Genomic DNA, 63790 nt, shown 5'->3' on the forward strand with positions numbered 1-63790 from the left:
TGGGGCTGCAGTGGTGCAAAAATGTGGTTACAAAACATGGATCCACATGGATCCTCAGGATCTTTGCATTGGGTCACCCCAAATTCACCATCAGATCACATAGCATGTCCATGGCTACAGCCTGCCCCCCCAAAATCACACACCCACTGTTGCCTGGGGCTGCAATGGTGCAAAAACGTGGTTACAAAACATGGATCCACAGGGATTCTCAGGATTTTTGCATTGGGTCACCCCAAATTCACCATAAGATCACATGTCTGTGGCCACAGCATGAAGCACAAAAATGATACATCATTAATATTCACTGCCCACGGCGGCAGCCAATCGGCTGCCGCAAAGGGCGGGCCCTCACAGGTTCACTGAATAAAGTATTTTATAATTTTTCATATTTCTGTTTACTTACTATTTCATAATAAAGTAATTATAAAATACTTTATTTGTGTTTATTTGATTCCTATTAAAGAGAGTTACTTTATATATAGTCAATATAGGCACAGAGTTAATTTTTTAAACATTTTCTAATGGTGGTGTGCCTCGAGATTTTTTTCATGAAACAAGTGTGCCTTTGCCCAAAAAAGGTTGGGAAACACTGCTTTAGGCAGTGTAATATTATACAGCAGCACAGCAAGTGACCTGGAGTACCATAGACTTCCTTTTATCCAACCATTGAAAATACAGAACATGCATTGGGTGACTACAGAGCATGTTCCTATGCTGATCCTCCCAGTCTTCTCCTTCTTCCTCTGACCACTCCTTGTCATCCCACCACTAATCTCCTGGCTCTGAGCCTTCTTCCCTTGGGGTTCTCCAGCTGGTTCCTCCTGTGCTGGGCCTGGGGGAAAACCCCAAGCAACGCGGTTCAGGTCCGGTCCCGAATTCAAGGGTTCCACAAAGAGTCAGTCCAACAGAGTCAAGGCAGGAAACCAGGCTGGGTCAGGCACAGGATCACAGGCAGGTTCCAGCAAACAGCAACGTTGCTCCCGCAACCTGGGGCAGGGTCCGACAGCCTTTTATCTCTGTCGGGGTCATGGCCGGTCCTGATCCCCCAGTCACTCACCTCCCTGTCTCGCCCAAAGGTGAGCACACCTGCATTCAGGTCTCTCAGACCTAAGTCTCTGCAGCTTGGGAGATGTTGGTGTGTGACTAGACCCAGAGGCCACCTCAGCCTCTCCTGACCCAACTGGTAGTGGAGCAGCTGTAAGTGATTGCCCAGCTGAGGTCAAAGAGATAATCCCCTCATCTGGAGCCGGGGCAGGCTCATGCCCCTGACTCGGCCCAGCTGGTGCTTGTTGCAGGGGAACCTGTGCAGACTGGGGCTCTTCAGAATCAGGCCCCAGACTTGGTTTAGGTGCCGCCTGAGGCAGAAGATCCGGTGCAGACTGAGACTCCTCTGGTTCCAAGTCTGAGCCCTAATCCCAGGCCATCACACCTCCCACCATTCCTCCGTGTTCAACCAGTCCCCAACAGCGACCCCCAAAAGGGCACCTCCTGTTGTTGCCCTGGTACTGTGGAATGACTTTCCCTGTGTGAAGCAGCAACCACCAGCTCCTTCAAGGGTCCTGTGGAGGTTTATTGTTTTGCTCAGCTACTGCAGAAGAAGGAGAGAGGCTATTCCCCCCCACCCACCCACCCAAGGGCTGCCATTGCTTCTCAGTGCCACTTGCCAAAAGTGGGCAGGACCAGAGACAAAAGCAGATGGAACAACTTGCATGACCAGTGCTTTTTTTCCTGGGTGGACACAGGGGTACGCATACCCCTAAACATGTTGTGAATCTAACAGGAGAAGAAACTAAAAAAAAATTAGTTTCTTCTCTAGCACAGTGAATTGTCCGTTCCATTGCTACCCCTGATGGCGGCCTCATTTCCTGTCACATGTGTTTCCTAAGTCTCAGACAGAAGCGAGCGTTTAATGTGGGAAGTAGGAGTTGGAATCTAGCACAGTGATTGGTCAGTTTCATTGTTACCACCTCCGATGGCGGCTTCATGTCCTGTCCTGGTATTTCCGGGAAGAATAGGGAAGATGTTAATGCATGCAACCTCATGCCAATGTGGAAGTTACTGTGAGCTGTCAGCTTTGTAATGTGAGGTAATGCATGTTCTTTGTACTTTTGTCCATTTACTGTATTTCTTTTCCCCAGTTTGAACTATAAAATGGTGGTTTTCTTGAGTCACAATGAGAGTACAGTGGTACCTCAGGTTACAGACACTTCATGTTTCAGACTCCACCAACCCAGAAATAGTACCTCGGGTTAAGAACTTTGCTTCAGGATTAGAACAGAAATTGTGTGGTGGCGGTGCAGCAGCAGTGGGAGGCCCCATTAGCTAAAGTAGTACCTCAGGTTAAGAACAGTATCAGGTTAAGAACAGACCTCCAGAACGAATTAAGTTCTTAACCCGAGGTACCACTGTACCCCTAAACATTTTTTTTATAGAAAAACTGCACTGTGCATGAGTATCACCTTTGTACAGTTGGATAGTTTCCACAGCAACACCCCCCCTTTGACCCCCATCCAGACAAGAGGCATGATCAAGAGTCCAGAGAGGCAAAAAGACTTGCGATGCGAAGGGGTGTGGCCTGAGGAGAGTTCTGCACATGCCCATAATTGGCACCCAAGCCTGGGTTTCCCCACTTATCAACAGCGTTGAAGTAGGACTGAGTCCCCCGTAAGATTGGCTTTCGTACTTGGAACTCCAGTTCCAAGTATCGTCTTACTATCTTCTGTCTCAGGCGCCCAAGTCCCAAGCCTGAGAGGGCTGTAAACATAACACTTCAAATTGCATTCAGAAATACACTGGAAAGCCAGAGAAGTTCTTCAAAGTTCTGCTCATGAATGACCTCTGAGATACATGTATGTACGACAGCACGTTCATAATCCCTTGGCAGAAGCTGGAAATAGCCAGGGTGACGGAAACGCCGAAAAGCATGTTGCTTATTAAAAATGTTCCCTTTTCCCCCTTCAAGATGTGCCAATAGGTGTTCCCTTTTGTTCCTGGTATTTGAGGATTGCAACAGTCTTCTTACATGTACAGCCAAGTCGGGCCCAGATGTTGTGTTCATATTTATGGGGTTCCCCCCTTTGAATAAATATTCCCCTGACATACCTAAGGAATAAGCGCATCATGTCATCTTAAATTAAGTTCTGCTAAACGTTGTTATCTCTTCCCCACCCCTCGAAGTTATTTAAATTGCCAAGTTAGCTCACTCTGAACGTTAGCACACTGCCGGCATAGACTTTCTTGAGGAGAGAACTGTGAATTACTGAGGATGCCCACGGGACAGAAAGTTACCTTGTTATGACAAAGACCCCTTACCTCTTTGGGGATAGTGGTGGTTGCGGCCAAGTGCAGCTGGGGGGAGCCAGGGGGAGGGGTCTGTCACTCGCACAGCTGGTTGATGTCATTGTTGGCTTCAGCCAACCAAGGGGGCTTGTGGGATTTCCCACTAAAATTTTATTTGAACTAGCCAATCATGGTATTTGGAAGGTGGAGCTGAAGACAACGTAAATGCCAGCTGCTCCTGGAATGGCCAGCGCAGTTGGCAATCAAACAACCCACCTGCCCAGCCCATAGGTTTGGGCTGCCTGGAGATAAACAGGTAGCATGGTCTTGATGTGGAATTAATTGGTCATCATATTTGAGGCCAGGACGGAATTTGCCTGCAGACAAATCGGGTCTTTAGAGTGGTGGGGTTGCCTTCCTGATAGCAATTGTGACAACTTTGTTGGAAAAAAGGCATTGGGTTGGATCCATAGTCTAAGTCAGGCACCCCCCAAACTCCAGATGTTTTGGGACTACAATTCCCATCATCCCTGACCACTGGTCCTGTTAGCTAGGGATGATGGGAGTTGTAGTCCCAAAACATCTGGAGGACCGAGTTTGGGGATGCCTGGTTCCCCACCCCCTCACTAATTGGGATCGAAATTCAGGGGTCCAGAGTAAGGCTTCTGCCCAATGGTCCAGATGGACCCTAATGGCATCCTGGCAGGATCACCTCATTTGATCTACTTCATGGGGAGATCCCTGAACCCAGGATTAACCCTGAAGAAGTAATCAATCAGCCGATGGGCTGGTTGATAAGGATACATACCCTGTGCCTATGCCAAAGCCTACTCACATCTGTAATCAATAAAATTGTGGCCAATGCTAATCCTACACTACTGTCTTGTCACAATTTCTGCTATTACAAATCTCTCACTTGGGTCACCAGCTCACTGCACTTGTAGTCATAAAGCTCATGTGTGCCTCAACTTCCCAGTCCAATAGAAGTCCACACCTCCATCCTTTTACATCAAGAGTGGGCACCTTTTCTTCTTTTGAAGGTTGCATTCCTTTGTGGGTAAAGATGGAGAAATCTGTGAATTTTCAATTTCTCTCACTTTCTCATTCTTCCAGCTTTTAAGTTCAACTCACTCCACGCATCAATTTGCAGTTTTTAACTTCTTCTTTTAAAAAAAAAAACCCCACACAGAAATCTGTATGTTTCTGGTTTATTTAATGAAATATTCGCGGAGATGACCGGCAGAATCCGTGACCAAGAAAAAGAGATGGTGGAAGAAGATTGGAAGAAATTTAAAGTATATCTTAAAAATTGTTGTAAAATTGAAGAATGCTAAAATGTCAGGGGAAAGGAAAATATAGAATTACAGCTGTAACTTATTAAGTGTTAGAAGAAGTTTAAAAAGAAAATAAGTAATTAATTAATTGGTCTGAATAGTTGCTGAAAAAAATTTAAAACAAGGATGCAGAAAAGGGGAGGTAAGGGGAAGTCCGAGAAGTAAGGTTATGAAAAAAACGTTTTTGAAATTATACATGTTTATATGTTTTCGTTTGTTTATGTGAGTGTGTTGTTTTGTTTTTTATTTGTGTTGGAAAACCAATAAAAATTATTATAAAAAAAAATAATATTTAATGCAATATTTGATCCTGATCTTGAGGCAAAAGTACTGAATGTACAAACGAAATGTCTGAAGCCAGCACTTCCTTGGTATCAGTGTGCATGCCTGTGCGTCTTCTCAATTATTTACTTGAGGGTAATTGACTAGTTACAGGATTGCAGACTTTACGCTTTGTTATTAGTCTGTTCCCAGGGGTGACATTGTAGGTACACAGCTGCCTCGCACTCTTGGCACTCTGGGCAAAAATATAAATAGCAGACGTTGCTCTTTGTCCAAAGTATTCAGAGACCATTTCTCGAGAAAATGCATATGGCATGAGGCATAGGGTGATGACAGATTGAAGTGACCCACATTTCCAAACCTGGAAGTGTAGCGCCACGTTTGTTGAGCTACTTAAATCAAAGATGTCTCAATGAAATGGTTTTAAGGAACAACAGCCTATGCTTCATTCCCAGACCTTATTTAGGAATGAATCATACAGTTGCAATGCAGGAATCTCAACTTAAGCATCCACAACAAATGGCTCTGCTTAAAAACCTCCAATGAACGAGGAACCACCAGTTGAAGGAGTCTGTTCCACTGTCAAACAACTCCTAGCATCCTGATGTTTGGTTGGAATCTGCTTTCCTGTAACATAAATCCATTGGTTCGGAGCAGAAGAAAACCAGCTTGCCCCATCTCCCATGTGACAGCCATTCAGATATTTGTTTTTCACTGACATTGTGAACATACTAATGCCAAGATTCATTTTTTTAAAACTAACCTGTTTCAAATGTTAATACAGTGGTACCCAGGGTTAAGAACTTAATTCGTTCCGGAGGTCCGTTCTTAACCTGAAACTGTTCTTAACCTGAAGCACCACTTTAGATAATGGGGCCTCCTGCTGCCACTGCACAATTTCTATTCTCATCCTGAAGCAAAGTTCTTAACCCAAGGTAATATGTCTGGGTTAGCAGAGTCTGTGACCTGAAGTGTATGTAACCTGAAGTGTGTGTAACCCGAGGTACCACTGTATACGTTGTTGAAATCTGGTTGTGAGTTGAGGACCCGCCACCAGCGTAGGGAAAAATAAGACACAAGGACACATGTATGTTAGGTTAATGGCATGTGAGTGGTATTGGCTTGGGCACTGGATCAAACTATCTACGCATGACTCCACCCCGTTCACCGGGGAGTCATTTTAGGGTTAACAACCAGTGGGAGAAGCTTGTTGATGCAAATACAACTGGAAGCTTCCCCTAACGTCACCGGGGGTTGTGCCATGGCCCTAGCCACCAGCAGGGCCTTGGACAGGATCCATGACTGCCAGATCCCTTTAACAGAATACCCAAACAAGGGGAGGGGTAGGTGATGGCCACAACCTACCCTACAACACAGTACATATATTCCAATGCCTAACCAACAATACCAGAAAGTTGTGATGATTTGCTATGAGGTAGGTGGAAAACCAAGAGGCTGGTGCCAATTTGCCAATTGGATAAAAATTCCTACCAGGCCCCATGGCCAACCAAGGCAACTGACCAAAGTCCATAGCAAGGTCAAAAGCAAAGAAATGACCTAGAGGGGGGGAGGGAGGGTGATCCATCGAAACAGGAAAAGGAATGGAGCCCCAGTGTTGCCTCGGCTGCTTAAAGGTAAAGGGACCCCTGACCATTAGGTCCAGTCGTGGCTGACTCTGGGGTTGCAGCACTCATCTCACTTTATTGGCCGAGGGAACTGGCGTACAGCATGGCCAGCATGACTAAGCCGCTTCTGGCGAACCAGAGCAGCGCACGGAAACGCCGTTTACCTTCCCACCGGAGCGGTACCTATTTATCTACTTGCACTTTGACGTGCTTTTGAACTGCTAGGTTGGCAGGAGCAGGGACCGAGCAACGGGAACTCACTCCGTCACAGGGATTCGAACCGCCGACCTTCTGATCGGCAAGCCCTAGGCTCTGTGGTTTAACTACAGCGGCACCCGTGTCCCTGCCGCGGCCGCTTAAGTGCGGCTAAACCCCGCCCACACACCAGCCCTATTGGCTGGCAGGAGGGCTTGGCGCGGCAGCTGGGAAGAGCTGACGCAGGGGGCCGAATATGCCCCCTGCCGACACGGGAACCGGCTCCCACTCACAACCACTCCCCTCTGGAAGGAGGAGAGGTCCTATATGGGTTCATGGCATAGCATATATTTTAGCTTGGCCCAGGAAACTGGATTCTGTTATTCCTGAACCTCCCTGTGCGTGTTTTCATAATGCTACATTACATTACTGTTTGGTAGCTTTTATGTTTGCAGCTCAGATTTTATGATACTGTTTTACGGCTGCTTATGCAGTATTTTTGCATACTACTTAAGAGATCTTTAAATATTAAGCCGTTTAGTAATCAATGGAGTGCAAGTACAAAACAATATCAAGGACAATAAAAGCACTAAAAGCTTAGGTGTTCAAAAGAGAGAGAGGTGACAGACTACTGGGTGGTGGGAAGGAGGTTAACAGTGGTTCAGGAATTTTTGGGAAGCCCCTAAAAGCAACTGTCAAACAAAAACACGCAAGAGGGGTGTGGATCATGGCTGGTGAAGTTCCTGGCAATGGGAGAGGACTGAGGGGTGACCTATAGAAGAGCTGTGGCTTAGGGAGGCCCTCAAGGACCTGGCAGAGTGTCCTGGAGGGCCACATAGAGACCCTGAGCCAGAGGTTCCCTGTCACTGTCCTATGATATCAAACACCTTTTCATGGGATCTTCCCTCTCCCCTGCCATTCCATTGGAAGAGGTCAGGACTGCGCTCCAGGTGCCATGATAAATAGCCAAGTGCAAAAGAAAACAAATCTCTCGGATTCTAAAACGAAAAGAAAAGCACACCCCTTGGCTATTAGTTGATAGGACTTGGCTGAGCTATCACACCCATCATCATAAATCAGGAACTCTATACAAACTTGCAGAATATTTTGCCTGAACAATGTCTCCGTCATGGTTGTTGGTTGCACACATGACAGAGAACGAACTAGGCCCTGGGCTGTGCATCCTAGCACAGGGGTTTGTGAAGAGCACCACATGGAGCCATGTTTTCAGAATAAGCAAATGAGCACTGGCCTCTCCTCAGTCCAGAGTTGGGAGTTGACTTTGGTTGCTGAGCTGAAAGGCCTCTATCCCCTCCCTCCTTCTCCTGAGAGATGCTGCTATTTACTGGAGAGTTGACAAGGCATTATAAACATCATGGGACATCATTGTTCACATCCTGTTGAGAAGGTAAGAACAAATGAAGGTTCCTTCTTGTCCAGCATCCTGCCTAATCTCAGACATCACCTCCAGGAAGCCCTCAAGATGGACATGATCCCTTCTGCTTTCGATCCTCCAGGGATCCATATTAACTCAGCTGACTACTGCCTCTGAACATGGGGATTCCTTATACCGTAGTCATCATCACTCAGATAGGAGCCAAAATGGGCCACCAAGATGGTCTTAGGATGCTCAGGGAAACCCTTTTGCTGCCTGAGGCCAAGGACAAGAATGTGGTATCCGTGACTCTTAACAGTTGTCCCTGTCATTGAAGAGTCATAGCTCAGTGGTAAGGAATAAATAGCTGATCGCCAGACTTCACAAGAAGTTCACAGGATCTTCAGGATCTTCAGGTAGGATCTGGCACAGATTCCTCTTCGAAACCCTGGCAGCCTTGTGTAATGCTGAGCTAGGTGGAATCAACAGATGGACTGAGTCTAAAGCAGGGGTCAGCAAACACTTTCAGCAGGGGGCCAGTCCACTGTCCCTCAGACATTGTGGGGGGCAGGACTAGATTGGGTGGGGGATGAACAAATTCCTATGCTCCACAAATAACCCAGAGATGCATTTTAAATAGAAACACACATTCTACTCATGTAAAAACACCAGGCAGGCCCCACAAATAACCCAGAGATGCATTTTAAATAAAAGGGCACATTCTACTCATGTAAAAACACGCTGATTCCTGGACTGTCCGTGGGCCGGATTTAGAAGGCGATTGGGCTGGATCAGGCCCCCGGGCCTTAGTTTGCCTACCCATGGTCTAAAGCAAGTTTCCAACTGACAGGTTATGAAGTTTCTGCATGTGTCAATTATCTGAATCCCATGCGAGGCAGAAAATGTGCTTTTTAAAAATCTGCCCAAATTTCATCGAGGAAGATTTAATGCCAATAATGCATGGCCTCCTAGGATGTGGAAGAATGTGCATGTGTTTTCCTTCCCCCAAAATAACTTCCATCACAATGTGAAACAGAAACCGAGACTTTGTGGTCATTCATTAATTCTTTTGTTGGCCTTGATTCCCCCACCCTTTTATAAAAAAAGGATAGGGGTTTTTCTGTTAAGAAGAGAATATGTTGAATCACAGCACATAAATTTTAACTCTTGATAGATAGGATTGAAACTATTTTTGAGAGGACGGTGTGTTCAGTTCGCCTCCTGTTTCTGATTTTTAAAAATGCCTTTTCCGTAGAGAAAAGAGAAAACTCCCTACATTCCTTACTGAACTTGGTCTTTGATGTCAACTCCAAAGGAGAAGTACTAAGAAAGGTATCGCTTCTTAATGAATGCCTTTTATTCATAGCTATGCCAGCCCTTCATTCTCACAGGCTCCTTGCTTGCCTATAAAACTTGCTTTGCACCCTGTTCCAATGTCCTGGAAAGAATGACCACAACATCAATATTTTCGGGGAAGCACTGTTCTTCCAGGTGCTATGGTCAAATGGCTTTGCTGCATAGCCAAGGCAATTTCAAATTGGTGTTGTTGTTGTTTTTTTAAAATAGAGTATTATGGATTTCAACTAGGGAAGGGCGAGAAAGTTGATTTTCTTTCCATTTTGATGAGAAGCTACCTAAGGGAGCAGTCCCACGCTCAGGAAGCTGGCATAAAGCACGCTGAAGTAACTTAAGCTTGTGTAAAATTAACACCTGATCCAAAGCCCATTCTGCAGCAGGGCCTAAGCCTGGCAGATGGAAAACAAGCCTTTAAAATAGTGTTATGGGCCAATTTTCCAGGTGACGTGACCAAACTGGATGGGCTTAGTAAGTCCTCCCTCTCTGATCCTGTCCTACTCTTTGGAACAACCCTTTTGCGGACCAGTAAATCTAATAAATTGGCTGTTAGACTACGAATGGCTGCTCCTTGGGTTGTGTTGGGAGTATGGGTGCTTTGGTGGTCTCACACTTCAAATCTTACCTGCCTCCCCTCCATTCTTCTCCACCTGTGTCAAATTTTAGATTGCCAGCTCCTTCCAGCAGGGACCTGGCTTTTTCTACCCTAGAATGTCATGCACACCCAGGAAACTGTTGTAGCTGCAGGGCAGAAAACCATTGCTCGCACAACCAAGGTACAGTGGAAATAATCAACATTCGTCCAAGAGCTTGACATTCGTTGTGATTCTTGTAATTGCTTTTACTCATTAATCATTAGTTAGTCACAACAAAAAGTGACATTCTGTCACTGGCAAATGGGTCTAATTCAGGGGGCAATCTCCATCTTTCGCTATTTGTTGAGATGGATGTCAGCTTTCCTGGAACTGCCAGTGCCCAAAGGCCCATATAATGTTGCATGCACCGCAGTCTCCGAGCAGTAGAAGACTTCAGGGTTTCCAAGGTTGTTTCCTTGGCATGAAGGTCAGTGGAGACTGTGGTGTCTTCAGGATATATGGTTTCATTTACACATACAGTGGTACCTCGGGTTAAGAACTTAATTCATTCTGGAGGTCCGTTCTTAACCTGAAACTGTTCTTAACCTGAGGTACTACTTTAGCTAATGGGGCCTCCCACTGCCGTCGCACCGTCGCGGTGTGATTTCTGTTATCACCCTGAAGCAAAGTTCTTAACCCGAGGTACTATTTCTGGGTTAGCGGAGTCTGTAACCTGAAGCGCCTGTAAACTGGAGCGCCTGTAACCCAAGGTACCACTGTATATACAAGCTAAACATGGGATGGAGAGGCTCACAGCATGTACACATCAATAGATCTTGCTTCTTCATTAGGTTTCCAGGGAGACCTCCATGCCATAGTTTGGTTTCCAGCTCAAAGCAGGACCAGCCTCTGTGTCTCCTGCTTCCAGCATCGGCCAAACTAATCCCCCACAGCCTCCCTTCACCTATGGTTCTCTATCCTAACATGATGTGGCATCCAGCCAAATGAGCTGGGGAAAGACATATCAGTTTGTCTCTCTGCAGCAGGGCAACCTCTTTAAGATGCTGAGGGATGCTTAGCTGAGCAGCCATTACCTTAACAAATGACAGGTAAGTAAGGCTCTTCTACTAGATTCTAAACCTCAGGGACACAGAACCACAAGCACAGACCCAAGGATATCATCCAGACAGATCCCCCAATCCTATAAAGATATTGTGGGGTCACTGGCTATTATTGATGCATGGGAAATAGTGTTTCTGGGTGCAAACCGCCCCCTTCTTAGTTGCTGAACTGTGTTTCTGCCCCACCAAAGTGGGGTTATTCTGGTGGAAATGATGTCTGGCTTGCAGCTCCTAAAATGTTAGGGCAGCCATCCCAGACCCAGTGTCCTCCAGATGTTTCAGATGACAACTCCCACTGGCCCTTGCCGTCCAAAACATCCAGAGGGCACCATGTTGGGCACCATGTTGGGGAAGAGATTCAAAGTCAGCAGATGAATGCCCACCAAGCTCTCCAGAGAAAACACCCTTTGGCCATCCTGCAGATAAGAGGGAAATACTTTAAACAAAAGATGCTCCAAGGCAAGCACGACGGTGACATTTTGTTTGGAATCCGCCGTCATTTAAAGAGGCATCATCGGGTGGTGAACGGAATGGAAACGTGGATCTCCTTCGGCTGCTGGTGACTCATTAAGAATAACATCAGCTAAGCCCCTGATCGCCGAAGAATGGATGCTTTTGAATTCTGGTGCTGGAGGAGACTCTTGAGAGTCCCATGGACTGCAAGAAGATCAAACCTATCCATTCTGAAGGAAATCAGCCTCCCTGAGTGCTCACTGGAAGGACAGATCCTGAAGCTGAGGCTCCAATACTTTGGCCACCTCCAGAGAAGAGAAGACTCCCTGGAAAAGGCCCTGATGTTGGGAAAGATGGAGGGCACAAGGAGAAGGGGACGGCAGAGGACGAGATGGTTGGACAGTGTTCTTGAAGCTACCAGCATGAGTTTGACCAAACTGCGGGAGGCAGTGCAAGACAGGAGTGCCTGGTGTGTTCTGGTCCATGGGGTCACAAAGAGTCGGACACGATTAAACGACTAAACAGCAACAACAAGCCCCTTTAACTCACATACTCGCTCCAGCTCCATTTCATGAAAGCTGGAAGCTCTTGCTGAAAAGGAAGCATCTTGACACATTGCAGGCATCTGAGGAGGTGCATCGCTTTAACACAGGAAACGGCCTCATCTGAGGCCAGGCGCTTTGTCAATCAAGAGCATGAATGTCCTTCCAGGGTCCCAGGCAGAGGGCTTGCCCACCACCTGTGACCTGATGCTTTTCATTGCTGGGGATTCACCTTGGCACCTTTTGCATGCCAGACAATAATAATAATAATAATAATAATAATAATAATAATAATAATAATAATATTTTATTTATACCCTGCCCTCCCCTGCCAGAGCTGTGCTCAGGGTGGCTAACACCAGTAAAATTACAATAAAAGCATAATGGGGGGGGAACCAATTTGAAATATAGGTTAAAAATACAGTTTAAAATGCAGCCTCATTTTAATAGTAGCCCATAGATCAAAACCATAAGGGGAGGGAAACTCAGACTGAGTCAAAACCAAAGGCCAGGCGGAACAGCTCTGTCTTGCAGGCCCTGCGGAAAGATGTCAAGTCTCGCAGGACCCTAGTCTCTTGTGACAGAGTGTTCCACCAAGTCGGGGCCAGTTCTGAAAAGGCCTTGGCCCTAGTTAAGACCAAGCTAACCACCTTGCGACTTGGGACCTCCAAAGTGTTGTCATTTGTGGTCCTCTGCGGGGCCTATCAGAGAGGTGGTCCCGTAGGTACGTGGGTCCTAGGCCGCATAGGACTTTAAAGGTCAAAACCAGCACCTTAAACCTGACCGTGTACTCCACCGGGAGCCAGTGCAGTTGGTAAAGCACTGGATGAATGTGATCCTGCGGTGAGGACCCCATAAGGAGTCTCGCCGCGGCATTCTGCACCCGCTGGAGTTTCTGGGTCAGCTTCAAGGGCAGTTCCACATAGAGTGAGTTACAATAATCAAGCCTGGAGGTGACCATCGCATGGATCACTGTGGCCACATCAGGGCGAGAAAGGTAGGGGACCAACTGCTTAATATGGCAGAGATGGAAAAATGCTACCTTTGCTGTGGCTGCAACCTGCGCCCCCATGAGTAATCATCCTTTTCACAAACTTCAAGTGGTGACCACTGGATGTTTCCGTGGCAGGTGGTAGCGGGTGAGCTGGAGGTCCGCTGCTTACTGGCAGCAGGGAGGGCAGGAACACCAGGTGAGCTCTGCTGATGCATTTGCACTGCGCTGACCTTGACACTGCCTCTCTTCTCCCCCTCCCTGTAAGAGGCAGTGACTCTCCTGTTGGGCAGTTTTGTAAGCACCTCTGCCCTGCCACTTGGTCTGCTACTAGTGGCTGCGGGGGGGGGGGGGGCTAGCCCATGGGGGCTAGCCTAGAACCCACTCACACGCCCCTTGAGTATATGGAACTCATCTGAACACCCTCCTTCTGTTAGCTCAAGTTACAACAATTATATTTTCCCCAGTTACATAATACCCACTAGTGGGGCTTTTTTTCACCTCTCGGGTGGGAACCATAGCCATTATAAGAGAACATGGTTCATGGTGAGTTTCAGCACCTCTTTTTCTAGAAAAATACCCCTGCCCACTAATAAAACAAGAAATCAACACCTGTCCCATGCATATTTTGCCTTCTTGAGGTTGAAAGATTTACCCAAATTGGGGCATCACATGCATGAAGGGGGGGCTGTGTTCACTCCTCCACCACTAGCATTAAGGACATAGACCTAAATAGCAAATAGAAGCTGTGGTCTAAGGGAGACCTGCAGAATTTTTTATTTTCTATTTTGCAGTATGGAGTGCTTCTGTTTGGTATCTTAGACAGCCAGCCAGGCCCTCCAGCATATTATTCCATTCCATTAGCCTTTCCCACCCATTTTTTCCTCCTCCACCTGATCAACAGTTAGTCATTGCTTCCTTTCTTCTGAGCCCATACAGTCTTCTTTGGGGTTTTCCCCCTACTTAGGGTTTTGCCCCCGAAACAATGTTTTGGTCTTATGCAAACCTTGGAATTCCCCCCAAGCTTGCTGATACTTCCCTTCATGACATGGGTGGTGCCATTCTGGCAACACAAGCCCTGGCACTCGCCTCAGAGCATCAGAAATGGAAGGGGATGATATATGTGGAAACCCAGATTGGCAACCTGTTGGCTAAACAGGCAGCTTTCCCGGATGCCTAGATCCATTTGCACCTTGATGAACATCCCCATTAGGCATCTTGGCTCTGCTGGCTCACACCTGAGCAACGTGGAGTCCCATTAGCCCAAGGCTTATCAATCCCCATGCTTAAGAAGGTGCAACAAACACTTCCGCACAAAACGGAACTAGCCTACAGCGAAGCCTCATGAAATTAGGGTGAAACTGATGCTGGCATTAATTCAGTCAACTTGGTTTCCCACAAAATGCTGGAGCAATATATTATTGTTCCAGAGAATAATGTTATCTGCGTATCTCTTTGTTGTTGTTAAGTGATTCATTTCCTCCCTGCTTTTCTCAGCTACGAACAGTGCAAGGGTGTGTGGAAATGTCACTCGTACCTCTCAAAACAATTAATAAGCTTTCCTCAAAATTCTTCCAATATGAGGAGAAACCTCCTTAAAAACTTCACCTTGGTTGAAATCCAGTGGCCATTCCAGCTCTATTTCTGCTCAGCACATTGAGATACACGGAGATGTCTTGGGCTCTGTGTACACACTAGGCCCTTAAAGCACATTCAAAGCTCCCTCCTCAAAAAAGTCATGGGAATTGTAGTTTGAGAAGGATGTTGGGAACTGCAGCTCTGCGAACGGGAAACAACGGTTGCGTGGCAAGGTCCCAAACCCGCCCAGGAAGTGGCATAAAGACACATGAAACAGTATTTTAGGTTAATGGGTAAAAAAGGCCACAACTTTATTGGTTACAGAATGTGAGTAGTATTGGCTTAGGCATTGGAAACCACATGACTATATCTGACTCCTGCCTGTCTGCAGGAGTCTTGGAAGGGTTAACCACCAGTAGGGGGAGCCTCTTATGTGCTGGAGGAGACTCTTGAGAGTCCCATGGACTGCAAGAAGATCAAACCTCTCCATTCTTAAGGAAATCAGCCTCCCTGAGCGCTCACTGGAAGGACAGATCCTGAAGGTGAGGCTCCAATACTTTGGCCACCTCATGAGAAGAGAAGACTCCCTGGAAAAGACCCTGATGTTGGGAAAGATGGAGGGCACAAGGAGAAGGGGACGACAGAGGACAAGGTGGTTGGACAGTGTTCTCGAAGCTACCAACTTGAGTTTGACCAAACTGCGGGAGGCAGTGGAAGACAGGAGTACCTGGAGTGCTCTGGTCCATGGGGTCACGAAGAGTCGGACACGACTAAATGACTAAACAACAACAACAATGTGCTCATGCACATCAACTAGGAACTCCCCCAGGGTCTCCTCTAGGGGTTGTGCCATGGCCCTAGCCCCCCGTCTGGGGCTTCAGACAGAGACCACGCCCCCCAGATTCCTTTAATGGAATACCCTTGAATTCCGAGGGGTAGGTGATGGCCACTACCTCCCTTCACCTTCAACCTAATGCCAAACCTTACAAAGTTCTGACGATTTGCCAAGTGGAAAAAAAATCCTACCAGGCCCCTTGGACAACCAAGGCGACCAACCAAGGTCCATAGCAAGGTCAAGAAATAAAGAGCCTAACCTAAGGGAGGGAGGGCAGGAGAACTGACTGAGCAGGGAGAGAAACAGGGGTGAGTCTTCAGCCGCGGGCAGTTTAAATAGCCCACGCCCCGCCCCCAGACCATTTGGATTGGATGGCCTAAGGATGACATGGCCGAGGACCATCCAATGGCGCAGGGGCTATCCTGCCCAGTGCGCGTGGGGAGAGCTTGCTCCTAGCCTGCAATGTCATCTCCCCGGGAACGGGAAATGGCTTTCTCAGAATTCTTTGCTTTGTTACTGTTTACAGTGGTACCTCTGGATGCGAACAGGATCCGTTCCGGAGCCCCGTTCACATCCTGAGTAGAACGTAACACGGTCACGTTTCGCCGCTTCTGCGCATGTGCGTGACAACATTTTGAGCATCTGTGCGTGCGTGAGCAGCGAAACCCGGAAGTAACGCATTCTGTTACTTCCGGGTTGCCATGGAGTGTAACCTGAAAATGCTCAACCTGAAGCATATTTAACCCGAGGTATGACTGTATTCATATGCCATCTTTCGGCCAAAAAGAACCCCAAGATTGCTCACGAACAATGCAAATGCAAACATTGCGAACCATAAACATCCAGAACAAATTCTTAAACGTTTAAAAAATATTAAAAACCAAATGCATTCATGTTCCTGCCAAAAGGGCAAAGGGTATGTGTGTGTGTGTGTGTGCTGAGACATAAATTTTGGCAAGAGCAAGAGTAAATACCAGTGGTTTTTTCCGGGGGGGGGGGGGAGGTGGGGGAACTCACCACAAAGTTTGTTTGCTTGTTTGTTGCGGGCCCAGTCACAATGTCCCACACCCAGGCTAAATGTAAGATGTGATTAATAAACTGGATTAATGATCTGGATTAGAAATGGCCACAACTTTATTGATTACAGATATAGGTGGATTCTTGGCTCAGGCATGGGGTGTATATCCATTTCAGTCTCCTCGACAAAAATAATAATAATAATAATTTTTAAAAGGTAAGGAAACTCAGTTTCTCTAAGTTCCTGCTAAAAACAACCCCCCTTGTAAAGACATCCTGATCTCACAGGGGCTTGAAGAAAAGCCTGAAAGCAGGGAAAGAAGGCAACATTTGTCAGCCCAGTTGTCATTCCCAGCAATTCAGAAGCATGGTGCTCCCAGTTACATGGAGCTAGGATTGCAACACCACCAGCCAGAGGATCTGCAATGCAGGATTGTGCCTTAAGTGCATTGTTTCAATCTGTGTTTCCCATTTAATTTCTTCTGTGCTTTCAAAGAGACCAGCTGGTTGGGGTTTTTTGTGTGTGCCACCCTCCTCCCTTCCCATGTCTTAGCTAAAGTTTATTACGCTACAGGCAACACATCAAAGGAAATAGTTGGAGAGGCCTTGTGGAGAAAACCACAAGGGGCACACTATAACATTTGAGCCTTGGGAACAGTCAATATTTTTTCAGATCCTAGCAATAGGAAATATTTTAATTCTTGCTTTTCGACTTCCCTGGATATGTTTCTTCATAACACTCCACCCTTCTCCCCTCTGCCAGCAGTCGCCAGCTATCTTATGGTTGGAATTTGAAACAACGTCCAGCTCCTATGGACAAGTTTCTATGAAAAGCCACAAAGGTGCAGGCTGAGCTTACCTGCAGTGATGATGTTATCAGGGGACAACACCTACCTGGGATGGTGATGTCATTGGGACTATATCAGGTCTACTTATGATCTAGAAACCCCAGATTAATCTCATGATGGGCAAGGCTCTTCATACCAGATGCTACTAGAATCACAATGTTGCACCAAGGTAAGCTAGATTCTATACAAACATTATATATATATATATATATATATATATATATATATATATATATACACCGTGTATATATATATATATATATATATATATATATATATATATGCTTTCGTAGATTTTCACGGGTACAGGAATGCAGGTTTTGGTGTCCTCGGGTGTCTTCCCGTGTAAAAGTTGGGGTGTCTAGGCGACGTGCTCTTTAACACGGAACATCACCACAAGAGAATAATCATGGAAGCCATCGAGATAGAGAAACACCCTCACAACATGAACAAGCGTGACGACACATCCCGCTTGCCAGACATCTGGAAATTAGCCCTCTCCACAAAAACTGACACCAGATCCAGAGGCACACAGAACGCCAACACCAATCAACCACACCAGACCCAAACCCAGACCCTCTCCACAGATGAATTACTGACACCATCCAGTAGCCAATCCATGGTGGCACCTCCGGATGCTGCACCCCCCTGCAATCCCTACACAGATCTGGCTGACACAAGCCACAAAACCACAGCTCGCCCCCATACACGAAGCCAAGCCAAAGCACAACTAAGTGCAATACAGCCATCTTCTCAGGAAAACTCTTCACAAAGTTCAAGAGGTCAAGACACAAAGACTTTAGCAACTAATCCACACCTAATGACCCACCTAAGTGGTACTCAGGATATCACTCAAGAAATCACTCAAGGTATCTCTCAAGTAATTAAGGAACAAAAGAAGAAAAGGCACACTAGCCTGGGAACTTCCTCTCTGCCCAGAACATTGGAGGCTAGACACCACACCCCCTCTACAGTATTTATAGGAACTCAAACATTGAGATCCCGCTCTGTTCCAGTAACAAGAAGCCGAAAGCACCAGCCTGAAGATGACGAGTGAGACCTCGTCGAAACGTCGCCTAGACACCCCAACTTTTACACGGGAAGACACCCGAGGACACCAAAACCTGCATTCCTGTACCCGTGAAAATCTACGAAAGCAAATATATATATATACCGTATATATGTATATACACACACACACAGACATACACACACACATATATATGCTCTAAATACAATAAGGGCGGAGATGATAAATTTCTACCCTAAAATAAAATAATAAAATAAAATAAATAAAATAAAATAAAATAAAATAAAATAAAATAAAATAAAATAAAATAAAATAAAATAAAATAAAATAAAATAAAATAAAATAAAATAAAATAAAATAATGGAAGCTTGGAAACATTGCACAGTTTGTCCGTTTAGTCCAGCATCAAGTTCTCATAATGGCCAATGGGTTGCAAATGAAAAGCCTGAAAGCAGGATATGAACACTTTTTCCCAGAGGCACACGACCTCTGTTGTTGTTGTTTGCATATTTATTGAATTTATTTACCACCCTGTAGCCAAAGGTTTATTATTTATACCCCGCCCATCTGGCTGAGTTTCCTCAGCCATTCTGGGTGGCTTCCAATCGAGTGTTAAAACAATACAGCATTAAATATTAAAAACTTCCCTAAAAAGGGCTGCCTTCAGATGTCTTTTAAAGATAAGATAGCTGCTTATTTCCATCACATCTGGAGGGCGTTCCACAGGGTGGGCGCCACTACCAAGAAAGCCCTTTGTCTGGTTCTCTGTAACCTCACTTCTTGCAGTGAGGGAACTGCCAGAAGGCCCTCGGAGCTGGACCTCAGTGTCCGGGCTGAATGATGGGGGTGGAGATGCTCCTTCAGATATACTGGACCGAGGCCATTTAGGGCTTTAAAGGTCAGCACGAACACTTTGAATTGTGCTCCGAAACTTACTGGGAGCCAATGCAGATCTCTCAGGACCAGTGTTATATGGTCTCGGCGGCCGCTCCCAGTCACCAGTCTAGCTGCCGCATTCTGGATTAATTGCAGTTTCTGGGTCACCTTCAAAGGTAGCCCCATATAGAGCGCATTGCAGTAGTACAAGCGGGAGATAACTAGAGCATGCACCACTCTGGCGAGACAGTCTGCGGGCAGGTAGGGTCTCAGCCTGCGTACCAGATGGAGCTGGTAGACAGCTGCCCTGGACACAGAATTGACCTGTGCCACCATGGACTGCTGTGAGTCCAGAATGACTCCCAGGCTGCACACCTGGTCCTTCAGGGACACAGTTACCCCATTCAGGACCAGGGAGTGCCCCACACCCACCCGCCCCCTGTCCCCCCAAAACAGTACTTCTGTCTTGTCAGGATTCAACCTCAATCTGTTAGCTGCCATCCATCCTCCAACCGCCTCCAGGCACTTGAGAAGGAAGCACATGAAGGAGGGCCTCAGAAGATGATCTCAGGGTCTGGGTAGGTTCATATGGAAAGAGGGTTTCCCCAAGCCTGCTGCTTCTGCCTCCTCCTCCGTGGGTGGTGCTGTTTTGACCACATAAGCAACAGCACACACAGCCTGAAGATCGGAAGGAGGATGGGTGGGGTGGTTTATTCCTTCTATGGAGCTCCTTGTACTTTGTGGCCTGGGACTAGTTACCCAGGTGGGAATGTGCCTCTGGACCAGATACTGTTGCCACATCCAGTGGTGAATTTATGATAGAATGAGGAAGTGTTGTGGCTGAGATGACTAGGAAGCAAGAAGTCCCTTGTTTAAATCCTGCCTCTGAATTCTGGGAGTCATAGTTTGTTAGGGGGTCCCAATTCCCCTCACAGAGCTACAATTCTCAGGCATGAAGATGAATTGGTTTTTAACCCACTCTGGGAAACGTGGCTGTGAATGGCATAGGAGCTTGGGGATTTAGACAGCCAATTGTGTTGAGGGTGGGAGTGGCCTGGGGCTTCAGAAATAGATATAAGCAGTTGCTTTTCCCCTGTTTGACTGTTCTATTCTGCTAGCCATCCACTCAATAAAGTCTCTTGCTGTCATCACTGCGTCTCGCCTTGTAGAAACCCAAATACACATCACAATATGTACCCAGTAGGTTACTGCATTCCTCAGGAGAGTTGCTCCTCCAAGGCCCCAAAATATTGGAAGCTTGCTCCATCGCAGCCTTGAAGCAGGGCTTTCACTGTAGCGGCCCCTGTTTTATGAAACAGAATTCCTGTCAAGATAAAACAGGTGTCCACTACCTCCACTTTCCAGAAACAATGGAAGACATTTTTGTTTCAACAAGCTTTTCCAGCTGGATGAAAAGTTCTCTGCCATAGGTGCTCATTCGGCATTGTTTTCCAACCTACCTTCAGTTACGTTTCGCACTGTTTAAAAAACTATTTTTAGCTGCTTTTGTGATATGCTTGTGAATCGCCTTGACAAACGGGTGATTCAGAAACAACACATATCGTAACAACTACCCATCAATAAAGCACATTCCTAACTCCCGGCACCGACATCATTTAACTGCACCAAAACAACTCAGCATAAAAGAAATTGTCTGTGTGCCATCCCATATGAAACGGCATAAACAGTCAGAGTACGCGGTGTGCCTATAAATGTAGAGCATGCAGTGACCTTTGGACTGCTCACCTTTCATCCTCCAGCTCAGGATGATTCTGTGCAAACAGATGAGTATTTATGTCCTAAGAGGAGGGGTATACCTCTCACCTCTCAGAAACAAATCAGTAGGATTGCTGCAACAAAAGGAGGGAGAGAGTGCACAGAGCTGCGAGTTTAATCCCAAGCAAATGAAGTTTGGGACCGGGGTGTTATTTGGATTCAAGCATGACGAAGGTCTCATCCTAACCTCCAAGGTTGCAAGGACAGCTGCACATTCTTGCGTTGCAAGGCGTTGGACTAGATGACCCTCAGTATCCCTTTCAACTTGAGTCTATGATTCTATGATCCACACTTCCGTTTGCCCTGCCACCTTCCTGCGGTTTAGCACTGAATCGAAGCAAACAGCAATCGGGTTTCCTGTGGATTGCCCTTCCTTCCAATAGATTGCTAAAGAGTGGGTTTTCCAGGGGAAAGTTGCTGGGAAAAGACAAAACCGTTTGGACCCATGCGAAAAGTGTGTACGAGCCCTTAGGTAGCAAGAAACTGGCATCAGGAAGTCAGTGTAAATGAAGGCAGCAGGGCTGCTGCTCTCGCCTAAGCCTGGCAGAGGGAAAGCAAGCCTTTAACGTAGTGTTCTATTCCAGGTTGTCCAGTCACAGGATTGATTTGAATAGGCTTAGGACCCAGCCTCAGTTTCCTCTCTCTGGTCTTGCCGCCTCCACACACACCCCATTTTGGGGGACCAGCTTTGATTCAGTCAACTTCGGCTTGGCTGGCTGAACAACTTACGTCAGCAAATCTTTGGCTGAGCCAAGGTTGAGAATTGAATGCTGGAGATCTGCTGCATCTGAAGAAGAAGAAGAAGAAGAAGAAGAAGAAGAAGAAGAAGAAGAAGAAGAAGAGGAGGAGGAGGAGGAGGAGGAGGAGGAGGAGGAGGAGGAGGAGGAGGAGTTTGGATATGATATCCCGCTTTATCACTACGCTAAGGAGTCTCAAAGTGGCTAACAATCTCCTTTTCCCTTCCTCCCTCTGAGAGATGAGTGAGGCTGAGAGACTTCAAAGAAGTGTGACTAGCCCAAGGTCACCCAGCAGCTGCATGTGGAGGAGCGGAGACGCGAACCCAGTTCCCCAGATTACGAGTCCACCGCTCTTAACCAGTACACCACACTTAAGCTGCCCTTCCTGGCAGATGTTGCCACCAGGTTGCCCTGTAAGACGTCAACCTGAAGCGCTGTCGCTTCAGGACCCTGAGAGAGGGGCAGAACTTGTAGCAATGGCCCTTGCCATCACGCTGAAGGAGAAGGCACTGCTGCACACCTACAGAGCCAGGTGGGTGAAGAAAAAGTTTGAGTGGGAGAACTTCAAGGCTGCTAGTACAAAGCCACCTGCTTTCTCTGGATGTGCTAAAAGTGGCCGAGTGGTCATTTCCGCAGTTAGCAATTCTGCCTATGCAGGGCACGCTTCTAGGAAGGCCAAATTGCCCTTCCCTTTCACCTTAGGAAAAGGCCTCTTTAGAATCTTCTTTTTCCAGCCAGTGTTCTGTAAAAGACACTGAATGTGACCAGAAAAAAGTGCCAGGCTAGGTTAGAGCTCCATCTTGTGTTGTCAAATGGGAAGAGAGCACACATGCTTTTAATGTGTAGTCTTTCTCTTTTCCAATCGATGCAGGAAACGGATGAGAACATAATGAAAGCCTGTAGAATCAGGCCAATGGCCCATCTAGTCTAGCATGCTCTTCTCACAGTGGCTAGTGTAATAAACAAAAATCTGCCCTTATTCCCTTATGAGGGACACAAGAGTCCTTATGGAGTCCTTTGTGGGTTCTCCATCAGTCAGAGAAAATAACAGAGGCCAACCAGAGAATATTGAGAAGCAAAACAGCTCATAAGCCTGATCTTTATTGAACTGTTGCAACAGGGTGCTCCCCTCACACGCAGGAAAGGAGAAGGGCCCAGAACCAAGGTGTGCCGGCCCTTATATAGACATTTTAAATTGCCCTGCTCAAGACCACCCCCAGAAACATCATACCTACATCACAGAAAGGGCGGTCTACAACAGAAATCTGAGTGCATTGTTTATCTGCTGTCTGGCAGGTTACCTGTTGTTGGTCACTTGATTGGATTACCTGGGGAGCCTGGCCAGTCTTTTGTAATTATAAATACGTAGTTCCTGAGCCAGGTCACAGGCTCACTCTGTTCATACACAGACATACCCTTAAGACAGGATTTGTGAACAAAAAGACAATGGGGAGGCTTTTCTATTTTCCTTCAACCTTGCAGAGAAATATTTGAGGTCAATTTAGGAGGGACAAAATGGTTTCAGGATTTTTTCTGTGGGGTTTCAGACATGTGGTTTATATACGCAGTTGTGAACATTTATTATATATATAGAAGACCTTAAATTTTTTTATTTCACCAGCCAGATGCCCATTATGAGAAACCCACAAGTAGGACTCGAATACAAGATTTAAGGTCCCAGGTACGGCTAGGGAAGACGACTGCTGGCTGGGTGGAAGAAGCTTGTGTGTGAGAGAGAGAATGAGAGGGGTAGGGGTCATTGATGGTGGTGGGAAGGGAGAGAGAAGAACTGGAGTAGACTGGGAGGTAAAGGAGGCATTTGGAAGAATGAGGAGAAATATGGGAGGAAGGGAGGCATGTGTGTGACAGTTTTTAGGCCTCTGGAGGGAGAAAGCTGGAGGGAAGGAGGAACTGGGGCTGGGGCTGGGGAAGGTGGTTGCAGAACCAAGGAGGCATTTTGAGGTGTAATATGTGAAGAGGGAAGGGAGGAGGAGGCATGGAAATGGGGTGAAGGTACAAAGAGGGGGTGGTTTCAGAAATGTGGTTGAGAAGGTAAAAAGGGGCCTTAGAATTGTTGCAGGAATTTATGTATAGGTTGGGGGGGTTGCCCCTCCAGTAGATATCATGCACATGCAACCCACTACCAAAATCAGCACAATCACTTTTGCAACTTTTGTGATTTGTCCCCACAAAACACTTCATCACAGTTTCTTCCTATCTATTCAAAGGGCCTCTGCTGCAGAATACCAAATGTAACAATTCACTAATAAATGTATCTATGTACTGGCTCACTGGGAAAACTTCAGAAATTCATATAGACATGTGAGCTCAGCTACTCAGCAACCCCTCTGCCTGAGTGATCATTCCTGGCATCCCGATACCTGAATGCCAGACAGGTTCCAGAAATAACAAACCCAGATGAAGACAAAAGGGTGGGATTAACTTGGCTGGGAAACAGGGAAATGTATATATCGCTTTTGTTACACTTGATGGGTGTTTGGTGGAGGGCAAGGGGAACCAGGGGCAGGGTCCAGGATGCTCAGATTACTGCCACCAGACCTCCCCTTTCATGATGTAACCATGATGTATTAGTGATGTAGTTTGGGGGGTGTAACATGGGGATTAGCAGCTAATAAAAGTTTGGGGGCTCTTTTGTTCAGGGCTTCCATCTTGTTTCACCTGATGGCAGGTGGGAGTCCTGTTGCAACAGGCTTCAATAAAGACCAAGCCTACTGGCTGCTGTTTTGCTTTAGTATTCCTGGCTGGTGTCCTTGTTTTTTGTCCATGGGAGCCCTCAGATTTCTCCGTTAACAGAATCACAGAGTTGGGAGGGACCCCGGGGATCAGCCCAATCTCTTGCAATGCAGGAATATGCCGTCTTCCCATATGGGGCTTGACCTTGGTGCAACCTTAGTGTTATCAGCACCATACTGTAACCAGCGGAGCTATCAGAGAGGTTAGTATTTGCATGGGGTAGGAAGGGAGGCAAGGTTGTTGTTGTTATCAATTGAACAGGCAGTCCTGCATTGCAGGGGGTTGGGCTGCCAATGCTATTATTCTAAGGCCCCTTTTTACCTTCTCAACCACATTGATTAAGGTTTTACTATTCTGTTGGGAGCCGTCCAGGGTGGCTGGGGAAACCCAGCCAGATGGACAGGGTATAAATAATATATATATATATATATATGCAGGTTTTGGTGTCCTCGGGTGTCTTCCCGTGTAAAAGTTGGGGTGTCTAGGCGACGTTTCGACGAGGTCTCACTCGTCATCTTCAGGCTGGTGCTTTCGGCTTCTTGTTACTGGAACAGAGCGGGATCTCAATGTTTGAGTTCCTATAAATACTGTAGAGGGGGTGTGGTGTCTAGCCTCCAATGTTCTGGGCAGAGAGGAAGTTCCCAGGCTAGTGTGCCTTTTCTTCTTTTGTTCCTTAATTACTTGAGAGATACCTTGAGTGATTTCTTGAGTGATATCCTGAGTACCACTTAGGTGGGTCATTAGGTGTGGATTAGTTGCTAAAGTCTTTGTGTCTTGACCTCTTGAACTTTGTGAAGAGTTTTCCTGAGAAGATGGCTGTATTGCACTTAGTTGTGCTTTGGCTTGGCTTCGTGTATAGGGGCGAGCTGTGGTTTTGTGGCTTGTGTCAGCCAGATCTGTGTAGGGATTGCAGGGGGGTGCAGCATCCGGAGGTGCCACCATGGATTGGCTACTGGATGGTGTCAGTAATTCATCTGTGGAGAGGGTCTGGGTTTGGGTCTGGTGTGGTTGATTGGTGTTGGCGTTCTGTGTGCCTCTGGATCTGGTGTCAGTTTTTGTACTCAGGATATCACTCAAGAAATCACTCAAGGTATCTCTCAAGTAATTAAGGAACAAAAGAAGAAAAGGCACACTAGCCTGGGAACTTCCTCTCTGCCCAGAACATTGGAGGCTAGACACCACACCCCCTCTACAGTATTTATAGGAACTCAAACATTGAGATCCCGCTCTGTTCCAGTAACAAGAAGCCGAAAGCACCAGCCTGAAGATGACGAGTGAGACCTCGTCGAAACGTCGCCTAGACACCCCAACTTTTACACGGGAAGACACCCGAGGACACCAAAACCTGCATTCCTGTACCCGTGAAAATCTACGAAAGCATATATATATATATATATATATTATACAGTGGTACCTTGGGTTACAGATGCCTCAGGTGACAGATGCTTCAAGTTACAGACTCCGCTAACCCAGAAATAGTACCTAAAGTGGAAATAGTATCTAAAGTGGTGCTTCAGGTTAAGAACAGTTTCAGGTTAAGAACGGACCTCCAGAACAAATTAAGTTCTTAACCCGAGGTACCACTGTACTGCCCTATACCTGGAGGTCTCAGGGCAGTTCACAGGGCAGTGCGTGTATCTCTCTCTGTCTCTATCTATATCATCTATCTATCTATCTATCATCTATCTATCTATCATCTATCTATCTATCTATCTATCTATCTATCTATCTATCTATCTATATCTATCATCTATCTATCTATCTAATCTATCTATCTATCATCTATCTATCTATCTATCTATCATCTATCTATCATCTATCATCTATCATCTATCATCTATCATCTATCATCTATCATCTATCATCTATCTATCTATCTATCTATCTATCTATCTATCTATCATCTATCTATCTATCTATCTATATCTATCTATCATCTATCTATCTATATCTATCTATCTATCTATCTATCTATCTATCTATCATCTATCTATCTATCTATCTATCTATCTATCTATCATCTATCTATCTATCTATCTATCTATCTATATCTATCTATCTATCTATCTATCTATCTATCTATCTATCTATCTATCTATATCATCTATCTGTATCTATCACTGGTCCAGTTTGGGTTGCTTGGTCTGTGCTTTTTCTGTGGTCTGTGGTTGGCTAGCAGAGTGAGCAGGGGGCTCCTCCCCACCTCAGTAACAACCACAAAGACACAGCAATAGGCAATACCTATTGCTTCACCTTAGGAACATAGGAAGCTAGCTCAGGGTTGTCTACAGTACACTGACTGGCATCGGCTCTCTAAGGTTTCAGACAGAGGTGTCTTCCAGGCCTACCTGCAGATGTCTGGGATTGCACCTGAGACCACCGGCATGCGAAGCTACTGCCTGTTCCCAATGGCTGCTTATGGCACAACAGCAGTAAGCCCAGATACTACACATCAGGAAGAAGGAAGAGGGGATGCAACCTTGGTATAAGGCAAGGGGGAGGTGTGGAACTGAGGAGCTGAGGAGAATCCTCTTCTCTCTAGCTCAAACACCACTTTTCCAGGATCAACAGCTGCAAGTTGATTCTTACTTCGGGGAAGAGCTGAAGTGCACTTGGCACTCATCTAACCGCTCCACTTGAGGAGGCTGGAAAAGGGAGTTTGACAAGGTCCTTGTCTGCGGTTCAATCAAGTTTCTATCACTTGAGCTGAGAGGGGGCGTGCGTCTTGGCCGACAAACTCCTGCTTGGAGAGAATCACAACAAACTCTTCATTCACGGGCCGGAGGCGTTTCCAGCTAGGATGGCGCAACAATGAAAAGCAGCAACAGAAGAAGATACTGGCTGCAGGAATCCATGGGAACCACAGTGCCTAGGTTGCGGCTGACCACGGGGGTGCTGGGAAATGTAGTCCAACAACATCCGAAGGGTGCCACATTGGCAAAAACTGCAGCAGGGAAAGCCTGAGTGCTGAGTGTGTTGGAGTGGCCTGCGTTCAAATCCCTTGGGGCCAGTCACTATCTCTGGGTCTACCTCACAGGGGTGAGGGCTGTCCAGCCTCTGCCTGAAGACCTCCAGGAAGGGGGAGGTCAAAACCCCAGTTGGTAACTAATCCTATTGCCAAGTTTCAGGAAGATTCTCCTAGCATTCAATCAAACTTTGTCCCCCTGTAACTTAAGACCCATTAATTCTAGTCTGTATCTTTTTCTTCTCCAGTATCAACAGGAGCTTCCTGCTGTGGAAAGGCCGCTACGAGTCTCATCTTCCATCCTGCAATTCCGAACTGTTTCTAACTAAAACATTAAAAAAGAAAAGGAAAACGCTTTTCTTGTGCGTCTTGGATTCCTCAGTAGCTTCAACCACCAAATATTTGGGTCACTTTTTAATGGAGCTCAGAACATGTGTGTGTAGTGCGGAACATATAACGAAACGACATTTTTGTACAACACAAAAAACAAAGTCAGTGTTTAGAGTTCTGCTTTTATAAATTTCTTTGTGAGCATTCAAAACTTGTTTTTCACAAGATTGGTGGTTTTTGTTTTTTAAAAAAAACCAATACCAGTCCAACATGCATATGCACACACACACACACACACACACACACAGAGAGAGAGAGAGAGAGAGAGAGAGAGAGAGAGAGAGAGAGAGAGAGTGTAGGGCTGGAATTTTTAGGGATTAAATTTTTTTATAAAAAAAACAAGCCTGGGATATGCACAATGAATTAAATATACAAATCAGGAAAATAAATGGCAACTCAGTCCCCTGGTGGTGCATTAGCTGTGACAGCATTAATGGCAAACACTCACCTTGGCAATTGAGGCATAAAAACACAAGGAGAATCAAAGATCAACTGCGTGCTGTGTGAAAAAGCTCTTTCTTTTGCCTGTCCTGAACCTTCCTATCCACTGAGCTCCGTCCCATGGCTTGGAAAGCTCCTACAAGTCCTCAAGTTTCCTTTCTCATTGGCACAATGTGTCACAAGCACAAATGCTTCAGCAGCAGCAAGATTACGAGGTGGGAGAGTATTATTTAACTGGAGGGAGAGGCCTTGGCAGCTTATTTTCCTGGCGCTCCCAGGCCAAACAGGAAGTGCTTCTGCTGAACCATCTAGGCTGGAGGCAAAGCAGACGAAAAGGTTAATTCCCTTCTTCCTTTTGAGAAAGTCTCCCTGCAGCAGCTGTGGTTCAGTTAGTTGAGTCACAAATCCAGTTTGAACCTCCTGACACCAGAGCTCCCTCTCTCCTCACCCAACTTACTAGCTCAGGTTTAAGGCGTTTGTGACTCGAGTAAGGGACAAACGACTTCGCAAAACTTCAGAGCCAGCTTCAAAGGCAAGAGGGAAACCTGAACGCACCAATCAAAGAGAGAGGGGGAGATTCTGTTTCACCAATACAGTCATACTTCATGTTGCGTTTGCTTCAGGTTGAGCGTTTTCAGGTTGCATCCTGCGGCGACCCGGAAATACTGGAAAGGGTTACTTCTGGGTTTCGCTGCTTGCGCATGCGCAGAAGCTCAAGATGACATCACGCGCATGCACAGAAGCGGCGAATCGCGACGCGCAGATGTGGGTTGCGTTCTGCTCATTTTGCGAACGGGGTTCCGGAATGGATCCCGTTCGCAACCAGAGGTACCACTGTACATTTGGATCTCTTCGTCTCCTTTCCGGTACCTTTTGTCTGTGAAAAATATGAAGCTGCCTTATACTGAATCAGAGCAAAAAAAGGTAAAGGTAAAGGACCCCTGGACAGTTAAGTCCAGTCAAAGGCGACTATGGGGTTGCGACGCTCATTTTTCAGGCCGAGGGAGCCGGCGTTTGTCCACAGACAGCTTTCTGGGTCATGTTGCCAGCATGACTAAACCGCTTCTGGTGCACAGAAGACCGTGACGAGTGCCAGAGCGCACAGAGACACTGTTTACCTTCCCGCCGCAGTGGTACCTATTTATCTGCTTGCACTGGTGTGCTTTCGAACTGCTAGGTTGGCAGGAGCTAGGACAGAGGAACAGGAGCTCAACCCATCGCAGGGATTCGAACCGCCGACCTTCTGATCAGCACGCCCCAGAGGCTCAGTGGTTTATACCACACCGCCACCCGCGTCCCCTGAGTCAGAGCAGTGGTCCATCTAACTCAGTATTTTTTACACTGGCTGGCAGCAGCTCTCCCAAGATTTCAGTTGGGGGTCCCTCCCAGCCATACATGGAGATATCAGGGATTGAACTTGGGACCTTCTGCATGCAAAGCAGATGTTCTAGCACTGAGCCACAGCCCTTCCCTTGACTTGTGAAGCTGTTTATTGCTTAGGTCCCTGCTCCAGTCAATCGGACTCTGCCGCTTCCTCTCAAAATTGCACTCCAAACCCAATTACTACCTTTATCTTGTCTAGGCTGCCATGCCTAGACTGGATCCAGCCTGTTTCCTATCCAGATCCCCTAATCCTCTACCAATTGCTCGTGTAGACTGCATTTTCCCATTTCAACATTGGTTTCAGGCAGTGACGATGCCTTCCTTTGGTTCGTGGTGTCTCGCAGCACAACAAAATGAGGCGATGCAAAGAAGTCAAACTGGAGATCTGGGCTCAGTTCCATTCACATGATCTTTAAGAAACTTTCATTAGAAGAAAGCGTAAATGCCACACTTACAGAAAGCATAAATGGGTTAAGAACTTGCCCATCCAGGTGAAATAGTGCAAACATTTATATTCAAGGGAGTAACCTGCACAACAGTTAACCACAAATATACATTTTTTCCACACTGAGAACAATGCTTTAGAGGTGCTCTGCAATATAAATACATGTTGCTGAAACAAAATTTGTCAATGCAAGAAGCTATTGGCTTTCAAAATCTAAAGCTGTTTCTGAGAAGTGCAGGAGTCTGCAATATAAATTAGATAATATGAGTTTAGACATTGGCACTTTCCAGATCTTGCCTGCAAAAGTTGGAAAGGGACTCCATATTGTTGCAGTAAACAACAATATGGAACAATATGGAACAATATGGAACAATATTGTTGTTTACACACAGGACCAGGAGAAGTAAGAAATAAAATCCAAGTTTATACAGCCCCCACAGAGTTGAAACAATATCCCTGTTTTGTGCTACAGTGCTAATCAATACAGGTATGTATTTTAAAACTGAATATAACTATTTCCCTTGAAGAAACACAAATCGTTTCAAAAAGGAATTTTGATACACAATTTAAATTCAGAGCTGTAAAAAATATTTATATTATCAGTCCAACAAATACCAGATAGAAAGAGCCCGACTTGAGATCTATATGGTTATTGAATTAGCTAGTTGTCATGATTTCAAATCCAACCAATTAATATTCCTGGCTTGCCTTTTTTTTAAAAGTACACTTCCATTCTCTGCTAATGTTAAAGCTTTGAGTATGTTGCTTACCTAAATTTTTCCTCTTGGGCAAGAAATTTTTTCTCTAAAATGCTTTGAAGATTACAGGTGAAAAGTACAGTTTAAAAACTAAAGCTAGAGCCTTATATAAGGACTGAATGAATATTAAAAGACTCCCCCACCCACCCACCTTTCCATAAATTACTTTCTTTTTAAAGTAATAAAAAAAGGGGAAATCAACTTTCTGAAAAATATTACATTTACCGCCTGCATAGACATCAGATCAAGAGCATTAGGAGAACCCACCTAGCATAGCTCCTGAGAAATTGTTAAATGATTTTAAGAGACTTCCATGGAAATTCCACATGCTGTTGACAGATCTCTGGAATGGAGCGGCCAGTTCTTGAAAAGTGAGCTAAAAGGGGCTCAGAGTGGTGGCACTTACAAGACTCGCAAGACGAAAGAGTTTTAAGTTTTTTGAGTTGCTTTGCAAGACGAATTTCCCTATGGGCTTGCTTCGCAAGACAAAAACGTCTTGCAAGTTTGATTTTCAATGCATTCCTATGGGAATCCGTGCTTCGCAAGACGAAAAATTCGCAAGGCGAAAAAACTCGCAGAACGAATTAATTTCATCTTGCGAGGTACCACTGTACAGATGTGAAGATCAAGGGAAACAGGGGAAAATTAATATGGGGTTGGGTAAATTTCCTCCCTGGTTTTCCCACTGGAGAAACTGGAAATCTGGGGAAACATTGATAGAAAAGTTTACACTTTTTCTCTTTCAGAATGGTGAGCTATTTTTATACTGTTTTAGAGGAATACTACTGAAAACCTCCTAGACTCAAGATTCAAAGGCAGCAATTTGACACTACCCTATGGCCTTGAGACTTGACTGCAAAACCCAACTCAGGGCCAAACCCAGGGAGTTGGTAGCCGTATTCCAGCACAGTCCCCACTGCACCTTTTGCCAACCTATAGATGTTGTGGAATGACAACTGATAGGAGCTGGACCAAAACAACATCTGGAGGGCACCAGGTTGCCAAAGGATGCCGCACTGAAATAAACGGAGGTTGTGTTTAGCTGCTGATGTTGGCAGGCCTGCGAACACAGTTAGCTTTCAGGCGGATCGTTTCATAGCTGCCTCCCTGTGTTTGCGTGTGTGAGAGAGACACGGCCCGTCTGCAGAGATGTCTGCTTCTCTTGCAAGCAGATGTTTAGCACCAAAAAAAAAAGTACGCTGTTGTCTGCCGACGATAACCCTATTCCATCACTCAACTTTATAATACTATCTGTAGCAGAGGATAACGCTCCCGGGAAATCAGTTAACATAAGCAACTGAAAACCGGAGAAATAAGCAAGCAAGTTTTCCCCCACCCTTGTCCAAATATATATATATATTATATATTATATACACACATATATAATTATGACATAGACTTCTTGTGTATGTTTGTGTGTGTCAACATCTTAGAAAAATATAAATGTGTTCCAAGCATCCTTTGCAACTCCACAAGTAGTACATCATTTGATCATCGGAACAAGTACGCAAACGAGACGGGATGCCCTTTAGCTGCCTGGTCGCTTCTAGTGCTATAGCTTCCATCTTCGTAGAGCCAGGGTAGTGCTGCACCCATAACACACAGTTGTTGCAAAGGCAAAGATCTGCAGAGGGAGGAAGAAAGCGCCAGGTGAGTTTTCCTATAGAACATTGGTTGTTCCACTAGATTTCAAATCCCTCTTTCCTCCCAATCAGAAACTCAGATATATAAGCTAATCACCACATGGCACCTTAAATCAAGGTTATGCGTGCCACAACGGAATGCCTAGGCACCTTTTTTGCAGTGAGATTTATTATTATTCTTATTCTTATTATTACAGTCATACATTGGATCTCAAACGCGTTGGCTCCCAAACAACATGTGAGTGTTCCGGTTTTTGAACTATTTTTGGAAGCTGAACATCCAACTTGGTTTCTGATTGGCTACAGGAGCTTCCTGTAGCCAATCAGAAGCCGTGCTTTGGTTTCCGAGCATTTTGTTGTTGTTTTTTAAATAATTTTTATTAACCAACCAATCAAATCAAATCACATCACATAAATTCCGAATTACAAAGCTGAATTTTAATTTTTTGTTGAGGGGACCCATATTTCAAGTTCCGAAGGGGGATTCCGATCATCTTCTTGCTACTGCGTTAATTTCCAAATCAATCCAAATAAAATTCATAATTCTATCCAGTCTTATCTTGCTGTTTCCACATCACATCTTGTTCGTATATTTTTTCTTTTTTTCTTTATGATCTTCTCTGATAATCTCCTTAAACAGATAAACACCAATTATAGTCCTGCGTGAATTTTTCCGTTCGTCCAATCCTCATATCGAGATGGTTTCCATATATCATCACTTTCATAAATAACATCACTCTTTCCATCATTAATCTCGGGATCTGTCGTTCTTAAGTCCCTCTGAGGAGTCTCACCCACAATATAAAAACAGCTCTATTTCTCCTCCCAGACTCAAGTCCTCTGACAGAGCTTGCCAACATGGTGACGGTATTTTTAACTGCGTCATTCCAAAGCTCTTAAACTATTCCACGGTCTTCTTAAAACATGCTTTGGTTGGAAAATTTATCTCTACACAGTCATAAATCCACAGCTTAAGTCATTAAAGTGACATTTCTGACTTGTGAGGGGGGGATTCTTATTTAATCACATAGAGGAAAGAAAGAAAAGTTTTCCCCCCTCCCCCATCCAGTCCCTTTGCCATACCGAGTCTTGGCGTATCTTCTCATGGTTAATTCTTATTCCTCCAACTTGTCTTGTTTTATCAGAGATCTCTTCAGTTAGCAGTCTTTACTCCCCCTCCTTCCTTGAAATATGTGCATTCGCTTCTCCTAATTGTTCCTTTTGAAGTTCTTGCAGCTAGCGGTGCGGATCAGAGACAGCGTCCAGGAGCGCCGAGATCCACAGGAGGGCATTCTGCCTAGTGCCCCCATCCCCACAAATTCGGGGGTGGTATAGGGCACAGCAGGCAAGGGCAGCCCCCCCCCCACAACCTTGGGGGGGGTAGGGAGGCTATTTACTCCCATCACAGCCTCCTAATTACCTCGTGTGGGTCGGAGAGATGTTATTGTCTTCCGATGTGCCCCTAGTGGCCCCCTGGTTTCCGAGCGTTTTGGAAGCCGGAACGGACTTCCGGAACGGATTCCACTTGACTTCCAAGGTACGACTGTATTATTATTATTATTATTATTATTATTATTTGCATCATTTCTATGCCACTTTATATTTTAAAGAAAAAAACCTCAGAGGTTTACAACACATTAAAACATCAAATTAAACAATCCAAAACAAAACAAAATCAAACTTCAATGAAATATTTCAGATCCTTATCTAACTGACTTTTCCCTTTCCCCATATTTAGTTGCCCACTTAATTTTTACAGCTGCCCCATAGCATAAGTTCTCTAGGAAGCCAGTGTGGTGTAGTCATTAGAGCAGGGGTAGGCAACCTAAGGCCCATGGGCCACAAGTGGCCCACGGAGATTGTTTAACTGGCCCACGAATCACCCCTGAACCAAGTCGCCCGCTCAGTGAGTCTCCGCACGCTGCGCTAAACCGGTGCAGCGCGGCGCGGGGACTCGCTTCCACGGTGCCATAAATCATATCTGCGCATGCTCAGATGCTGAAAATAGCATCTGGAAATTGTGTCTCATTATGTTTCATTGTAATTTTATTGGTGTTAGCCGTCCTGAGACCGGCTCTGGCCGGGGAGGCCGGGGTATAAATAAATTATTATTATTATTATTATTAGTGACCCCAACATTGACCACAGTGGCTTGCCCACCTCAGCGACAGAGCTTCATGCTCCGGCATTGGGGGGCAGAGAGCAGGTGGGGGCAGGGGTGGCGCATGTCCTGGGGGCAGGGGGCGCAGCCTACAGGGGTGTGGCGCCCAGTGCGGGTGGGGGAGCAGCCGCGATGGCACCCTACCCGGATTGCACTGCCAGGGACGGTGCGCTCCCTCCGCACTCCTCTTCCTCCGCCAGTGGCCCACCTCTCCAAGCTTTAGGCAGGAGTCCCGCTCTCTTCCAACCCCAACCTCCCATTTCCCCTCACCAAAAGGGCACCTAAAACTTCATCACTTTAAAAGGAAATAATGGGAAGAGCAACACATTTTTAAAGACCTGAAAAACTGCGCCAATTGGGTTGGTGGGATAGTAAAGTATTCCTCAGGTTTCACAAAATAAAAGTGGGGGGGGTGGAGGGAGAGAAAGAAAGAGAGAGAGAGAGAGAGAGAGAGAGAGAGAGAGAGAGAAATTTTGCTGGGAGATTCCCTGCATAACATGTTCTTTGATCTACCTGTTCATCAACGCCGTTGAGGTGAGTCACCCAAAAATAATGTGGATGACATCAACTTTGGTTATATAAGTTTGGCAATAATTCTCAATCTGAAACGTAATCCAGGTTTCTTTCTAACGTTGGGACTGTGCTCCATAGATTGCTTAATGGCTTTGATGTCTCCCTAATGCCTTGGTAATAAAGCAGATCTATCTGAGCACCAGCCCCACCAAGTTCAAAGTGTATCCTTACGTAAGTTTTGTTCTTATAAAAAGACAACTAATCCCTGATTGCGCATGATATTCGCACCTTTTGGGTCACAAGGAACCAGGGCAGTGACTCAAGTGCGTGTCCAAGCAGACATTGAGGATTTAGCCTTACTATATGTTTTAGACAGGTTTAACTAGTCATGGGTGTTGTAGTCTGGTGAAATATTAGTATTCTCTAGTATGTCATTCTCAGAAACATTGCAACAGGACATTTTCAGCTGTTGTGGGACTCCAAGTCCCAATGGCCAGGGATGATGGGAGTTGTAGTCCAACAGAATCTGGAGGACGCCATGTTGGCTACCCCTGACTTATAGCTTCCAGGGTTTCCTGGAGAGGAGAAATGATTATTAATCTGCACTGTGTGTCCTCAAAGGAAGCACATCGACTTTAGGGGTGGAATGAGGACTGGAGTCCTATAGAAGCCATAATGGAAGGGAGAAAGCTCAAGGGGACCCTTTGAAGAAACAGACAAGGGACAGGAGGAAGGGGGCCCAAGAAGCCTGGCTGGACATTAGAGAAATGCTCCAGCCCTTCCCACATCCTCTCAGGGAAAGGAGTGTGGCTCAGTGGAGAAGCACATACTTTCCTCAGAGAAGGTCGCAGGTTTAATAGCTGGCACTTCCTGTTAAAGGGATCGTGTTATAGGAAGCGGTGGGATAGATGCTGGAGGGCTGCTGCCTGTCCAAGCAAGCTGCACTGGGCTTGATGGGCAAAGAGTCTGAGCCAAAATAAGGCAGCTTCCTATGTAGCCAAGAGGGTCAGTCGCAACTCCTAAGGGGGCACAGCTCCTCTGCCTGCCCTGCCCCCAATTTAAGCACTGCAAAAGTGACACAGGCAGCAGTAGTGAAAAGCAGTAGCTTGACCCATGGGGTCAGCTCAGCATCAATTCAGCTCCACATTATGGATTTCCTACTCACTCGTGCTCTGTTAACCTGTTTTGCAGCTTCGTAAACCACAGGCAAAACCACTAGGGTGTGGTGTTCTCTTTCTTTCTCTTTCCCTCCCTCCCTCTCATCCACAGCACTCACACTTGCCAAAAAAAAAAGCCTGGTCATCACTAGTCAAGACTTCCCAAACAAGGAAGTGTCATAATCCTGACACTATACAGCAGGGACGTCCAACTTCCAAGAGACTCACAGTATTAAAAAAAAAAACTGGCAGTGATCTACCCATTGTCATTGGACCAGAGTTGTTGAGCTTTTCGCTTTTTTTTTGAGAAGGCGGGTGGTGCTGTGGGTTAAACCACTGAGCCTAGGACTTGCCGACCAGAAGGTCGTGGTTTGAATCCCCACGATGCGGTGAGCTCCCGTTGCTCGGTCCCTGCTCCTGCCCCACCTAGCAGTTCGAAAGTACGTCAAAGTGCAAGTAGATAAATAGATACTGCTCCGGCGGGAAGGTAAACGGCGTTTCCGTGCACTGCTCTGGTTCACCATAAGCGGCTTAGTCATGCTGGCCACATGACCTGGAAGCTGTACGCTAGCTCCCTCGGCTAGTAAAGCGAGATGAGCGCCGCAACCCCAGAGTCGTCCGCGACTGGCCCTAATGGTCAGGGGTCCCTTTACCCTTTACCAAGGCTGTTTAGGAAGCAAAAGTTGTTGAACTTTTTTGGGGGGGAGGGAGATCGACCTGGGGGGTGGCGATCGACCTGGGACACCCCCGTGATCTACCAGTAGATTGCGATCTACCTGTTGGAAATGCCTGCTATACAGCAACTAAGATTCTGACAGAGAGCGGAAAGAACCAGCTGCATCAGGAAAACCAGCAGTGCAAGCCATGGAGGGGTTGAACCCAGGTTTAGGCCTGGACTCCAAGCCTGAGCTGCAACCCTGAGGCCCTCAAACTACCAGCGGCGGAGCGTGCTTTAACTGCGCCATGACATACCAGCTCTTACCGCCAGAGCAACACCAGGCCTGTGCCACTTTGTGAAGCTTTGGAAAGCGGCTCGGAGACGGCAGCCTGAGAAGAACACCATGCGCCCCTTGCATGTGGCTTCGCCCCCGAGGAGCTGGGATCGAAGGGCACGAGGCTGTTGCATCCTTTTTGCTCCGCCCTCCCTGAGCCAGCCCTGCTTTGATCAGATTCCAGCCTCACAAGATAGAACAGGGCTGGCTCGGGAACAGTGGTGTGAGCAGCACCCCCCCACCAAATGCACCTGGGAAATCGCCCTGGCAGCCTCCCCCCACCTGCAAACCACCAGAGACACCAACCAATAAGTTGTTATTCCCTGAGAAAGCTGCCCCTTGCACACTGAGCACCTCAAACTCCCTGATGACTTCTCAGCAGGTGATGTCCAAGAGCACTTTCTAATAATAATAAGAAGAATAAGAATAAGAATAAGAATAATTTATTATTTATACCCCGCCCATATAGCTGGGTTTCCCCAGCCACTCTGGGCGGCTTCCAACAAAACACTAAAATACAATAACCTATTAAACGTTAAAAGCTTCCCTAAACAGGGCTGCCATCAGATGTCTTCTAAAAGTTTGGTAGTTATTTTTCTCTTTGACATCTGGTGGGAGGGTGTTCCACAGGGCGGCTGCCACTACCGAGAAGGCCCTCTGCCTGGTTCCCTGTAACTTGGCTTCTCGCAGCGAGGGAATTGCCAGAAGGCCCTCGGAGCTGGACCTCAGTGTCTGGGCAGAACGATGGAGGTGGAGACGCTCCTTCAGGTATACTGGAGGCTCTCTACTTAAAGTGGGCAAGGCTTGAGTAGGGTACTCCCGGTGAAGTACAAGATCAGGTTGAAGGTGCTGGTTTTAACCTTTAAAGCCCTATACGGCCTAGGACCCTCATACCTATGGGACTGCTGCTCCTAGTATGCCCCATGGAGGACCTTACAGTCTTCAAATAACAACATCCTAACGATTCTGGGCCCCAGAAAGAACAGACTGGCCTCGACCAGAGCCAGGGCCTTTTCAGCTGTGGCCCCGGCCTGGTGGAACACTCTCTCATGAGAGACTAGGGCCCTGCGGGATTTGACATCTTTCCGCAGGGCCTGCAAGACGGAGCTGTTCCGCCGGGCCTTTGGTCAGGGTTCAGTCTCACTCATTTTCTCCTTGTATAAGAACAAGCACAAAGGAGGTTCCCAGCCCGCTCACAGGTGCTTATAATATCAGTGGAAAACAGTTGGTAACCGCCTGAAGTTTTAACCTGAAGATTGCCACTTGTCCAGTTTTAATTTTAATTTGTTTGAATTAATTGTGGGATGTATCTTAATGTATTGATCGCTTGTTTTTATGCATTGCCTTACTTGTATGATGTTAGCCGCTCTAAGCCCGGCTTTGGCTGGGGAGGGCAGGATATAAATAAAATTATTATTATTATTATTATTATTATTATTATTATTATTATTATTATTATTATTCCGGCCTGAAAAAGATTAAATGTGGGCCTCCCCAGGACAAAGAAGTAGGTGCTCAGACACAGAGCTTTAAAGCGTGGACCACTGTCTAGGAACACAACACGAAAGGAAGACTAGGTAAGCCCTCAAGGCATCACAGTACAGTGGTACCTCGGGTTACAGACGCTTCAGGTTACAGACTCTGCTAACCCAGAAATAGTACCTTGGGTTAAGAACTTTGATTCAGGATGAGAACAGAAATTGCGGTGCGGCGGCAGCAGGAGGCCCCGTTAGCTAAAGTGGTGCTTCAAGTGAAGAACAGTTTCATAAAAGGATGTCACATAGAGGAGGGAGAAAGGTTGTTTTCTGCTGCTCCAGAGAAGCGGACATGGAGCAATGGATCCAAACTACAAGAAAGAAGATTCCACCTAAACATTAGGAAGAACTTCCTGACAATAAGAGCTGTTCGACAGTGGGATTTGCCGCCAAGGAGTGTGGTGGAGTCTCCTTCTTTGGAGGTCTTTAAGCAGAGGCTTGACAACCATATATCAGGAGTGCTCTGATGGTGTTTCCTGCTTGGCAGGGGGTTGGACTCGATGGCCCTTGTGGTCTCTTCCAACTCTATGATTCTATGATTCTAGGTTAAGAATGGACCTCTGGAACAAATTAAGTTCTTAACCCGGGGTACCACTGTATCCCATCAGAGCCCTCTCATGGTCAGGAGAGGAAGACAGGTCCAAAGGAGAGAGAAGAGGAGGGAGAAACTTGTCCCCTCTCCCTTTAACGATGTGCCTTTATAATACTTACGGCAGCTGCGATGCTCAAGTTGTATTCGTGTTCACTTAGAAGCTTCTCAAAGCTAGTGGTACTGATGTTCCTGGTGGTGTCGAAATTGACGGTGTACTTCACTGGGTGAGAATGCAAAGAGGTGGTCGCCGCTTGCAGTAGAAAGGTCCCAAAATAGCAGACAAAGACACCTGCGTGGTAAATGAAATCCTGAAAAGGAACAAAAATAGAAATAAAGAGTCGGTTCGAGCGGAACAATAAGAGAGGGAGGAGAAGGGAGGGGAGGATGGAGGAGGAAGCAGAAGCTATGTGAGGAGTAATTGGTACCCAGGGAGGAAGAGGATGGAGAAGGGGAAGGGTTTGCCCCTGGAGGAGAGGAATTGGTACTCAGGCAGGAGGGAGCAAGAGAGTGAGAGGCCTAGTCAGACACTCTAACCACTACTCCACACAGCCTTTGTCTTTTGAAGCAGGCAGGGCACCACACGTGGGTTTTTCCTTTCTGCAGTAGGCTAATTCCTACCCACCCACCCCCAACCTTCTAGGGAAGCAAGAGGCATTATACACACCCCTCAGCCGTCCCAGTTTTCCTGTGAAATACTGAAATTACAGAAGCCATCCTGGCTTCTGATTGGATGGCAGAATGTCCCAATTTCTCCCTCTCCAGCACTGCCACCGCTGAGTTCAGGAAGATCTTTCAGAGCTGTGCTCTCGCATGAGCCTGCTGACTTGCATGGAAGCACAGCACCGAAAGGACCCATTTCCTGATTTTCATCTGAAGAATGTTGGAGGGTTGGTTATCAGAGCTCAAGGACACATCCCAGCCAAGCAAATACACTTGGGCGTCCAGTGAGGGCTTTGGCCTGAGGAGAATTCTAAGGGCCAGAGACAGCAGCCTAGAGGGCCACCTTTGGTGGAAAAAATACAGTCACAGAACCAAGAAATTACACAAAACAAAACAAAAGAATTGCTGTGAAAATCCCTGAAACGAGAATTGAATTAAATAACAAAAATAACAAAAAAATAAGGGAAAATTAACCTAGAATTAAACAAAGTCTTTATGAGATGCCGGCTACAAAAGTCGTTTCACTGAACCAATCAGTTTCCTCAGAAGGAATAAAGAATTTTATTAACCTGAAATGATTTTAAGTGATTTCAAACAAACTCAAGAGCAGGTATGAAACGCTTCCTTGAGTTTACAATAAAGGTATAAAAACCTCAATGACAAGTTTTAAACATAGCCCTATTTATGAGAACATTGTAAACCTTAAATGATTTTAAATGATTTCCAGCAAACTAAAGAGCAGGGCTGAAACGCTTCCCTGAGTTTACAAAAACGGTTTTTAGAAACACTTACAAAGGAATAAGAGATAAGCTGTTTAGGTTTCAAACAAACTCAAACTTTTGGCCCACAGACCCAAAGTTTCCCAACCTTGATTTATATGGTAGAAACAAAACAGGAATGAACTCAGGGCCTAACCCTGTGTTACAGGGGATGTAGACTGCTTTCAGCCAATGTTCCTTTGGCAACCTTTTGCAAAAGGAAAAATGTGATGTCGCTGTGCTTAGGGTTTTGGTAGTTGCTCACTCCTGCAGCAGCTACCAAACAATATTGTCGGGAAATGCCAAATGTGTCCCGCATACTTCCCCCCCCCACCAGGGAAAAGATCAGATCAGGGATGGTGTAGGCTGGAAGATTTCCTCCTAACATTTAGCAAACTCCCCAGGTTTGCTTCTTTAGTTTCTCTCATATGAGCGAACAGCTGCTGTTCAACCCTACAGAGAAAAAGTAATGTGTGCTGCATTTGAGGTAGTTGGAAGGAGTGTGAGACAAGATTTGTGGTTCCAGTGAGTGGAAACGCAGGCTGTGTGTGTGTGTGTAAATATGTACATAATGTGCCTCTGTGTGAAATCTCACAGAGAACCACTGCAATATCCTCTTTGAATATAAGGCCTTCCCTTCTCACACAGGGACCCACGTCATCCATCATATGAAAGGGCATTCTCCTGGAGTATGATAGATGAAGCCACAAGGCAATTCAGAGAAATTCAATTACTGTTCCTGTCTTAGGAACACACAAGGGAACCAGGATCCTTTGAGGAAACAAGCAGCACAATAAGCAGTTTGTAGTGACCATGGACTAAGAACCACCATTCATCTCCTAGGCCTTCAGTTGTCCAATGGGCAACACCTTTGCTCAAAGTTCTGGCCGATGAAGGGACCACATACATCCCGTATGAGTAGCCCAGTGTGCGCAGGTCTTTGTGGGTGTTTTCAGAAGGTAGATGATCTCATTTCCTCTACCCGCCTGGAACTTCCTCTGCCCCTTGGCAACCAGTACAATAAAGTTCTCTGTCACTAGTAGAAGGACAGAAACCTTTGCCAGAGGGAAAGGCATGTTTTTGTTTTTTAAAGATTTTGGGGGTCCAAATTCAATAACCCACACCATTATTTCGACACAGACAAAACCAGAAAACCACTGGAACAGAACTGACAAAATGAGGACCCACCCATTCCAAAAGGGTGTTGCATTGTGGGACAATTAAAATGGCAGCCATGCCAGCAAGCCCACTGCTTCTTTCTCTTGATGCCCTTGAAACCTCTGGATCACACCCACTAGCTTCCCTATGCCACTCAGCTGTCTTGCCCCTCACAACTGCTATTCAGGGGCAAGGAAGGGGTGTGTGGCAGATGTGGGCCGCTGCCTCCCCACCAGCTGTAGGGTGGCTGAGTGGGAGGAGGCAGGCAGACTCTGGAGGCCCTGCAGTGTGCCCCACCCCAAGCGCCCAAGCGGCTTCCTCCACCGCTGCTGCTACCTCCTCCACTCTGTAACGGAAACAAGGAATCCCAGGTGGAATCTACACACGTACAAAAAAATGTTCTGAAAATGCTTTTTTGTGCATTTTATAAAAAATACATTGAATTTTCCATACAGTTCACTGTCAACCATCTAGTGTCACATTGCATATTGCACTTAAAACATTTTATTTGCAGCTATATAGCTGAGTCCCCAGACTGCCAAAGATTTTTACCTCTATTCCCTTATTTATTCCAGTTGCACCACTGAAGAGTCTCCATACTAGGACAGACTCTACTGACAGCTCCAATCTTCATAGAGAACACCTCCCTCACCAGGATTGGCTCCCACTTCAGTGAAGCCACTCAAAAGAAAATGTAAGGTAAAGGGACCCCTGACCGTTAGGTCCAGTCGCGGACGACTCGGGGGTTGCGAGCTCATCTTGCTTTATTGGCCGAGGGAGCCGGCGTTTGTCCGCAGACAGCTTCCAGGTCATGTGGCCAGCATGACTAAGCTGCTTCTTGCGAACCAGAGCAGTGCACAGAAACGCCGTTTACCTTTCCTCCGGACCGGTACCTATTTATCTACTTGCATGCACTTTGACGTACTTTCGAACTGCTAGGTTGGCATGAGGAGGGACTGAGCAACGGGAGATCACCCCGTGGCGGGGATTCAAACCGCCAACCTTCTGATTGGCAAGTCCTAGGCTCTGTGGTTTAACCCACAGTGCCACCCGCGTCCCAAGGGAAATGTAGGTTTGCATAAATTAAAAAGGATTCTGGGATAACAAATCAGCTGCTTTTTTTAAAAGACCTTTTGCAGACAGGAAAATGACAGGGATATGCGCTATAAAGCGCGGGATAAACATAGGAAACTGCCTTACCCCAAGTCAAACCATCTAGCTCAGCATTGTTTACTCTGGCTGGCAGCAGTTTTCCAGGGTTTCAGGTAGGAGAAGGCGTGCCCAGCTCCACCTGGAGATGCCAGGGATTGAACGCACGGTCTTGTGCATGCGAAGAAGATGCTCTACCATCAAGCTGTGGTCCTTCTGTCATTAACAATGGATGAATGGGAAGACGTATAACCACCAAACAAACAAATGAGGATGAATGCTCATTGCTGTTTATCTTCTCCGCAGACAAATAAAAACAAAGGCTGAATACAGACAAGGCCTTCTCTAAGCACTGCATGAGCTTTGTGCAAGCAGTTCAGGATGAATGCTCAACAAACAGGTTGTATGGAGGAGCCCAAAATGTGCGATGAAAGGCAATATGGCTAACTCTATGCTGCAAAATTGATGCAAAGGCCCGACGTAATTTAGGAATGGTTCCCTGGTGTGGGACATACAGCAGGCAGGCCTGGACCTGCATTAGCTGACACAAATTAAGCGCCTGGTGTAAAACAAAGGTCAAACGAGCAAACAATTCTCCATGGCACTGCCGACTGGGGCGTGTTGTGCAGGTGAAGCCTGAGTTCTGCAACATAGCCATGGGCCTTTCTTGTTTGCTCTGCAAGCAAGGAAAGGATGGATGCAAACATACACGGAGGTGGTTGTGGCTTTCCAGATCAAAAGTGCTTTCAGAGTGCTCCCACTCTGCGCGCACACAACAGACAAAGAGATGGATATAATGCCACAACAACACCGAAGGAACACCCAGATAAACCACGAGGGTTCCATCTCTGCAGGCATGGCGTAAACATTGAGGAGTAGGTGTTGACAAGCCTATCCCCAGCTGAAATTTGCTTCCATTGAAACTAATGGAATTGTTCACCCACGGGAGTGAGAGAATTTCTAAGTGCTTCGATTTGGGTCTGAAAGGTTTACAGTCTCTCCAGTGGCCCTGTAGCATAGTGCGGTCTTGAAAGCTGCTCTCCTCTGCTAGTTTGCACAGCCTCCACAGAGTTTCTGGGTTGCCGCCAATATTAGTCCTACTCTGAGTAGACTCCCTGGAATGAATGACCATGAAGTAGTCAGTTTCAATAACTTGCCTGGGTCTGCTCTGAGCAGGAGCAGCATTGTAGACAATCCAGTGTCCACAGTACTTCAAGAGCAACACAATGTGCCCTCCAGGTGGTAGAACCGTAGAATTGTAAAGTTTGAAGGCACTCCAAGGATCATTTAGTCCAGTGATGGCCAAACTTGGCCCTGCATCTGTTTTGGGACTACAACTCCCATCATCCCTAGCTAACAGGACCAGTGGTCAGGGGTGATGGGAATTGTAGTCCCAAAACAGATGGAGGGCCAAGTTTGGCCATCACTGATTTAGTCCAACCCCCTGCAATGGAGGAATCTCAGCTAAAGCATCCATAATAGATGACCATCCAACATCTGCTTGAAAAGCTCCATGTTACTTGACTCCAGCTCTCATCATCTCCCAGCTCGTGGTCAGGGATGAAGGGCATTACGGATGCAACATCTGGAGAACATCACCCTGGCTACCCATCAGGAGGGTTTGACTTCCTTAAGAGCAAACCATTTTGTGGACTTGATCAGATGACATAAAACTGCACCAGCAGCTAATTTCTGTCCACCCTCATTCTAGAATAGTAGTGTCCCAAGCAATCATGTTCACAGCCATAGTAATATAGCCTTCCCCAAACCTGGGTCTCCAGATGTTTTTGAACCACAACTCCCATCATCCCCAGCCAGTATAGGCAAATGTCTGGGATGATGAGAGTTGTAACCCAACAATGTCTGAGGACCCAGGAAGGCTCCTTTAAGTCTTCCTGGACATCAACTAGCCAGCCAAGGGCATGCATGTTAATCACTCCCTTATGGCAGCATCAAGTTATGATTTGCATAAGTATGAATGAATCATCCTAGAACAATCCCCATGGAGAGGAGAAGCCATATCATTTCAAATGCACTTTTCCCAGTTGAGAGAGTTCACACATTCAGCAAAGAGCCGTGATGTGATAAGCGATGAACTCACACTTGTGAATCAGCGGTGATGTGCAGTTTACAGGAAATTTTGAATTGGAATATGGTAATTCGCACTGTAAATTTTTCACTTTGAAAAGGTGGTTTCCTCCCCCAATGCCTTAGAAGAGAGGTAGCCAATGTTGTGCCCTTCGTACATTATTTGACTACTAGAAGCGATCTAACATAGCATGTTTATTTTACTTGTGCTCAGTAAACAAAGCTAAAAGCTTTGAAACGGCCAACACCTGCCTAGCACTGTATCTGCAACTGACATCTATTCGGTACTGATGAATTTATGAAATGGAAAATGTTCTGCCCCGCGTAACTGCTAATTAGTCGTGAAAGATGCACAACTTTTCCTCCTAATAAAGCAGAGATTTACAAAATGCTCATGGGAAAGTGTGGCCGTCACATTGTCACCTTGGAGCTATTTGCATGCATCATAATAAACTAAATTGTTTCAGCATTAATTTACACATTTGTTGAAGAAATCAGGTGCTCTAAGATGGTAGGAGAGTCTTCAGGAGCCAGTGTGGTGTAGTGGTTAAGAGTGGTAGTCTTGTAATCTGGGGAACCGGGTTCGCTTCCTTGCTCCTCCACATGCAGCTGCTGGGTGACCTTGGGCCAGTCACACTTCTGTGAAGTCTCTCAGCCCCACTCACCTCACAGAGTGTTTGTTGTGGGGGAGGAAGGGAAAGGAGAATGTTAGCCGCTTTGAGACTCCTTAAAGGGAGTGAAAGGCGGGATATCAAATCCAAACTCTTCTTCTTCTTTCCAATGTTGCAGTAGGGGTTTTAATAAAAAAGGCATGCCCCCTGCCCTCTCACACAAGAACGGATACCCTCTCTTAAAAATTGAAGTTTATCATCCGTCATCATCATTATCATCATTTTTAATTTGTATACCATCTTTCTATCTTACAACACCCAAGGCAGTTTTACAAGCTGAAGAAACAAAAAATGGACATCTTATAATAATCTAATGCAATGCAAAAATGTGATAATAAAACATAACTTTAAAACAGGTAACCGATATCAAAAAAGTAACATTCAACAATCATTAGAATAGTATTAAATAATAATATCCATGGCTTTGGGAGGCACTTATACAAAATAAAACATCTATATCTATACCTCTAAGTCTATGTCTATATCTATCTGCTTTGATATAACCGGAGGGACATTTTAAGTAAATTCTGATTGCTCCTATACATTACTGCTGCAATGCTATGCATCCATTACTTGGGAGTGAAAACATACAAATTATTGAGCTGTAAATGTTAAGAGCCCTAGGGGGACTAAAAGGTAGGTAAAAGTAAAGGACCCCTGGACGGTTAAGTACAGTCAAAGGCGACCATGGGGTGTGGTGCTCATCTTGCTTCGGGCTAAGGGAGCCAACGTTTGTCCACAGACAACTTTCTGGGTCATGTGGTCGGCATGACTAAACTGCTTCTGGCGCAACAGAACACTGTGACGGAAGCCAGTGCACACGGAAACACTGTTTACCTTCCCGCCACAGTGGTACCTATTTATCTACTTGCACTGGTGTGCTTTCGCACTGCTAGGTTGGCAGGAACTGGGACAGAGCAACGGGAGCTCACCCCATTGTGGGGATTCAAACCGCCGACCTTCTGATCGGCAAGCCCAAGAGGCTCAGTGGTTTAGACCACTCTCCGTCCTGTGGGATCCCAGGACCTGGGAGAACAAGGTTCAAAACTTACTGGGTGGCCGTGGGCCACTCTCTGCTTCTTATCCTAGCCTACCCCACAGGGATGTCGTAAAATGCAGAGAGGGGTGAACCATGTATGTCACCACCTTCAGTTCTTTGGTGGGGTTAAAATCAAATAAATAAAATGTGTTTTTTCTAGCTTTGTTGTTTTGTACCTGCTAACAAACTTGAGACTGCATCTGCAAATTGGGTCCAACTTTCCAGAGAATGTTACAGCTCCCGAAGACACTATTAACTGATTTCTATTTAATAATAATAATAACGACAATGTGCTGCCTTTTAAATGCTTACCAAACGGTTCCAATCAATTGCGATTCTTTCTCTGTAACTGAAGAGGAAAACGCAGAGGAAGGAGATGGAGGTGAAGCAAGCCGTCACCGACACAAACATCACCCAGCCCTGCAGCAGCGGCAGAGGGACGTGGGTGGCGGATACTAAAATCCAGACAAGTGCTCCGAACAGCTGAGAACACAAAGGGAAAACACAAAACAAAAGAAGGTCTTAAAACCGAAACGTATGTGCACAATAATCACACTGTATTTACAAAATATGTGTCGTCCCGGACTTTAGAAAGTCACCGTTTGCCAGAAGTGAGGCTTCCCTCACTTCCTGGAACGTTGCCACTCAATTCTGAATACACTCATACCTCATGCTACGTTTGCTTCATGTTACATTCTTTCAGGTTACATCCCACGGCGACCCAGAAGTACCGGAAAGGGTTACTTCCGGGTTTTGCCGCTCGCGCATGCACCAAATCGCGCCACGCACCTGCGCAGATATGGCATTTCAGGTTGCGCTCTTCTCATGTTGCAAACGGGCCTCCAGAACGGATCCCGTTTGCAACCATAGGTACCACTGTATAGGAAACAATAGCTAGACAGCTGATGTGGGCAGCACATGCCATGCACCAGGTTCAAGGCTTTTGTGTTGATAGACAGAGCCCTGAATGATTTGGGCCCAGGATACCTAAGCCCAAGATTTGCCCCCTCAAAAATCCACGCCTGGAGCCATGGGCCCTCTGGCACTCCCGCACACCCACATTGGTGGATCCAATGGTCTCCTGGCCAGGGATCAAATGACACAGACTGCAGGGTGGTCATTCTCAGGCCCTTCCGAAGGGCAAAGCGAACGCTTGGAAGAGGAAACAGGGAATACTTTGTAGGACTAAGTCAAAACGGAACGGCTTGGTTTTTTGCTAGCGCTTCTGCACACCCTGAAAAGTACACCTTTCCCCCTGTGATTTTTTTTTTCCCAGGGAAGGCAGGAAAGGGTGCAGCAGTGCCTGGGTGTGCATGAGAAGAAATGTCCCTGTTGCCAAGGCAACTGGACCAATGATCCTTGTCATGCTGTGAGAGGAATCGCTGCATCCTGCCAGGAAGCCTTGCCTTGGCTGCCTCAGCAACGGAGATACATTCATGGGCTACGTGGAGATGGGGTGTCATTGTGCTCGCTGTGTGATCCCTGATTGGTTGGAGAAAAGAGCGGAGCTGAAGGAGCAGCAGGGAAGGGGGAACCCACCAACAGCAAAGAAGGTAGGGCATTTTGGTGAACCATTTCCACCAAGAACACTTTTGCAGGCAGAAATTAAGCGCAAACCCCTTGTATTACATACTTCTATCTCTCTATTCCTCCAGGGAGCTCAAGGAGGCATTCGCAGGGTTCTCAGACGTCTCCCATTCAGGAACACCTGTTTAATTTCAGCCAAACTGTGTGCTCCTTCTGTCCATACTTGCTGTATGTCAGAACTGTCCTGAGTTTGTTAGGCCTTAAAATAAACTTCTTAATGGTAAGAGCAGCTTCCCAATTATTTAGGAGGCTGGTGGGCTGTACCTCACTATAGGTCTTCAAGCCATCAGTCAGGGATGCCAAAGATCTGTTTTTCTCGTGTTGAGCAGTGGGTGGACGAGATGGTTTTTGACACCCCTGTCAATTCCATGGCTCTATGACCAGGTGCAGGGGAACCTTTGGCTCTCTGGCTGTTGCTGAACAACAACTCCCATCATCCCTGGTCAATGCTGTCAAGAGCTGTTGGGAGTTGTAGTTCAGCACTGCCTGGAGGGCCAAGGGTTCCCTGCACTGCGGTAGACACTGTCCAGTCCACTGAGCCAGTGTGGTGTAGTGGTTAAGAGCAGTGGGCTCGCAATCTGGTGAACTGGGTTCGATTCCCCGCTCCTCCACATGCAGCTGCTGGGTGACCTTGGGCCAGTCACACTTCTCTGAAGTCTCTCAGCCCCACTCACCTCACAGAGTGTTTGTTGTGGGGGAGGAAGGGAAAGGAGAATGTTAGCCGCTTTGAGACTCCTTAGGGTAGTGATAAAGCGGGATATCAAATCCAAACTCTTCTTCTTCTTCTTCCATGATCTTGCTTGGATAATTTACTAACTCCGCCACCTATCTGCATGATCCTGTGCTCCTATTTTGCGCCTTCTGTCTAACTTGAGCTCTGCAAGGCGTTCGCTTCCCAGTCGCTAAATATTTATGACCCTACTAAGCAAACAAGGAGGGAATTTACTTTCGATCTCAAAGAGGGAAACGCTGTTCTGCTCTTAATCACTTGCTTATTCTGGAAAACTCTAGGCACATACAAGATAATCCTATGCATGTTTACTTGGGAGTAGGTCCCAGCGCATTCAATGGGGCTTACACCCAGGTTATTTGCATAGGAATTTGCAGCTTTGGATTTCAAGCAGGCAATCTTGCTCCATATCCCTGCATCTCTGCCAAGAGAGAGCAACACAAAAGTCAATTCATTTCACAATTGCTCCCTGTCTCTAAGGAGTTACAACTCTGGAGTGCAAGAGACAACTGTCCACACAAACAACGTATGGATCGCTTCAGTATAGTCTAGACGTACTTTATTTACTTGTGAACCAGCAAGCGTTTTAATTGCTACAGCAAACAATTAGCATGCAAACTCGTTCAGGAAACATGAATTTTAAAGAGAAGGGAGAGAACAGATTGAAATCCACTACTGAAATTATTTCTGTATGCGCAGCGGTGGGAGAGAGTTCAATGAATCTACCCTACAATTAAATGGCAGGTTTTAAGAGAGGGAAGCCTGTGACTGGATTTCCAGTTTGGCTTGTTAGGCAAATGGTATATGATGGACTGTCCATTTTGTGAATCACACTCTGGATTTAAAGCGCTTTCATGGGCTACCATTAAACTCCTTTGGGGGGTGGGCAGTGTTTGTTTTTAACAGGTCCAGGGATGTGGGTAACAGGGAGTGGAAGCATCATGGAGCTGAGCGCATGAGGAAGAATGAAGTTCAGGAAGGCGCATGCGTGATCCCGAGAAATAATGAGAGCATGTGAGAATAGTAGGGAGAGGTGTTCCTGTAATGTGGGTGTGTGTGAGGAGGGTGTAACAGACTGGGTACATCCACACAGGTGATAATAAGAAAAAAAAGAAGGTTGCCAACCCAGTTTTGTGGCTGGGCTCCTAGGGATTTTAACAGCTGCATAGAAGGAAGAAAATTTTCTCGTTGCTGCGGGAAATGCCAGCTCTTGAATTTTTGCATGCTGTTACAGGAGCCGTGCCAGGGGAACTCTGAAACTAAACCTGGCTTCGCAGTGTCTATGATAGCACAGAAGAGGGCTGGAGAAGCTGTGGACCACGATTTCCATCATCCTCGGCCACTAGCTATCCTGGCTAGGGCTAAGTCCAACCACATTTGGGCAAGCAGAGTTCGCTATCCATGGTACAAGAAGGTTGCAATCTGTAGTTGCGATGAGCCACACCCAAGACTGGCTGTCACCACACATTCTGCGGCTGCTTTGACAACAAGCCAGTTAACCTTGAATGGAATGGGTGTATGAACTGGTCAGGATGAGAGAGTTGCGGTGGAGGGATGCAGCACCTGCTGAAATTTCCTCTTCTATGCCCTGTCTCTTTTGCATCTGGCCACCTTGGAAGGCTGGATGGGGGTGGGGAAGGGGGAGATTTGTGGGGAAGGGCCATAGCTCAGAAGCAGAGCTTTGGATGGATGCATAATGTCAGAGGTTAAGGTCTTGGCTCCTGGTTAAGAGGTTAAGGTCTTGGCGTTCTGGATGCAGGTGGCGCTGTGGGTAAAACCCCAGTGCCTAGGACTTGCCAATCGTATGGTCAGCGGTTCAAATCCCCGCGGCAGGGTCAGCTCCCGTTGTTCAGTCCCAGCTCCTGCCCACCTAGCAGTTCGAAAGCACTCTTAAGTGCAAGTAGATAAATAGGTACCGCTTTATAGTGGGAAGGTAAACGGCGTTTCCGTGAGCTGCGCTGGTGCTGGCTCGCCAGAGCAGCTTCGTCACGCTGGCCACGTGACCTGGAAGTGTCTTCGGACAGCGCTGGCTCCCGGCCTCTTAAGTGAGATGAGCGCACAACCCTAGAGTCGGACATGACTGGCCTGTACGGGCAGGGGTAACTTTACCTTTACCTAGTTAAAAGATCTCTGACTTTTACTTTGAGACCCTGGAAAGCTGCTGCTATTCAGACAGCGAGGGGCTTATACAGATGAGCGCCACATAAGTGAAATCAGGCAAGACAGGAAGCTTTTAACTAAGATGGCATGGGTCCAAGTAAGACATGTAGGGTTGGGAAGAGAAATAAGTATTAAGTGAGCAATTAAAGGGGCTCTAGGAATGAGGTAGGGACGCAGGTGGCGCTGTGGGTTAAAGCCTCAGCGCCTAGGACTTGCCGATCGAAAGGTTGGCGGTTCGAATCCCTGCGGCGGGGTGCGCTCCCGCTGCTCGGTCCCAGCGCCTGCCAACCTAGCAGTTCGAAAGCACCTCCGGGTGCAAGTAGATAAATAGGGACCGCTTACCAGCGGGAAGGTAAACGGCGTTTCCGTGTGCGGCTCTGGCTCACCAGAGCAGCGATGTCACGCTGGCCACGTGACCCGGAAGTGTCTCCGGACAGCGCTGGCCCCTGGCCTCTTGAGTGAGATGGGCGCACAACCCCAGAGTCTGTCAAGACTGGCCCGTACGGGCAGGGGTACCTTTACCTTTACTTTTAGGAATGAGGTCGTGTCACATGATTTAAGCCCACAACTGGCCCTTAATGCAGCTATCATTTCAAAGACCAAGTAAACATGGAACATTGATTGAAGACTATATAATTTTTTTAAAAAAATCCAAATCAGGGAGGAAATGAGAAAAGCTGTAGCTAGGAAAGACTTCGAGGGAATAGATAAATGCAATTTTAAGAAGTGGTTAGGGAATCTCATGACTAACAGCTGTGTTTGGTAAGCAGCAATTGAACAGGTACACCTTTCACCCTGGTGTCAGTTTAGATATTTCTCTCTCTCTCTCTCTCTCTCTCTCTCTCTCTCTCTCTCACACACACACACACACACACACACACACACACAAGGTGGGGATCCATCTTGCTGAATTCCAGCAAACTATGTGCCCTGGTTTGAGAGGGGAAGAGGGGCAGGTGTGGGGCAGTCATGTCACCGGGTGCATTTCTGCTAGGGAAGTGCTAGGAAGAGGAAAAAACATGCATGGGAAACATATATTTTTCAACCAATGTTAAAAACTGCAACTGGTGGTGGTTGTTTTTTTTTTTAGCGCCCAGCGAAGCAACACAACTGCATAAAATCCCCTCCGGCACAATCATGGCAGAGAGATCCCGGAGTGCTCCCTTTCTGCCTCCCACTTGTTGCTGCCGCCCCGATCTCCTCTCTTCCCACCCGCGCTCCCCCACTTACGATCTCCAGGCAGATGAAGGCCCCCGAGTAGGTGCGCAGGATCTCCAAGCCGGAGGGCAGGGTGATGCGCGGCGGAGGGTAGTAGGCGGTGGCGTTGGGGGGCGGCGGCATGGCGCCCCCTCGGGAGGAGATCATGGTTCCTCCGGGGTAGGTGAGGGGGGATCCCAGAGCAGGGATCGAGCGATCGGGCGAGAGGGAGAGAGGCAGCAGAAGCGGCGGCGGCAGCAGGAGCCCCTGACGTGGCCGCGGCCAGGTAGGGAAGGAAGAAGGAGGGACCAGAAAGGGAAGCGCGGAGGCGCAGGTGGCGGGCCGGGAGAGTGTACTCGCTGGGCGCCGCCCCGCCGATCCCCCGCCCCCTTTCGCCGATCGCCGACGCGGCCTTGGCGCCCACCTTCCCGCGTCCTGTGCCGAGCTAGAGGGGGCTCCGTCTTGATCAAGGCAACGCAAACACACGTGCGCGCGCATGCACACGCACACGCTTCTTCCACACGCCTCTTTAATCAAGGCAAAGCGTGTGCTCGGCGCTGTACAGGCTGACTTGGCCTGCGTCAATCTTGGCCGTCTTTAAGCACCGAGTCCTTTTTAAGGGTTTTTTTTTCCCGGAGGGGGCATCCCTGTTGCCCGATTTGTGTTGTGGGGGTAGGCTAGGAAAGAAGGAAGGAAAAAGAACTTTGCACTTTGCACACGCTCAGGAGCATAGGAAACTGAGTCGGACAATTGTCCCGTCTATCTCTGCATTGGCCACATTGAGTGGCAACAGGGATCTCCAGGATTTCAGGCGCGGATCTCTCCCAGTCCAACCCGGAGACCTTTACACGTGCAAAGCTGATGTTCTGCTCTTGAGCTAAGGCCCCTTTTTAAAAGCATTGTGCACCCTTGCTTGGGAGTGAGACCGATTAAACTCGATGGGGGCTTACTTCTGAGTAGGAAAATGCTGTTGGAATGACTCCCCAGCTAAGTCATACTCAAGAGCAGACCCCTTGAAATCAAGACTAAAGTTACCGAAATGCACCAATTTCAACAGGTCTGCTCTGAGCTGCAGCAAAAATCAGCCAAGAACCTGGTGGTACTGTAAAGATTAGTACAAGTTTTATTGCTGCCTGATAGCTTTCATGGCTTTAATCAGGTGTGGGTAACCTTTGAGCCTCCTGATGCAGCTCCCATCATCCTTGGGCATTAGCAATGCTTGTTGAGACAGATGGGAGTTGTAGTTTAGCAACATCAGGAAGGCCAAAGGTTCCCCACCCCTGGCCTAGATGCATGGAGTGTTGGCCACCACTGATATGTAAATATATGCATGTTCCTGTTGTGCTAAAAGTAAAGGGACCCCTGACCATTAGGTCCAGTCGTGGCCAACTCTGGAGTTGCGGCGCTCATCTCGCTTTATTGGCCGAGGGAGCCGGCGTACAGCTTCCAGGTCATGTGGCCAGCATGACTAAGCCACTTCTGGTGAACCAGAGCAGCGCACAGAAATGCCATTTACCTTCCCGCTGGAGCGGTACCTATTTATCTACTTGCGCTGGCGTGCTTTCGAACTGCTAGGTTGGCAGGAGCAGGGACCAAGCAATGGGAACTCACCCTGTTGTGGGGTTTCAAACCGCCGACCTTCTGATCAGCAAGTCCTAGGCTCTGTGGTTTAACCCACAGCGCCACACGCATCCCTCCTGTTTTGTTACTATTGTAGTAAAATAGTAACCTCTTACTGTTTCGTTCTCTTCCTGTTCCAATTGTGCCTTTGAAAGTGGGGTGAAATAGCCAAAGATGTGGGAAGAGCAGCCAGCCAGGAGTCTGAACTAGGTTGTCCAGATGCAAAAGAGGACAGGGATGATGCTACAGATGAGCGAATGGGCATCTCGCCTCTTGCATCTTGTGTATACAGCTTGCAGGATGTGTAGTGGTTACCTGGTATCCACATGGATGTTTCTTCAAGTATGCACCTGAGGCGGGGGAAAGATGCTCGGTCTGCCCCTTTGCACATTACGGAAGTGGGCTTTTGCACATTCCTCACAATGGTGATTTGGGAGTTGTCGTTGTAGATCCATGCAGATATATGTGTTTCACATTCATCAGATACTATTCAAGGTTCAGCAGCGGAGCAGAATTCCATCACTCCACCCATAATTCGAACGAATGGGGGAAAGTCTCTGTCCATACTGAAGTTAGGTTTCCAGGATCTGCTTCAGACTGCAGACCTTGCTGTGTCACAAGGTGATAGGTTCTCCTTATGTTCTTATGTTCCAGCAAGAAAAAGCGCTCTGCAGAAGCAGGCTTGTGAGCTCACAGGCATTGCAGACGCAAGTGTGCCTCTAGCATGGGTAGGCAAACAAAGGCCCGGGGGCTGGATCCGGCCCAGTCACCTTCTAAATCCGGCCCGCGGACGGTCCGGGAATCAGCGTGTTTTTACATGAGTAGAATGTGTCCTTTTATTTAAAATGCATCTCTGGGTTACAGTGGTACCTCGGGTTACAGACGCATCAGGTTACAAACTCCACTAACCCAGAAATAGTACCTTGGGTTAAGAACTTTACTTCAGGATGAGAACAGAAATCATGCTCCGGCGGCGTGGCAGCAGCAGGAGGCCCCATTAGCTAAAGTGGTACCTCAGGTTAACAACAGTTTCAGGTTAAGAACAGACCTCTGGAATGAATTAAGTTCTTAAGCCGAGGTACCACTGTATTTGTGGGGCCTGCCTGGTGTTTTTACATGAGCAGAATGTGTGCTTTTATTTAAAATGCATCTCTGGGTTATTTGTGGGGCATAGGAATTTGTTCATTTCCCCCCCAAAAATATAGTCCCCCCCCCAAGGTCTTTGTGACAGTGGACCTGCCCCCTGCTGAAAATGTTTGCTGACCCCTGCTCTAGAGGCTTACAGGTATTCATGCATGCTCTGTTAATGAAGCAGGGTGCATCTCTTTATGCAGACATGCATCCCTACCCATGACCACCAGTTCTTACATGCAACTCTTTGGATCTTTGCATGAGATAAAAAGGTAAAAGTAAAGGACCCCTGGATGGTTATGTCCAGTCAAAGGTGACTATGGGGTTGTGGCACTCATCTCGCTTTCAGGTCAAGGGAGCTGGCGTTTGTCCACAGACAGCTTCCCGGGGTCATGTGGCCAGCATGACTAAACTGCTTTTGGCGCAACAGAACACAGTGACAGAAACCAGAGCACACAGAAACACAGTTTACCTTCCTGCTGCAGTGGTGCCTATTTATCTACTTGCACTGGCATGCTTTTGAACTGCTGGGTTTGCAGGAGCTGGGACAGAACTCACCCCATCACGCAGATTCGAACTGCTAACCTTCTGATAAGCAAGCCCAAGGGGCTCAGTGGTTTAGACCACAGCGCCACCTGTGTCCCATTGTCTTTGCATTAGAGCAGCAGGAAGGGGATACTGTGGACCTTCAGATATTATTGGGTTGCAACATCCATCGTCCCTGATCATTGGATAGGGAATCCATTCGAGTCCCACCAATTTCTGAAGGTTTCCCATGTCTGCATCTGAATCTTTTGATTTCTACAATCCTGAAATGCATCACACCGTTTGTTTTTTCATTGCTTGTTTTCCCCATTATTATTTTTTTAATTATTGCTTGTAAATCCTTTTTTTCAAAACCACCCACCCAGCCTGTGTTTGCACTTCCTCCAGCCTTATAAAAAGGCAGGTGGAGCAGCCATGAGGAGCCGCTCCATAAATGCAATGCCAGCCATTTGCTCCACTCACAGAAGATTGTAAGCCATTTTGAGCAGATTGCAAAAGCATTATATAAATATGTACCAATGTTTTAATATTGTTGTGAGGCTGTGGGTTGGGGCAGTAAGGGTCAATGGAACCAGAGATAGCTTGAACAGCCCTAGCGTAATTGCCAAGTATCTTCCTTTTCTTAGGGGAATCAGCTGATGGTTTTCAGTGGATTGGAAATAACTGAGAACTGTATACCTTTCTCTTCGCGGATCTCTACACGGGGAAGAAACGCTATAAATAAGTCAGAAATAAAATAGTTATAACAAAAGAAAAAAAATGCTTTGGAAAATCACATAGATTTATTTATTTTACTCTCCAGCGCCATCTGGTGTTGCATGTTTATAACGCATTCAAAAGTTGTTTTTGACTAAAATAGCTGAGTCCTCTCTCTTTTCTTTCCACCCTTTGCTAAGGATGATGTATAATATAGAGCAGTGTTTCCCAAACTTGGGTCTCCAGCTGCTTTTATTGGACTACAATTCCCATAATCTCTGACCACTGGTCTTGCTAGCTAGGGATGATGGGAGTTGTAGTCCAAAAAAAAAAAAAAAAAAAGAAAGCTGGAAACTCAAGTTTGGGAAACACTTATCTAGAGGCACTTCCAGGCTTTCACTATTTTCAGGTAGGATTCAACCACACAGCAGCAAATTAAGGTTGTGCAATGTATGGAAGTGAGAGCTGGACCATAAAGAAGGCTGATCGCCGAAGAATTGATGCTTTTGAATTATGGTGCTGGAGGAGACTCTTGAGAGTCCCATGGACTGCAAGAAGATCAAACCTCTCCATACTGAAGGAAATCAACCCTGAGTGCTCACTGGAAGGACAGATTGTGAAGCTGAGGCTCCAGTACTTTGGCCACCTCATGAGAAGAGAAGACTCCCTGGAGAAGACCCTGATGTTGGGAAAGATGGAGGGCACAAGGAGAAGGGGACGACAGAGGACGAGATGGTTGGATAGTGTTTTCGAGGTTACCAGCATGAGTTTGACCAAACTGCGGGAGGCAGTGGAGGACAGAGGTGCCTGGCGTTCTCTGGTCCATGGGGTCACGAAGAGTCGGACACGACTAAACGACTAAACAACAACAACAATTATGGTTGACTGGGAACTCATGCACAACAAATCTGTTTTATCCGAAAGATTGTTCTATTTGTGGCAGGAAAATGCATTGGAGAGCATGGGAAAATGCTTGCTTTGATCTGGACTGGACTGGTTGGCATCTATCTGCCTTGGGAGACAATGGAGGAGTGTGCCTTTAGAGGTGAAGTCAAAGTGTTGAAGAGTTACAGCACCTGCTGTGGCTGTAGAGACCAATGTGGGAGAGACATGTTTTGTTGCAGCTGGGGCAGGTGAAGGCATCCGGCTGTGCTGATACAGGTGCACCATGGCATTCCTTTCTGCGATCCTCCCAGCTGTCATTCCTTCTCTGGTCACTGCTATACAACCTGACCGATCACCTCCAGGCGCTGAAGAATCTCCCCCACGAACAAATCGGAATGAATGCTCAATAAACAGGCTATCCGGAAGCACCGTGGGTTGTGCTTGTGATTGCAATTTGAGAGAGAGCGACAAAGGCTGAGTTTGGGCTATGTGGGCAACTTAGAGTGTTGACTGTCTCTCTGGAGATCTGATGTGGGGGCTGTGGACTTTGAAGTGTTCAAGCTGTGCCTCTGTTGCATAGGCTGTACACAACCTATATATCTGCATATACAGTGGTACCTTGGGTTAAGAACTTAATTCGTTCTGGAGGTCCATTCTTAACCTGAAACTGTTCTTAACCTGAGATACCACTTTAGCTAATGGGGCCTCCCGCTGCTGCCGCGCCGCCGCCACACAATTTCTGTTCTCATCCTGAAGCAAATGGAGGAGTCCCATATGACCAGAGATTATGCCATTGTGTGTTGGGTGAGGTAGAATCCACAGAGCACATTTTACTGAGCTGTCCCTTCTACAACGATTTAAGACAGTATCTTATAACCCCATACTTACCCCAGCTTAGTCCCCGACAAAGAGGAAAGCAGACAGCATATCTGCTAAATAAGTCTTCTAGGAAAACAACTTTGTCAGTGGCTAAATTCCTTTTCCTGGCACTCAAGCGTCGGAAACATACAATTGAATGCCTTGATGTGGGTTATCTGTGAGAGGTTTAGTGCTGTGGCCCTACCTTATTCATGTACCCCTATGATGTTTTAGTTCATAATTCTGTATTGTGTTTTATTTCTGTGTTTTATTTCTGACTATCGGTCGAATAAAGGAAATTGATTGATTGATTGATTGATTGATCCTGAAGCAAAGTTCTTAACCTGAGGTACTATTTCTGGGTTAGTGGAGTCTGTAACCTGAAGCAACTGGAACCTGAGGTACCACTGTATATGTTGTGCAGATGCCTGATCATCTTCCAAAGCAGCTACTCTATTCCAAACTTAAAAATGGAAAGTGTAATTGTTATGTACTGAGTTGAATAGGATCCAAACTGCAGCAGTCTGATTGGTCCTAGAACAATAGGATCCAAAAGGCAGCAGTCTGATTGGTCCTAGAACAATGCAGCAGTATGATTGGTTGGCAGGAACCACCCAATCATGCTCCAGATAGAAGTGAATCCACAACCTGATTGGCTTACAGTAGAATTCCGGAATTAGCCAATCATGTGCAGCCCATTGTGTAAATAATGTATATAAAGCAGATACTTTGAGGGGACATTCATTCATTCCTCCTCACCACTATGAGCTGAATAAAGAGCATGAAATCACTTTGCGACTCTGAGTATATTTCAGTAATGCTGGTGGTCAACCAAAGAGGTTCAAACACTCTCTCAGGGCAAATCTTTAAAACTGTAGTATAAACACCAATAACTGGGAAACAATGGCCTGCAAGTGCTCCAATTGGAGAACAGCCTTTACCAAAGGTGTCATGGGCTCGAACTCAGGACGAAAGGGAGAAATGAGCTAACAGGAAGGCACGCTTGGCAAACCCTCACCATGATCAACTCCCGCCCCGAAACCTATGTCCCCACTGTGGAAGGACGTGTGGTTCCAAAATTGGCCACCACAGTCACTTACGGACTCACTGTTAAAAGCGTGTTTATGGAAGACAATCTTACTCAGCTGCAAGTGATTACGAAAGAAGAAGAAAAATAAGATATATTAGCAAGCATTTAAAAACACCAACAAGCCTCCTGTAGTAGTAGCAATAGTAAATTATTATTATTATTATTATTATTATTATTATTATTATTATTAATTTATTTATTTATCATTTATACCCCACCTATATGGCTGGGCTTCCCCAGCCACTCTGGGCGGCTTCTAGCAAAATATTAAAATACAGTAATTCATCAAATATTAAAAGCTTCTCTAAACAGGGCTGCCTTCAGATGTCTTCTAAAAGTCAGATCGTTGTTTATTTCTTTGACATCTGATGGGAGGGTGTTCCACAGGGTGGGTGCCACTATCTTCTAATGGATGCCACACCTGGGTAAGTTTTGTGTCCTTGGAACTTCTTGCTACTCAGAGAGCTGGAATGAGTGTGTGTCTCTTTTTCTCTGTGTGTATAATGCATATACTCTGCCTAGCCACATTCAACAAAATGAAGGGAAATGGGATTAATTTGAAAGCCTTGGGCTATTTTTCTCATTAAATGGAATGAAAAAGACTCCTGGAAGATCATCAGAGGCCTCTTCTCCAATCCTGTTTGCAGCATTCTGCTAGGTTTCAGAAACCTCCAACAGGATTTCTCATTTTTGTACCCAGTATACACACACACACCCTAGTAGGTGTGGCTATAATAAGTGCCTGTGACTGTGTATCAGGTTTCAAGATCCTTTAAAAAAAATCTTTATTCATCTTACTCGTGTTGTGCCAAACCAGCACACCGCATTCTGGTTGGACTGCATAGTTGCAACTATCTATGGAGTCATGTTGCAATTTCCAAGCATGAAAGAGGTGCTTGGTAGTAATAAAAATGATACAGCATAGGTCTGATCCTGAGCTGGGATAGGAATTACCCTGACGTAGAAACTCTGGTTTCTGGTGTAGGAGGGTTTCAGAGATGAGCCGCCAACAACGAAATTGTGTCAACGCTCGAAAAAGGATTTAAAGGAGTTTGCTCCAGACTAGATGAGGCTTTGCTCTGCTCTAGCAGGGCTATTCTTATGTTTTTAAGCAGAGGCTGTAAAATACACTTATGTGTAGATAAAAGGCAAACCTTTTGGAGCAATAATACTAATACTAATAATAACAACAATAATTTATTATTTATACGCTGCCCATCTGGCTGGCTTTCCCCAGCCATTCTGGGCATCTCCCAACAAGAAATTAAAAATACATTAAAACATCAGTCATTAAAAACTTCCCTATCCCTAGGGCTGCCTAGATGTTTTCTAAACATCAGATAGTTGTTAATTTCTTTGACAGCTGATGGGAGGGCGTTCCACAGGGCAGGCACCACTACCAAGAAGGCCCTCTGCCTGGTTCCCTGTAACTTTGCTTCTTGTAGTGAGGGAACCGCCAGAAGGCCCTCAGAGCTGGACCTCAAAGGAGGAATAGGATGGGGAGAAATAATGGAGCATAGGATGGAGCTTGATTGTCTGGAATGCACTACTGCAAAAGCACCACTCAGAATGCATTCAGACCAGGCATAGACAAACTTGGCCCTCCAGATGTTTTGGGACTACAACTCCCATCATCCCTGACCACTGGTCCTGTTAGCTAGGGATGATGGGAGTTGTAGTCCCAAAACATCTGGAGGGCCAAGTTTGCCTATGCCTGACTCAAACATTGCGATTATTGTGTTTGTTTCCTGGTTAGATTGCTGCCATTTCTATTCTGGTTTCTATCATTCTGTTTACACAGCAGTGCCTGCTGCATTATGGAACTGCGGCTTTTTGATCATGTTGCCCTAAAATTCATTCCAAGTGAAAATCCATTCTACCCCACCAGGTGGGCTTGGTGTGATGCAACAGCGGGCATCAATCTCCACCGTTCTGTGCCTCCATGAGTCACCCATGGGAAATATCTGAATGCTGGAATACCACCCTAAATTTTGTCGCATGGCGGGGTGCATAAAAGCAGTGGGAAAATTGCAGCACAAAACTCCCACGATTTTCTGGGTTAACCAAGTTGCAAACTCCCCCTGCCCTTCCCATTAATATTCATATGAGCACTAAATGGAATGGAAATGAAATGGAATTGAGTGCTGCCTCAGTGCACAGCTATGGTGTTGCCTATGTGTTGGTTGCATTGATCAGTCCCAGTTTATTGAGAACAACAACAGCAAAAGGGTTGCTCCAATAGAATTTAAATTCATCTTTGCAGATTTTCAGCAATAATGCTTGCTGGATCATGTCCTTCTACAAAGGAAGGCAAGTGAGGAATGTCATTAGACAGGTTTCCCTTGCAGGTGGCAGCTGTTCTGTGGTCCTCTGCTGGCACACAGCAGCTGCAAGTCTTTTTCAACTGGGCATTTAAGCCAGGAACACGCTTGGGGCATTGAGACCATAGTCCCATGCAGATGGTGTGTTCCAGAGAAACTGGTCCTCCGTGCTTCTATTCACGGCTTCTTAATTTCAGTTTTGTGCTCCTGAAATTCAGCAGGGCTGGAGTTCTGCAGCAGTGAAGCGGCACAGCCACAAATCAGTCCCTGCCAGATTTTGCTTTCGTCAAAGATAGCCATCTCATCAACGTCAAAATTTAATGGCGACCCAGTACCCTGCCGAGATTTTGCAGACACCTAAATGAATAAAGGGATGCAGGTGGCGCTGTGGGTTAAACCACAGAGCCTAGGACTTGCCGATCAGAAGGTCGGCGGTTTGAATCCCTGCGACAGGGTGAGCTCCTGTTTCTCGGTCCCTGCTCCTGCCAACCTAGCAGTTCGAAAGCATGTCAAAGTGCAAGTAGATAAATAGGTACCGCTCTGGCGGGAAGGTAAACGGCGTTTCTGTGCACTGCTCTGGTTTGCCAGAAGCGGCTTAGTCATGCTGGCCACATGACCCGGAAGCTGTGTGCTGGCTCCCTTGACCAATAAAGCGAGATGAGTGCCGCAACCCCAGAGTCGGCCACGACTGGACCTAATGGTCAGGGGTCCCTTTACCTTTACCTTTAAAATGAATAAAGTTCACTGTGACTGTAACTTCTCTTCCTTGTGCATACAAAGTGCACTGTTTCGTTTAAGCCAGCTGTGGGGAAGCTTTGGCTCTTTCAGATGATGCTGAAGTACAACATCCATCAGTCCATGTTGAACTCCCCCCTGGAAAAAAGGACCCTTTCGCAATGCAAAATCCCTGATCTGGATTGGGACTGCAGTGGGATGGGATGGGTGGAGAGCAAAGTTTTAAAGATGCCACACAATCAGCTTCCAGAATTTGTTTGGGGAAATCATGACTGTATCATAGTTCTTTAAAAGCATAGTGGACATGGGGGTGGTGCTGTGGTCTAAACCACTGAGCCTCTTGGGCTTGCCGATTGGAAGTCGGCAGTTCGAATCCTTGTTACGGGGTGAGCTCTGTCCATTGCTCAGTCCCTGCTCCTGCCAACCTAGCAGTTCAAAAGCACGCCAGTGCAAGTAGACAAATAGGTACTGCTGTGGCGGGAAGGTAAATGGCATTTCCATGCACTCTGGCTTCCATCACAATGTTCCGTTGTGCTAGAAGCTGTTCAGTTCTGCTGGCCACGTGACCCGGAAAACTGTCTGTGGACAAACGCCGGCTCCCTCGGCCTGAAAGCGAGATGAGCGCCACAACCCCATAGTTGCCTTTGACTGGACTTAACCGTCCAGGGGTCTTTTACCTATACCTTTTTACCTTTTGTTATATATGCATGCCATATGAACTTCAGCAGGAATGACTTCTACACAATGGACACGATCCTGCTCAATTAAGCCCTTTTTAAAGTCCTGTTGGTTTTAGTTGGAGAGGTCTTAATTCAGCCTGTGTTTAACCTTCCGGTCAAAATCACCGAGGCTGAATAGGACTGGAATGTTTGGCACTGGGGTGCCAAATGCACACTTAAAATTAAACACAGGCTTAAGTGCTGAATCATCTCTTAAGAATGGCCATGCCTTTGTACAGACCTGTGCACCTTCCATTATAATATTTGTTAAGGGTTTCTCTGTTGATCATTGTTTCTTCCTGCTAAACAGGACTCTGCAAGTCGTTCCAAGATTCCACCCTTCTAATGAAAATCAAGAGAGTAAAACTCTGGCTGTGAAACTGCATGGTGCAACATCGCAGTGGGGAAATATTTTGGGGATGGCTAAGGGTGTGGCAGGAA

The 63790-nt window shown here is 46.5% G+C and overlaps 1 protein-coding gene across 1 annotated transcript; it reads right to left on the reverse strand.

Annotated features, from left to right (window-relative positions):
• Positions 1-30604: 30604 nt before the first annotated feature.
• MAL2 (mal, T cell differentiation protein 2) lies at positions 30605-52943 on the reverse strand. The gene is made up of 5 exons (XM_083749403.1): positions 52782-52943; positions 47387-47557; positions 39671-39859; positions 31568-32582; positions 30605-31359 (listed from the first exon to the last, which is right to left on the reverse strand). The coding sequence occupies exons 1-4, from the start codon at positions 52914-52916 to the stop codon at positions 32511-32513; spliced, it is 567 nt and encodes a 188-aa protein (XP_083605529.1). The 5' UTR covers positions 52917-52943; the 3' UTR covers positions 30605-31359; positions 31568-32510.
• Positions 52944-63790: the final 10847 nt, after the last annotated feature.

The sequence above is a fragment of the Podarcis gaigeae genome, assembly GCF_964106915.1.
Source record: "Podarcis gaigeae genome assembly, chromosome: 7".
Classification (NCBI taxonomy): domain Eukaryota; kingdom Metazoa; phylum Chordata; class Lepidosauria; order Squamata; family Lacertidae; genus Podarcis; species Podarcis gaigeae.

Excerpts from the sequence above, each read along its gene's own strand:
- MAL2 (XM_083749403.1), bottom strand. The coding sequence starts at position 52,916 with ATGATCTCCTCCCGAGGGGGCGCCATGCCGCCGCCCCCCAACGCCACC. Across the intron at positions 39,860-47,386 it reads CAATTGATTGGAACCGTTTG|GATTTCATTTACCACGCAGG; the intron begins GTAAGCATTTAA and ends GTTCCTTTTCAG. Across the intron at positions 32,583-39,670 it reads ACTTGAGCATCGCAGCTGCC|ATCTTTGCCTTTGCAACAAC; the intron begins GTAAGTATTATA and ends CTCCCTCTGCAG.